General features: G+C 38.1%; 1 protein-coding gene and 2 long non-coding RNA genes across 6 annotated transcripts; 1 reads left to right on the plus strand and 2 right to left on the minus strand.

Annotated features, from left to right (window-relative positions):
- Positions 1-18,094: 18,094 nt before the first annotated feature.
- On the minus strand, positions 18,095-21,078 carry LOC148852639 (uncharacterized). Of its 2 annotated transcripts, none has more exons than XR_016098926.1 (2): positions 20,238-21,078; positions 18,095-18,455 (listed from the first exon to the last, which is right to left on the minus strand). It is a non-coding gene; the product is annotated as an uncharacterized LOC148852639 (long non-coding RNA). The 2 variants fall into 2 exon arrangements; XR_016098927.1 differs by having other exon boundaries at positions 20,251-20,969.
- Positions 21,079-22,902: 1,824 nt separating this feature from the next.
- On the plus strand, positions 22,903-33,023 carry LOC148852640 (glycerophosphodiester phosphodiesterase GDPDL7-like). Of its 2 annotated transcripts, none has more exons than XM_088946952.1 (10): positions 22,903-23,067; positions 23,643-23,755; positions 24,716-25,012; positions 25,874-25,983; positions 26,198-26,699; positions 27,546-27,584; positions 27,690-27,971; positions 31,025-31,164; positions 31,988-32,468; positions 32,595-33,023. In XM_088946952.1, exons 2-10 carry the CDS (start codon positions 23,653-23,655, stop codon positions 32,888-32,890), a joined length of 2,250 nt encoding a protein of 749 aa, XP_088803078.1. In that variant the 5' UTR covers positions 22,903-23,067; positions 23,643-23,652; the 3' UTR covers positions 32,891-33,023. The 2 variants fall into 2 exon arrangements, with proteins under 2 accessions (XP_088803078.1, XP_088803077.1); XM_088946951.1 differs by lacking the exon at positions 22,903-23,067 and adding an exon at positions 23,325-23,519.
- A 987-nt stretch (positions 33,024-34,010) lies between these two features.
- On the minus strand, positions 34,011-36,988 carry LOC148852641 (uncharacterized). Of its 2 annotated transcripts, XR_016099904.1 has the most exons (3): positions 36,652-36,988; positions 35,116-35,432; positions 34,011-35,024 (listed from the first exon to the last, which is right to left on the minus strand). It is a non-coding gene; the product is annotated as an uncharacterized LOC148852641 (long non-coding RNA). The 2 variants fall into 2 exon arrangements; XR_016099905.1 differs by lacking the exons at positions 34,011-35,024; positions 35,116-35,432 and adding an exon at positions 36,247-36,508.
- Positions 36,989-72,089: the final 35,101 nt, after the last annotated feature.

Raw genomic sequence — 72,089 nt, forward strand, 5'->3', positions numbered from 1 at the left:
CAAGAGGGGGAATCTTAATACGAGTCATCGGAATGATATAAGGAGCTGCTAAGGAGAGTTCCTCACCATGGCCTTCCCATATGGCTACAAGTGCAGACCTTCTATAATAGTCTTACCGACTCAAATAAGACCATACTAGATGTTGTAGCTGGAGGGTCCATAAACAATAAGACTCCTGAGGTTGGCCATGCACTCATTGAAGAAATGGCAGCCAACAACTATCAATGGCATTCTGAAAGAACCCAAACTAGGAAGCAGCATGACCTACATAATGTTGATACTTATACAGCACTATCTGCAGAAATAGGAGCACTCAGTAAGAAAATAGATGAAATGCAGATAGCTTCCATGCATGTGCAGCCTCTTACTTGTGAATTGTGTGGGGGAAGCCACATTAGTACTGACTGCCAAGTTGGCAATCAGTTCAGGCCATCTACTGAACAAGTCAACTATGTCAGCAATTTGTCAAGACAGTAGGGTTACCAGAGTGACCATACCTTTCACCCAGGATGGAGGGGACATCCAAACCAGTCTTGGCCAAGTCAGCATACTTCCAAGCCTTTCCACTAGACTTATCATCAGCCCGAACCAAAGTCCAATTTGGAGGAGCTGATGACAAAGTTTATAGCAAGGGCGAAAACCAAGTTCCAGAACCAGGAAGCCTCAATCAAGAACCTAGAAAACCAAGTGGGGCAATTGGCACAATTAATCTCTTCCAGACTGTCGGGAACTCTTCCAAGCAACATTGAAGTGAATCCACGAGAGCAGGCGCAAGCTATTACCTTAAGGAGTGGAAAAGAGTTGCATGAGGTAGAAAAGAAGAATAGAGCTGAACCCAAGGTAGAAACAAGCCTGGGGACTGGACAACAGAAGAAGGAACAACTTAAAGCATAAGAAGGGATGCACCAGCAGCCACAAGTTCCATTCCCTAACAGGATGAAGCAACAAAAAATGGAGAAGGAATTTGGTAAGTTTCTTGAAATATTTAAAAGTTTACATATTAATATTCCTTTTGCTGATGCTTTAGCCCAGATGCCACACTATGCAAGGTTTTTGAAAGAATTATTGGCAAACAAAAGGAAACTTGGAGATGTAGCTACAGTTGCTTTGAATGAGGAATGTTTTGCTATCATTCTAAACAATCTGCCTTAGAAACTCAAAGATCCAGGGAGTTTCACTATTCCTTGTACCATAGGCAGTTTAAAATTTGAAAAAGCTTTATGTGACATGGGAGCTAGCATCAATTTAATGCCATTTTTTATCTTCAAGAAATTGGGATTGGGGGAATCCCAACCTACTAGAGTGGCATTACAATTGGCTGATAGATCCATTAGACATCCTAGGGGGATAATAGAAGATGTGTTAGTTAAAGTTGACAAATTCATTTTTCCAGTTGATTTCATTGTGTTAGACATGTGAGAAGATGCAGAGGTCCCACTTATCCTAGGGAGACCCTTCCTAGCTACCGGGAAAGCGATGATTGATGTCCAACAAGGACAACTCAGCCTTAGGATACAAGATGAGGAGATAATCTTTAAAATGTCTGATGCTATGAAACATGCACCCTCGAGTGATGATTCATGTTATATGATTGATGCCATTGATATGACAATTGATGAATGCTTTTAGGTAAGTAGGATGGCTGATCCTCTTGAACTCTACCTCTGGTAGGGAGAACTTGAAAAAGGAGAAAATGAAGAAAGAAACCTCATGATAGCATATCTAAATGATAAGCCTCAATTCAAGGGAAAGGGTTTTCTCAAATTAGAGAACTTAGGCAAATTTTCTGGACCATTAGGTAAGCCATCATCCCAAGAACCCCCCACCCCTGAACTGAAGCAATTACCTTCCCATTTAGACTATGCTTTCCTTGAGGAACCATAAGCTCTCCCCATAATAATTTTCACATACTGAATCCACTACAAAAAGAAAAATTATTAAGAGTACTGCGGGAACACAAAGATGCTATAGCCTGGAAGGTAGAGGATATCAAAGGCATTAATCCATCAATCTGCACTCACAGAATTTTGATGGAAGAGGACAGCAAGCCTCCGTTCAACCCCAAAGACGCCTAAACCCCAATATGAAAGAAGTGGTAAAGGCTGAAATAATTAAGCTATTAGATGTCGGGATCATTTATCCTATTTCTGATAGTTCTTGGGTAAGCCCCGTGCAAGTCATGCCCAAGAAAGGGGGTATGATTGTTGTTTCAAATGAGAAAAATGAACTCATCCCGACTAGAGCTGTCACCGGATGGCGTGTATGTATTGACTATAGAAAATTAAATGAAACCACTCGGAAGGACCATTTCCCTCTCCCAATTAAACCAGAAGACCAAGAAAAGACCACTTTTACTTTCCCGTATGATACCTTTGCATACCGAAGGATGCCCTTTGGGTTATGCAATGCCCCAGCAACCTTTCAACGATGTATGATGTCTATATTTTCTGATATGGTTGAAAAATTTATCAAGATCTTTATGGATGATTTTTCAGTTTTTGACTCTTCATTTGATGCATGCTTGAATAATTTGGAATAGGTGCTTACTAGATGTGAAGAAACACATCTTGTGTTGAATTGGGAGAAATGTCATTTTATGGTGCAAGAAGGCATAGTGCTTGGACACAAGATTTCTCAAAAAGGTATAGAAATCGACAAGGCCAAGGTGGAGGCAATTGGAAAATTGCCACCCCCATCATCTGTCCGTTCCGTAAGAAGTTTCTTAGGGCATGTTGGATTCTATAGGAGGTTCATTAAGGATTTCTCAAAAATTGCCAAGCCACTATCTACATTGCTTCAGAAAGAGGTACCTTTTGAATTTTCAGCTGAATGCCTTCATGCTTTCAACACCTTGAAAGACAGATTGATCCATGCACCTATCATGGTAGCACCAGATTGGACCCTCCCATTTGAATTAATGTGTGATGCGAGTGATTCTGTTGTAGGAACTATTTTGGGACAAAGAGTGAACAAACATTTTCAGCCAATTTACTATGCTAGCAGAACCTTGAATGGACCCCAACTCAATTACACTACCACAGAAAAGGAGTTGCTAGCAGTAATCTTTGCACTTGACAAATTTCGTTCATATCTGATATTGTCCAAAGTTGTATACACAGATCACTCGGCATTACGACACTTGTTACCAAGAAAAATTCAAAACCAAGACTGATAAGGTGGATCCTTCTACTGCAAGAATTTGATATTGAGATTAGAGACATGAAGGGTGCTGAAAACCTAGCTGCTGATCATCTCTCCCGATTAGACAAGGTAAGATCGGAAGAGGAGATAACCAGCAACATTTGGGAAGAATTTCCGGATGAACAACTATACTCAATTCAAGAATATGCATCTCCTTGGTATTCTGATTTTGCAAATTATCTAGCTGCACAAGCCATTCCTCCTAACCTATCATATCAACAAAAGAATAAATTCATTTCTGATGTAAAATACTATCTGTGGGAGGAACCCTTTTTGTATAAATTGTGTGCAGATCAGGTCATAAGGAGATGTGTCCTTGAGGAGGAGATGCAGTCGGTACTCCAATTTTGCCATGATAAAGAAGCAGGAGGTCATTTTGGAGCTAGCCGCACTACAGCCAAGGTTTTGCAATCAGGTATTTATTGGCCTACATTATTCAAGGATGCCCACAGGTATGTGTCCACATGTGACAAATGTCAAATATCGGGAAACATTTTCCGACAGAATGAAATGCCCCTTTCCAATATTTTGATCTGCGAAATCTTTGATGTTTGGGGTATAGACTTCATGGGACTCTTCCCGAATTCTTTTGGGAATAAGTATATCCTCGTTGTTGTTGATTATATATCTAAATGGGTGGAAGCCATGGCTTTGCCCACAAATGACTCAAGGAGGGTGGTACACTTCTTGAAGAAGCTATTTTCCCGATTTGGCACTTTGCGATCTATAATTAGTGATAGGGGAACTCACTTCTACAATAGTCAATTTGAGCGGTTAATGCAAAAATATGGAATTATGCATAAACTGGCTACCCCTTATCACCCTCAAACTAGTGGCCAAGTGGAGTTGGCTAACAAGGAGCTCAAAAGAATTCTAGAAAAGACTATAGCATCTGCTAGAAAAGATTGGTCCATTAAGTTAGATGATGCATTATGGGCATACAGAACTGCATATAAGACACCCATTGGCATGTCCTCTATAGGTTGGTCTTTGGTAAAGCATGCCATTTACCAGTAGAATTAGAGCACAAGGCCTATTGGGCTCTTAAATTCTTAAATTTTGACATTGAGGCCATAGGGGCTAAAAGGAGTCTGCTATTGAATGAGATGGACAAATTCAGACTTGTCGCCTATGAAAATGCCAAGGTCTATAAAGAACGAATTAAAAGATGGCATGATAAGAACTTGCTGAGGCGGGACTTTTATGTTGGGCGGCAGGTATTGTTATATAATTCTCATCTCCGCCTGTTCCCAGGCAAGCTGAGATCCAGGTGGTCTGGACCCTTCACCATCACTCAGGTCTTTCCCCATGGGGCTATAGAAATCACCCACCCGGTTCAGGGCACATTTAAAGTAAATGGCTAGCACCTAAAACCATATTTAGTGGGCGGTACTGTACCCCCTCCATCCATTGTTTATCTTGGCAACCAATGATCTTCTTGTTCATGAACAGGTTAAGGCATCTTTTCTTAGGATATTAGTTAGTAAAATAAAGATCTCTTTTTCAAAATTTCAATTCATTTTTAGCAAAAGAGGCTTCCCACCAAAGTGTCTATTTTATCATCCAGGGAGTCCTCTATTTACCCTTCTCTTTACTTGATTTGCTCTTGTTGGTTTTATTGTGTTTCCCTAACACTAGGAACATTGAGGACAATGTTCATCTTAAGTGTGGGGGAGTGAGCCTGAGGCTAGGGTGTGGGGGCTAAAACCATGCACCTCATTCACCCCAACACACATGCAGGCAACGACATAACCATGAAGACTGGTACTCCTAAAGATTCATTGTTATTTATTTGGTGATTTTTAAGAAGGAATTCAATGAGTTGAGGGAGACTGATGTGTTAAGTTTTTATTCTTGTTAATGACTCTATTTAATATATGCATGAGAAAAGGGGAGCTGAATATGCCTTTCAGCATGACTATCCCTAAATACCTTCATATGTATGAAAGCACTTGATTTCATTGTTAATGGTCAAGAGAACTAGTGCACATCTGAAGTGTTGATACATGAGGTTCATTAATTAAGCCCAAATTGACTCTACTACTTTGAGCTGAATAGTAAAACTAGTAGCTAAGAACATGAGTCTTGTCATCTACCTCAAACATGTGACCAGTGTGAGATGGAGCATAAGATGCACTCACACACAAAAAAAAGAGAGAGATAAGTGTGTGAGATGGAGCATAAAATGCACTCACCCCTAGAATTAAGTAATTATGGTGACAGCTGAGATTCAAAAGGGCATACTAAAGTTGAACTCTCATTAAGATGAGGTTACAGATGCGAACTTAGTGCAATTTGATTATTAACATTGATAATTAAGGAGCTAATTTATATATTGATTGGGAGGGAAGGTTGGACTTTGATGAAATTCATATTCTCCTTTCCTTGGATCTTATACATGTGTTAAAATGATAGTTTATAAGAATAGGAGCTTAACACTTACAAAAGTTCCCTGACCACTCAATGCATTTCTATCTTAAAAATTCACCTGATAAATGGTGAGAATAGAGGGGGGAATGTTTAGTTTATAGCTGATGTCGTTACTTGAGGAAAAGCAACAACTTAAGTGTCGGGGTATTTGACGAACATACAATTTATTTATAATTTATGAGGTCTTTGCATGGATTATTATGCCGGTTTTATTTAATTTTGCCCTAATTTAGCTTAATGCTAAGAAAAGATTTCAGGGGTAATTAATCCAAGAAAAGAAGGCAAAAGATAAGAAAAGAATGTTCAAAAAGACCAAATTCAGCCCAGCCCGGTTATGGAAACATAGAGCACACTTCGGCCCAAGAAGAACAAGTTGATTCTTTGAGAAAACGCAAGAAAAAAAAAGCCTAGCAAAGAGTAAAATTTGGCCTAGCAGAGAAGGCCCATTCTCAACCTAAAAGAATAGCCTAGAGTGTAGCTATCATGTGCTAAGAGGGAGCCTAAGTGTAGCCCAAATAGCAGCCCAAAGAGATAGGGGCGGCAACCCTTAGAAGGCTTTCAAGAGAGAACTCTAGAAAGTTCAAGAAGGGGGTGTAATACACCCCATTCTAAAGGGTTAAAGAAAGGGAAAGAGCCCCTTGAAAATCTATATAAAGAGGCCTCTAGAGAGGGGAGAGGTGTTTAATTGCTAGAGATCAAGGCTCTCCCACTCCTAGAGGTTCAAACACCTTGAAGAGAAGAGAAGAGAAGAAGGGCTGAAGGAGTTCAAGTCAAGCTAGCAAGAAGAGAAGGTGAGTTCGAAATTTGGGGTTTTTGATTCAGAGATCTATTGTAATAATTTCATTCTAGTTTCATTTTCCTTTGATTCGAATTCAGCTTCCTTGTTGTAAATTTTTCTTTCTCCCTCTTCCATTCTTTCTTGATGTAATTAAGTTTGTAAAATTTTATATCAACAATCAATTTCTTTTTGATTCATTCGAATGAGTGTGAATTGTTGTTGAAGATTCTTGAATAGGGGTTAATTGTAGAACAATTTAGCCAATTAAACTTTCAAAACTTAGATCTGAATTCTCAGATCTAAGATTGCAAGATCTGAATTGCTTGAAAGAGAATTCAGATCTGCAAATTTTCAGATTGGCTGAATTGATCTAAACTTGTAATTCTTAGAGTGCTTGAGAAAGACTCTCGGAATCTAGATCTACTATTCAAGAATTGAATTGGATGCAATGTTAGAAATAACTTGCATAATTCAGTTGGTGATCAATTCAGAGTTGAATTGATGCCTTAGAAGTGTTTGAAGAAATGCATGCATGGGGATTAGATTCTTGCTAGAGATAGAAGAACCCTCGCTCATAAATAGGATGAACATGCGCTTGAGAGAGGTTGTTTATGACATTGGGGTTTCACCAAACTAAGGCTCAATCATTATCTATTCGAATGGTTCAATTTGATTGATTGCTGAATTCTGAGATTGACATTTACTGCTTACTCTTCTAACCTGAATAGAAGGCAGTTAGGCCAATAATTTAGATAGATTTTAATTTAGGATTTTTAGCTATTGAATAAAGTTTTGATTTATTATTGATCAGATAAGAAGTTCCTAATTTAATATTGATAATTATTTCCTAAATCCTCATGAGAATGATACTTTATTCACTACTTTAACGGCTAATGCACTTACTAGTATCACAATGAGCGAAACATCATAGACATAACGAATTTTGGAATTGCCTACCCACAACTCATTCAAACCTCCAAATAGTGCATGCAAGTAGGAGAACCGCAAAGATGTACACACTTATGCCCTCGCATAGCTCACAATAGGGAAGCATGCACATCACATCTTGGGAATGCCAACCATGATGGCGAATCCAAGAAACATCTTCCCCAGCTGACCTGAGAAACTGTGCACCTAGGTCATTGTATCTGAATTAATGAAGGACCTGATCCGGCCAGTAAGCACTGAACTGAACCTCCCCCGTGTGATCAGATAGGCAATAATGCCAGGGAAAGAAATCAAACGTGCTACACCAGCGGTGAGTCTACCTATCTCAACGGCACAATGCTGACCATCGCCCTTTGGTACTGGCAAACCCATGCAGAGATGCATCGCGTGACGAACTTGTCACACAAATGGCCTCCAGACAAATCCATCAAGAGAGGAAAGCTTGACATCGATCTCATTCATTTTGAATTCCTTACCTCTAGTGTCTTAGAGCCAATGTTTTTCCCTACAAACCTCGAAAATCTTCCTTTCAAAGCTACCCCCTCCATAGTAGCAACCTCCACATGGAGGGGAGACAGACGACGGGGTATGACCTTGAGTGCAAAGCGTTCACACAGGAGCATCCATAGGAACGACGCACACATGTAGCTTATGTGCCTCTTACAAAAGGGGTCCATTTGATCATACAAATAACCCAAGAACCTGGAGGCTAGGGGCACAGGTGACTGCTAGCAGCCAGGACGGCGATAGGAATTGAAGTCAAACGCAAACCATAATCAGGGGGGGCAGGGAAGAGAAAGCGAGAGACCACATATAGTATATAAGTAACCAGATGACACTAGTTGTCCGCACCCAGAACCATTACGTCTCTCCCACCATGAGACTCGAACTAGTACTCAAGCCACCTCTCCAGCGGCATCTTTCCTCGAGCAATTGACCAATCTACTCACACTTTGTATGCGGCTACCTCTTTGAGAAGCTGATCGCAAAGCCCCCTGAGGTCTACCAGGATGGACTCAACATGCTGCAAATGTTGCGCAAAAAGGGTTCCTCTGATAGGCAATGCCAATAATGCGCCTACATCCTCGACAATAATGGTGAACTCATTGAATGATCCAACAAAAGTCAATGATCCAGAAGGTTCTTGACATACTTAACCCCCTCCCTCCCTGCAAGATTCGTGTAGCAGTCCACGAATCTAAGAAGCCCCGCATCTAGTAGTCTAGACAATACATAGGGTTTTGTAAAATGTATTGTGTCCATGCCGTATAATTGTTATGAGACTTCGAAGCATCCATCCAAGGCTCTTGACACTTATATAGGATGTAGAAATCTCATGGCAATCGCATAGGCACATCAACTCTGTAGCAGAAATGACATGGAAGGTCCCTCCCTCACCACAGGACATAGGCATCGGAGGCCAAAACCCCCTCCCACCATTAGCAACAGTGGCTGACTCCCTCTCAGACAACATTTCTGCCATATCCACTTCCCTAACAAAATCAGGGAAAGGCCATTCAGTCCTTTTCTCTACCTTCTTTCCCATTTTCTCCTTGTCTGCTTCTCTGCCTATCGCCGACAAGGAGCCATAGATGGAAAGCAGAACAGTATTGGAGAAACAATTGCTAATTGAGCACAGGAACTAAACGAGTGTAGAAGGCAACCAAAAACAAGAACGCAAAGTAGAAACTAGCGGTACCACACCTCCCCCTTAAAATACGCTTTCCCACATGAGTGAAATACCAATTGATGCCGGAGAAGATGAACAAGCGTCAGTACAGAAGCCAAAATGATGCTTGGAGAAAAAGTAGAACATGGCAATTTACAGAAACACCTGATAAGGGCAGAACTGAGTGACGCATTAATTCATAAGAGGTGCCACATCAACAACCACCACCGCATATATATCGGATATCGGAATAATCTGAGCGAACAGTTTGCATTTATTATGAAATGACAAATACAGAGTCACTCGTAATGGCCGACACGTGGACATCCTAAAAGGGCTTCCCTACACCCATCAATGGCAGAATTTGATATGCCGCCGCACCACACAACATCGACAAACATTAAGCACAGGACAATATGTCACACAATCATATAGGGGGGTAAGCCTTCAATGATAACACCCTTCGCTAGCCCCTTCCTTACCGACAATAGGCAGGGGGCTTGGCACGCCCGTTTATATCGCTTTCCAGTAAAGGGGACTAAGACAGAACCAAATACAAATTTTATTCCCTGACAGACGTTAGCTTCCGGTGTTTCTTTACTAATCTCCTTCTCGTCAACAGAGAGGGGGGCTGACAAACTGAAACTCAGCACCAATTCGCAGGAAGGAGCATCTCATACAGTAGTTCTTAGTGCCTTTTGCCAATTTCTTTTTTATCAACAGTCTGGGGCTGAAACATACAAATACAACATAGCATTGACCATCAAAAGGAGGTAAATTTCCAAAAGACAGGGGGATTAGAAAATAGAATGCAAAAAAACCACCACTACAAACATAAGGGACACAAGAGCTGTACAACTACACAATAGGAAAAATCCCCAAATCCTACGCTACAAAATTCATAGACGAGAGAACAAAGTATTTATCGATAAAACTCCCACTTACCGATAAGCAAGAGGGTTAATGTAGGTATGTAGCGCTCACGTAGACCCTTAGAGAATATCAAATATCAAGATTAATACCACAAAGGCGCATGCGAGAAACCCGTAACAAATAAGGGTGTTGTGATGAAACCATAGCACACCATTAAAAAACCACGATTAATCCTTGGTTCAACAAGTCCAGTCGGCGCCTGAACCCAAAGAAACCATAGCCAAACCCATCCGAGAGCCCCAAGCCCAACTGAATATGCGATGAGGTTACGTCTGCTAAAGCGTGCGATAACCCACAACCCATAAACTTGCTTGTAACCCAGGTCAAGAGGAACCCAGGTTGAGCCCATGGTGAGACCTGCGTATGCCTGGAGGGACGTGGAACCCACGACAGCAAAGGATGTAGCGAGACACCATGTGGAGTCAGCAAAGTGCCACCCACCAAGCGGTGACATCATTGATGCCACGTAAGATTAGTCAACAGAGAGGGGGGCTGACAAACTGAAACTCAGCACCAATTTGCCAGGAAGGAGCATCTCATACAGTAGTTCTTAGTGCCTTTTGCCAATTTCTTTCTTATCAACAGTCCGGGGGCTGAAACATACAAATACAACATAGCATTGACCATCAAAAGGAGGTAAATTTCCAAAAGACAGGGGGATTAGAAAGTAGAATGCAAAAAAATCACCACTACAAACACAAGGGACACAAGAGCTGTACAATTACACAATAGGAAAAATCCCCAAACCCTATGCTACAAAATTCATAGACGAGAGAACAAAGTATTTATCGATAAACTCCCACTTACCGATAAGCAAGAGGGTTAATGTAGGTATGTAGTGCTCACGCAGATCCTTAGAGAATATCAAATATCAAGATTAACACCACAAAGGCGCATGCGAGAAACCCGGAGCAAATAAGGGTGTTGTGATGAAACCATAGCACACCATTAAAAAACCACGATTAATCCTTGGTTCAACAAGTCCAGTTGGCGCCCGAACCCAAAGAAACCATAGCCAAACCCATCCGAGAGCCCCAAGCCCAACTGAGTATGCGATGAGGCTACGTCTGCTAAAGCGTGCGATGAACCCACAACCCATAAGCTTGCTTGTAACCCAGGTCAAGAGGAACCCAAGTTGAGCCCATGGCGAGACCAACATATGCCTGGAGGGACGTGGAACCCACGACAGCAAAGGATGTAGTGAGACGCCATGTGGAGTCAGCAAAGTGCCACCCACCAAGCAGTGACATCATTGATGCCACGTAAGATTAGTTACACCATGCAAAAGGTAGTAACACGCGTGAATAATGAAGAATCTTGAGGAGAAGGAAAGCCAAACCTTAGGAAGATCCTCATGAGACACGTGGCAAAACCCGAGAAGCACACTTACTAATTGACAACAAATCCAATGTTCCCTTTCTTGATACGTCACAAATACCCTTATCTCCTACCTTTTAGGATCTCGGAATCTACCCCATAAATAAAGGTCCTTCTATTGAAGATCATCCGATCCTTAGCATTGAGGCACCTAGCACTCCTGAGTACTCTCTCTCTCCAATTCCCCGTCTCCACATCCTTAATCCCAAAAACTCATTTCCCTATTACCAAGCCTCTCTTTGTCTTTCAAAGAGGCCACTCCCTAGCCGAGCCTTATCTCCTACAAGAGGCACTTGTGATTGACTCTAAACATCATTTATTTTTGTTTTAAAAAACTATTTTATCGTATGTAAAGATTATGTAAACCTATATAAAAACATTTAATTTGCTATTTAAAACAATTCATTCACATATCTATTAAAAGATAGCCATTATTTTTGAATATTGTCTCATATTAATTGATACAAATTCAAAGAGAAAAGAACAATCCATCTACAAAAACATATGAAATAAAAAATACAAAAACAATTCACTTCCTACTCTAAGAAAAGAAAAAAGTAGTTCATTTCAACATCATCTGCATTCTCTTTCTTCCTCAACCTAAGAAAGAATAATATAACAAAAAGCAAAAAAGTAGTCAAATTAATAACTATAACTTTTCAAAGCATTCTAGAACATTCTTGTAGAGAACTCTATAAGATATCTAGAAGAATCCTAGCTGTTGGATGTATGGCATTTGTAAAAATCTAGACTATTCATTGTAAAGTATCCCTCTATCACTATAAGAAAATATATTTCTAGCAGTAGTTTTAAATCTAGCTATTTAACGACTACCGTTGGAAATATTAATATGTAGCGGCAGTTGATTAAAATTGCTGCTAGACACCAAACGACTGCCACTACATAAAAGGCGCAAGTTTCACTTTCCCTTCCTCATGCCTCTTCCCGCCATCTCTCTCACAATCGTCCCTCTCTCGCTCAATTGTCTCTTGCCTTTTCTCACGCTTTCTCTCTCTTAGGTTTGTCCACGGTTCAGTTAACCGAACCATGGCCCTTTTTTGTAAACCAAACCGGTGGTACTGGTTTTTCCATTTCACCAAACAGAAACTGAATAGGTACCACCAGTTAACCAATCCATCGGTTTCGGTTTTTGACCGGTTCGGTTCTTTGGTTTTTTGGTTTTTTCTATTTATAATATATATCATATAAATATATGTTTAATATTATATTATAAATAATAAACGATATATAATATATTATAAATATTTTAAAAATATATAATATAAATAATATATTTATAAATAGATCATTATAAATATAATATAATTATATATTTATATACATAATGAATAAATATTTATATATAATACATAGAAAATATGTGACATATATTAAAAATATATATAAAATATACATATAAATATATATACCGGTCAGTTAGGTTAACCATTGGTTTTTTATAGGTTAACCAAAAACCGAACCGGTCCTTTGGTTTTTCAAAAAACTTTAAACAAAATCGAACCGATCAGGTTGGTTAACCACATTTTGCAGTTCGATTTTCTCGTTTCGATTCGGTTTTTCAGTTTTTCAGTTTTTCATGGACACCCCCTACTCTCTCTCTCTCTCTCTCTCTCTCTCTTAGTCGTCCCTCTCTCACTCTCTCTCTTGCTCTGTCAAGGGAGTGTTCTGTCTCTGTCAGAAGAGTGTTTTGAGGTAAAGTCCATGCTTCTTCGGGCCTTCTTCTCAGATTGGAAGCTTTCTCTAGAGTTTTGAGGTAAGGTCAATTCTTCAAAAATATATGCATTCTAGGTTTTATTTCTAGGGGTTTTTATGATTCAGTCCACCCCTAGGTGGAGCTAGGATTTCCTAGGGGTGGACTGAATCTTGCCCATGGATTGATGCCAAATTCACGGGTAGGATGTGGTTTATAGGGGAGGCTACTAGTAGACTAGGGGGACTGCAAAAAAGATTTCTGAGGGGGATTGCATCCCAAAAATTTCTTATTTCTATTGTTTTGTTTTTTTTGTTTTTTTACCTCTGTTTTGGCCCTGATCGTCGATGATTTGCCTTTTCCGACATTTATCAGTATTTTGATTTTTTTTTTCCAATTTTTTGTTTGTGTTCTTAGCATGATAGAATCGAGCTCATTTCCTTAACTTTTAGATTTAGGGTTTGTATCATTCATTTGATACTTCTACTTATAAGAAGTTAAGAATATTTGTTTTTACTAACCCTTGGTTTTGTCTCTAATCTTAGATACTATAGGGTTAATTTACATGATTAAAATAATAAGCCATTGTTATGATTAACTACATTCATCCTGATCTGTTTTGACAATGGTCTGACCAGATAACTATAGGGTGATTGCAGCACCGCACATATAAGAATACTTAAGAGAAATTTGAAGATATAAAGATGTAGTGGTAACTTCCTTGCAATTATTTTTGGTAGGTTTCCAAATAACTTAAAAATCAATCTTAATATTTAGAGTTGTTAAATTGTCATCAGTTTTTAGTTTCAGACTTCTAGGTATGGATAGTAACTGGAAAATTGTCAAGATATGAGTCAAGCCTCATTGGAAGTTTTGGATAGGTTGTTTTGCTTGAGAAAGTAGTATAGATATATAGTTCATAATTTGAACAGTCAGGGCTTTTGTTCTCATGGTTATCAATACAATTCATTTTGATGTGTATTATACAAAGGTTTAGTAAGAACAAATTGAGATCCTCAAACCATTTTCTAATGAATATGATTACTCAAATTGGATATGGGAGCAATACTTTGCTAAAAGTTGGATAAGCCATTCAGTGAATCTTATATATATTTAAGGGAAAGGGGTGGTCTTCCCTTTCACCAAATGGTGGTATTTCCCTTTAATATATATATATATATATATATATATATATATATATATAAGGTTCTTCATTAAAAATTCTCAAACTATAATAAACAAAAAAATTGATTGTGTAAGGTCCATTAAGTAGTATCATATGTGTTATGTCATTCGAGCATGTGCCTCATATGACCTGAAAATGGAATTGTTTTAGCCACCAGTTTTTTAATTAATGGTTCGACCATCCGGTTTGAACAGATAACCCATTCTGACAACAAAAAATAAAAAAATGGCCAAAAACCATGAAACATGTCAACGACAGTTCAACTGTCCGATTTGAATAGATGGCATGCTCTGCCAACAAAAATTACAAGCAAAAAATTACGAAACCATTCTAGCCACTGGTTTTCGGATTGACGGTTCGACCGTCTGGTTCGAACGGACTACCCGTTCTGTCAAAAAAAATTACATGAATAAATTTGTAAGTGAAGTCCATTAAGCAGTGTCATATGTGTTATGTCATTCGAGCATGTGATCATATGACTCGATAACGGAACCATTTTGGACACCAGTTTCAGGGTCGACGGTTTGATCATCCGGTTCAAACGGACGTCCCATCGACCGCTTGGGTTAATGGATCATTGACTAATTCAATGGTTGTTCGCCAAGGACCAGGATTGGGTAAAACAGAATTGGTTGCATGGGCGTTTTCCAATTAAACAAAATTAAAAATGGTGGTTCGACCATTCGGTTCGAATGGACGGCCCATTTTGATAACAAAAATTATAGGCAAAAAATTGAGTGTGTGAGGTCCATTAAGCAGTATCATGCGTGTTATGTAATTCGAGCATGTAACTCATACAACCCGAAAATGGAACCGTTCTAGCCACTGGTTATCATGTCAACAATTTGACCATTTGGTTCGAATGAGTGGCCCATTCTAACAACAAAAAAAAAGGCCAAAAACCATTGGATGGGTCAACGGTTCGACCACCTGTGTCAATGGGTCGTTGATTGATTCAACAATTTTTGGCCAGGGATGAGATTAGGATAAAACGAAATCGGTTGCCTAGACAGTTCCCAATTAAAAAAATAAAAAGCCAAAAACCATTGAACGTGTCAATGGTTCGACCACCCGGGTCATTGGGTCGTTGATCAATTCAATGATTTTTGGCTAAGTACCAGGATTGGGGTAAAACGGAACCAATTGCTTGGATAGTTCCTGTGCTAAAATATCCGTCTGTCTATATCAACAGCGGTTCGAAAACCATGGTTTTTATGCTTTTGGATTTTTACTATTCAAAGGTTTCTTCTAGTGTGGGCTTTATTCAAGTGTGTTTTTGCTTTTATTATTTTATTATTTTTTTGTATTTGATCTTCTTCTTCTTCAAGATCCTCCAAAATGGTTTAAGGTTTACCACCATTTTATTTCTTCCCTTTTGCTTTTTCTTTGGGTTTTCTTGTGCAATGCTTTTTTTTTTCTTACAAGATGATCTGCTTTCCCTCTTTCTTTGATTGCATGTATGTTTAGATTCGTCTCAAATCAGAACTTTGGACTTGATTTTCTGATTTTTTTTCCTTGGTTTTTCCAGTTTGGTGGATTCACCGCCATTTTTTTTCTGTGTTTAAGGTCACTTTGGATTTATCTTTCAAGGTTTTGGAATCCCTTGTAATGTTTACCCTTTCCATTACTATGACTACAAAGTTATTTTGTCTAATTATTGACATATAGAAAAAAAAAACTCAAAAATGGAACTGTTCTAGCCATCGATTTCCAGGTTGATGGTTCAACTGTTTGGTTCGAACAAGTGGCTCATTTTGACAACAAAAATTAAAAAATAAAAAGTAATTAAAATAAAATGGCAAAAAGCTGTTGAAAGGGTTGATGATTCAACTACCGGGTCAACAGGTCATTGACTGATTCAACAATTTTTGGTCAAGGATTAAGTTTGTGGTAAAATGGAACCGGTTTTCTGGACGGTTCCCGGGCCCAATGGTCCTACCATCCAGGTCAATTGGGAGTTCTCGATGTGAAGCAAAAGACAACTATGAAGTAGAACTCAGAACTATCACTATATGATCGTGTTCTTTTATATGAGATGCTTTGATGAAGAAATATTTAAAAAATGAGTACATGATGATTTATTTTAAGTCTTTATATAAGTTTCAAGACTTAAATACTTATAATTGCAAGTTTCTTATTAAAAAATCATTATCTTTTTTAATATAACAAATAGCAATATTACAATTCAATTCCAACCCTTGTGAAGCAGAGCCCCTCCATTACTAAATCATTAAATAGGTGAGGTGACTGTACATATTTGTACTTATACTGTTACCAAACAAAATTAAGCCTAAAAGACACACCAATAAGCCATTCAGTTACATTTATTCACCTCTCTTATTTGCCTTCATGAATTGCTATCCACCCATCCATTGAGTTTGATGTTGATTCAATAACATGTTAAGCCATACAGCTGTCAATGATTTTCTATTCATTCCATAATGCGATCAGGCAATAAACAAAGTAATCTCCCTGAGCATTTAGAAACATATAAAAGAAAACCTTAGGCTTATACTTCATTTACTAATTTAAATTTCTTTATTCGACATCATGGATTTGTTTCTTTTAGTTTGTTCTCTTTGGGAAAAAGCGCTGTTACTAGCCATTAGATTTTCTCTCTTTTTTCTTTTTATTTATTTGGATAGGATTTATAACAAATTTATATTGGATTGGGTTGGATTAAGCCAATATCTAGTCCATTGATACAAGATAAGAATATATGTGTCAATGAATCGGGTTTGGGTTGAACCAATCTAAATCAAAATGAATTTGAACAGATTGGATGGTCCAGAGGGACCGGTCCAAATTGATCCAAAATATTCATTGGATTGGATTGAACCTGGTCCAATTATAATGGACACACATTGGACCGGATCGGATTGGACCAAATCCAGTCCAATTGACACCCTTAGGCCCTAGATATTGCAACTCAAAAACACCACATATCATAAAAGTCATCTTCATTAACTTCATGTTGTGGCTATAAGCCTGTAACTATGTACTAGTACTACTTATTTTGAGTTCTTTTTATGCCAATGTTGAATCTCATGCCATAAGACCATGATATAAAAAAACAGATAATTTGTTGCAACTTGCAACTACCGTTCTGTTTGAATCAAAATGAAAGGATCTGTTTCAGTAGAATCGTGATAGAAGAATACAGGTTTCTTCTTGTGTTCAACCCATAAGTGAATATTAGCTTGAACCTCCAGATCCAATTTATATGTTGACCTTTTTATAATCATCCCAAGTTTGCGAACATACTGGAATGCAAGGATAGTAACTTCTGCATTTGAACCACAGTAGTGTTGAACCCCTTCAATGTGAGTATTGACCCCATCATCCCAAGTTCTTCATGCCTAGTTTATCAAAGCCTTATTTTTTTATTGGAAATGGTAGCATTCATTAAAGATAGCCATTAAACATTATACAATCAACCACTCAGAATATGAGTATTGACCCCAATCAGTTCCAACATCTTACATATTCAAATCAAGTGGATAAAGAAAAACAAGATCGGACTGGACGGTCCAACAAATGCAGCCATTTGGCCTTAGGAAAACTTCCCAGCCATCTTACATCTTTTTTTTTTTTTTTTGTAATCAATGGCGTTATATGCAGATAAATAAATGACCTTAGGAAAACTTCCCAGCCATCTTTAAGTTCCTACAAATGCAGCCATTTGGCACACATCCACCTCAACATTCTCGTCTGAGCTACATGATCCTTTTATAGATGAGTATTTTTATTGTTTTCCCAGCATTTGACTCCACTAACGTTACATGGTTTCATCCCACTACTCTGTTGCAGTTTTGGTTGGGTAATAGGAGATTAAAGATTTCCTTTGGGATGTGGAATTAGTTTAGGAAACCAATAAAATATAGTTTTATGGGTTATTTTTATTTAAGTCTATATCATTTAACAGTCCAGTGGAAGGTTTGCATGTGTTGTATCTGGAATGCTATCTAATTGACAGATTCCAGTCAAATGGATTATTTCTAAAGACATTTGAAAAGGGCAGCCCAGTGCACAGGGCTTCCACTAATGTGGGGTCTAGGGAGGAACAGATGTACATAGCCTTACCCCTGCACATATAGAAAGGCTTTTCAAAGATTTGAACCCTGGTCACCCAGGTTGCAATGGAGCAACCCAACAGTGCACTCCTTCCGTTTGCAAAAGGCAAGAATAGGATGATGAGAATTGGAGCACCTTCATGATGGCACTGCAAAGTAGCAAATGGAGAACAGTTTCAGCAGTCTGAGAAACAAACTCCAAGAAGCATAAATAAAAGACAAATAGACAAACAAAAAACAAAATGAAAAAGGGTAGAGTACTAAAACATTTAGCACTATCAGTCCCCACTGTTGTTCACAACTGAGACCAACTTCGGTCCATGCCATTTTAAGAGAAGCTACAATCCAACTAGGTATTCCCATAACCCATTCTTGTTAGGGACTTCGATAAAAGCTGGAGTAGCAGAACTGAATGAGTTATTCTTTATTTTCTAGAAGACAAATAATTATAGTAATCAACCTAAGCTTCAGCCATTAAAGAGCTCACAACTACCGAAATTCATCCATTTCAGCCGTTATCATCCAAAAGCAAGACATAGATCGACAACTGTTATCATCCAAAGAAGGTAAAAACAATTACTGTATGTGGATGTATCTATTTTCTCTGGGAGCTGTTTTAATTTCCAATAGTTGGCTTCATAGTTGACCAAGGGAGACAGTTGCAAGAGCACAAGAAAGGGGTTGTGCCGCAGAGGGCAACCAAACAAGATATATTATCAATTAATTGTTATATATTGATACTAAAATGTACATTATCAAAAAATTGTTTGCCAAGTTTAAGGTAAAAAAACACACAGGAGTCTCTGTTTTAAAGGCCACTTTGACATACGCCTGACACAGTATTTTTTAGGTCATTATTTTAGTTGTAATGTCCTTCAAAATATAAGGTAACCTGCAATTCCAAAATACAAACAAAACATTGTTTATCTATTCTTGCATGTGGCTACTCTAGAACTACTTTGTTTGTGGTTGATAACAAATTTCATGTACCTTTGTTGCAATTTGTAGTAATGACACTAGAACAGACACTGGAACAGAATTTCAATGACCTCTAAATGGATTTGGCTAATGGTTAGAAGATACCTCTACTGTTAGGGTCTGCCCCATGGTCTAGTAGAAGAAGCACACAATAATGAGTTCAAATCAGCCCCCCACAAGATTGCCCCCCACAATGTCCCACAGCACATTCCTGCCGTGTATTGGAAACATCTCCTGATGATGACATCATCATTTTTTGGATTATCATCGGGAGATGTTCCAAATACACGGCAAATATGTGCTGTAGGACGTTGTGGGGGGCAATCTTGTGGGGGGCTGATTTGGTCTCCACAATAATTCTTATTTCCTTTTGATGCTGCAATGTGCTGGTTAAAAGTTAAAGACATATTATAATAGAATACCAAATACGGGATTATTTAGAAAAAATTAAATTTTCTGAAAAAATGTAGAAGCATGGGAAATTTGCACATGAAAGCACTACGCCCACTGTTGTCCAATTCATTTGGATCCAAACCCCTTCTTAGCAATTGATTCAACAAAAGATCATCTCCTCTAAATGCTGCAAAGCAGAAAGTAAGTGGAAGGTCCGTTCTACCCCGAGCTAGCATATTCTCTGTTTCTGTTAAAACCCTTGCATTAATGGGTCCTGCAGCTCTTTCAAATGCTGTCCCACAATAAAGAAATGTCAACATTGTGTAACATGACACAACTGATTATAATTATAAGAATGGATACCATAATCCTACTTTAATTTTGTACTGTAGAAACACTATAGACCCTTTATTCCTACCAAACTTGATCATTAGCAAATCATTCAATGAAGGAATACAAGTCAATTAAGGAGAGGATGATGATATTATGAAAGGTAAAAAATTCTTAGTAACTTTGAAATAACTAAAACTTAAAGAACTAGATAGAAATACGAGACCTACAGAGAAAACCTACTGCTAACTAAGGCCAACCACCTCTGGATTAATGGAACAGAAGAGCTTCCCTGATTAATTGTTCTCTGGCGACCAGAGATTGTGTTATCTTCTGAATACAAACGACATTAACTGTTTGGTACAAGCAGAGATTGCAAGAGCTGATCACGGTTGTCATCGTCGTCTCCCACGGCTGTCATCGTCAAACATCGGCGTACTCAAATTTAACTATGATCAAGGTCAATTTGATGGTGGTTGAACCCGCGCAAATAGAAAATAATTTCGCTCATACGAATGGGTGGGTCATTGGTGGAAAGATCTCCTTCATGAACAAACCCAAAGTAAACATCCTCTCATAATTCTCCTCTTCTGATACGCTTCCATGCCTAACCTACGCACCCGCCATCGTTTAATCTCATCTGTACCACCTCCATCACCCATCGACACTGCAAAAGGAACACGATCAGCAGCAGTCGACGATAAGGTCTTACCGGAGTACCTTGAGGGGAGACTTCAAATCCCCGATCTTCGGTCGATCTTCAAGGGTCATAGCTGGATTCCTTCAAGGGTCGATCTTGGGTCATTAATATCAAAAAGACGAGGATTCAGTTCGTTAGGTATTAGGATCAGTGGCGGAGTTTGGCAGTTTTCTGAATACCGGTCATGGAATTTCGACTGACGAAACGGAGTGTGTTTTTAAGATCCCGACAGGGAAAAGTTCTAAAAAAACAGAAGAGAGAGAAGGTAAGGATAACAAATCAAAATTTAATGGAATCGAAGTGTTGTAAATTGTGGTTAATATCGAAAATGCCCCTACTGGCATGAAATACAATATAGAGGCATTTACAAACGCTTCTTCATGAATTCATCTCAACCGTCGTGGTTGGCTTTTAAAGAGGCACCTTTTATCAAATGCCTCTCTCCTAAAGCCTCTAAAATTAAATTTTTCTAATAGTATCACATAGAAAGATAAAAAAGTTTCATATGAAATTTCCTGAAATTTGACATTGTTTGAGTCGATTTAGAAAACTTAGGGTATCTTTAAATCAATTTCTAATATGTATGAATCCTGACCATAAATTGATGTTAAATTCATAAGCAGGATGCGATTTATTGGGGAGGGGGGCGAGGGGGCTATGGGAGGTTGTCATTCAGAATTCTGCATTGGATTGCAGTGTATTTAACCCTAAACTATAAGTGAAGTAAAATAAACTTGTGGTAAAATAAAATAAAACCAAAAGCAAAAATGAAGCAGAATTTGCATTCTTCTCACTTATAGGCATGCATTTATGTTAGAATAAATGAAATTGCATTGCAACTAAAGCCTAAATTTCAAAATGGCCCCGAGGCCGAGGTCCAATGTAACAGGAGTTCTTAAAGTTGGAAAACCCAACACTGCTTTATGCAAATCCACGAGCCTTATTAACCAAAAAAAAAAAAAAAAATCCATGGGCCTTGTGAAATATAGGGTAAATTTTTGAAACATCCCCCCGCCATTGCTAAAACCTTTTGTGAAGTTTGGTAATTGCAATCAGCTCCCCTGAACTCTATGAGATAGTTGCAAGTAGATCCCCTTTATTGGAATTCTCTAAAAAGGGGATTGAAAATGTTGAAAATATCCATAAAGTTACTTTTGACCAAAATGTTTATTTTCCAAAATTTCTCTTCTTTGCATGAATCTCTAACCCAAACCTTTTCAATTACTTTTCTGAAACTGATTTATTTTCCAAATTTTCCTTTCATATCAATCACTCAATGGGAAGGTGGCAACTTTAAAATTTATTTTCTATTATTTATAAAGTTTGTACATTGGTATTTTTGGACATTTTTTGTGACTATTATTAGATGATTCTAATAGAGGGGTTCTACTTGCAACTGTGTATTTGGGTCAAAGAGTTCATGTGAAGTGATTGCAATGACTAAACATTAGGGGAGGTTTGAGCTAGGGGTGTCAATTGGACTGAATTTGGTCTAATCCAATCCAGTCTAATGTGAGTCCATTACAAATGGACCAGGTCCAATCCAATTTAATGAATATTTGGGACCATTTTATACTGGCCAATTCAATGTCGGGGCCATTCAATCTACTCAAATTTGTTTTAATTTAGATTGGTTTTAAATCAAACCTAGTCCATTGACAGCTATAATCTTGTCTTCTATCAATGGATTGCATATTGACTATTTGGCTCAAACCAATCCAATCCAATGGATCAGGTCCAATCCAATCCAATAAATGTTTTGGACCATCAAATCTGGACTGCTCCAATTCAATCCAAATTGATTTTGGTTTGGACGGAGTACATTCCAAAACCGGTCCATTACACCCCTAGTTTCAGCAAGAGTAAAATGCTTCACCTCAGGGGAGATTCCAGCAAATGAAACCAGACAGGAATTGTGTCAATTTCCGACCAAATTCTATGAAAGCGTTGACTTATTTCCTGTGTTTTTATCTTTTCCGTTGGTTTCGCTTCATTCTCCACGAAAAACCGAATTATTTCAGCAGAGTTAAATGTGTCTGGTTTAATTAAAGACTGAAAGTAAAGTATTAGCCTAAATTTTAGCATTAAAAACGGTAAGCCGTTGAAAGAAAACACATTTACTGTTGTGGGTAAGTTTTCTTTCAGAAAACCGTTAAGCCGTTGTGGGTAGAATTGTCTATCTGGCGCCAAAAACCATAAACAAACTTCTTCAACAAAAATGAAGAAAAGATGGGACACAATAAAACCCAGTCTTTGAGAATTAGAACTCTTAAAATCACCGAAGTTGTATGTAATAACGTTTCCCTCTTTTCTCTTCCCATTTGAGGCTTTGAGTGTTGCAGACTCAAGCCTTTAGATTGGTACGTATCATCTCTTCTTGTTCTTGTTCTTCTTCATTGTTTCCTCACAAATCAGACCACAAGCAACCATGGTCTGTAATGGGTTTGACCTAGAGGGCATTAGCAAAAATGGGTATCATGTGTCTGGTTTTCAAACCATTGGTTGCGGGTTGACCTGTCCATCTGGCGCCAAAAAAGAAACGCAGGACAGACTTAGTCTGACAAAGAGAAACAAATGCGGAGACCCATAAAAGCCTTGAAACTTGCCAGCCATTAATGCGGAAATTATGTGGGGGTTATTAAGACCTGAATCTCTTTGTCAGTTTTGTACTTCCCTTGAGAGTTTCTCCATTTGTGTGAAACTTGATAGGGAATGCCTGGTTACTTCTTTCAATCTTCTTTTCTCTTTTAATTATTTTAGTTTAATAGGTATAATACAATAAGACAAATTATCAGGCGAATATCAATTTAAGGTCATTGATAATGTTCCATGTTACTGATTAATATTGAACTTGCGATCTCTTGTTTTATGATTTATCTGGATCAATCTTCTGATTTGTTTTTGCTTTATTCTGGCCAATATCTCTGCTTTTCAGGATTAGAAAAATGGAACGGTGTTTCTTCTTTATTTTCTTGTTTATCCACTCAGCTTTGGCACAGAAACATGTAGAAGATCCTTCCCAGAACCAGAAGTGGCTGACACTCAATGGTAGCATCTATGTTCTTCTTCCCGTTCAATGAATTTAATATCTGCTTTTTTGGGTCCTTGATCCTGGATTTCTTTTTATTTAAAGATTTTTTGGATGAAATATATATGTGGAATTCTGTTCAACTCAAGTTATGACATTTTCTTGTAAATAGTTTGATCTCTGCATTTGATGAAGCAGAAAAAAAAAAAAAAGAGCAAGAATATTTATAAGAATTCCTAATAGTCTATCATTTATTTATTGGAGTTCTATCATTCTCTAGTCTTACAAAATATAATTCCATCTATTAAGATGCATTGATAAGGTGGAGGCTTCCATTATACAATAACAATAGAATGGAACTTCTCCCAGGTAAATGCAGTGTGGTTGCGTCATATTTCCTTTTGGAATCAGTATAGTCCTTTATATCGTATCAGAAGCATCAGCTTGATTTGCGACCTTTCTCTCTTTCTTTTTGTTCATTCTGAGATAAATTGCTAGAATAGGAACCTCCTCATTTACACCTAATGTAACTCTCACAAGGCACTTCCTTCACATCTACATTAAATATTTCCTTTTCCTTTTAATTTTTTATTTCAAACAAAAATCCATAGGAAAAGATGTGTTGGGCACAGTTATAACTGTAATTTATGTAATAGGTTGAGGTAGGACACTCTACCTCCCCTGGAAGCTGTATTTGTATGTATATTGCTGTTTTGCTTAATGAAATCTGTTCACTATCCAAACAAAGATAAAAAGAATAAGAAGGAAGATAAAACTGGTGAAAATATTTAGGGGAAGCCCAACCTTTTTCAGGATTATTTATCAGAAAAGTTATAAATACAGTTTATAATTTACCACAGGAAACAAAACAGATGTAAATAAGATCTTCCAAATGTTTGCAATTTCATCCTTGTTAAGATTTCCCAAGACTCCATATTTTGTTACATGAATTAAGATCTTTATTTTACATGTTATTACAGGTGATAGACCTTTAGTGATAGCACGTGGTGGATTTTCGGGTGTTTTTCCGGAGTCCAGTCAGTTTGCCTACCAATTTGCTCTATCAACAAGCATATCTGATGTGGTTTTGTTTTGTGATTTACAATTAACAAAAGATGGAAATGGGATATGCCAGACAGAACTACGTCTTGACAATTCAACAACTATATCTGCCTACTACCCCGAGGGGGAGAAAACTTACAATGTGAATGGAAAAAATATTAGTGGGTGGTTTGCGGTGGACTTTACAGTTGAGGAGTTATTTAACAATATAACATGTAAGTGTTTCAGGATTCCTCTAATTTGGCTTCCAGGAAAAAGGATTTTGTTTTGTCTTGTCTCTGTGTGTTGTGTGCATATAATGGAAACTTATAGCTGTGTCTATTCACAATTGAGATCAAAATATGGTTCTTTTTTTCTATTGTTTCAAATGTTCAAACTAACATAACAGCCTAAAGTCCTTGGTTTTGCTTTCACCCAAATTTTATTATAGTATGAAGAGAATTTCCATGGCAGGTTCATGTTACAAACCATCACCATAGCCACGGCACCTCAATGATAATGCAAGACACTAAAAATCATGCTTGAATAACATTATCTATATTTGCCTAATCTCATTTGGCACAAGAGTTATTTGTTAATTCTGGTTGTTATTATTCTTAACATAAACCATCCAAAATTTAATAAGTCTTTCATTTTTTTAATGTTCATATCATTATTAAATAGGTATTTATCCTGCTATGGTATTATCCACAGGTTTGTAGCTGGCATTGCCAGTAAGGAAAGTAACCTACTGGATAAGAGTCTTCTTAATTGCAGTTGTAGATAGCAGGTGCTTTTCTGAAAATTTACAAATAAAGATGCATTGAGATATGTATTCATGTACATGCGCATATGTGAAATTCTTTTCATTGCTTTTGTTACCAAAGAAGTTACAACCATGCTTGCTGTCGTTTCCTTTATCTATTTCTTACACAACCAGCAATATCCCAGAACAAATGCATGCAATGGAGACAAAGTTACAACCATAAATTATTTTGTATTTCCTATTTATTTAGTTAATTTGCATTCTTCTTCTAAGAGTTTGCTTTTGAAAGTAACTACCTTTCTTTTATGTGTATTTTCTTTGTGCTTTTAAGTGTCTCAGAATGTCTACTCCAGAGCAAGTATATTTGATGAGACTCTACCGATAATGACAGTTGAAGATGTAAAAGGACTTCGACCCCCCAAGTTCTGGTTGAATGTTGAGGTATGTAGATACTCTCTCTCTCTCTCTCTCTCTCTCTCTCTCTCATATTCATCTCATTAGTTAAGCCTAGTCTCTAGAGAAACAATTCATAAATGTAGTTCAATAGAGACAGGCGATAAGGAGAAGTATATATATTTAGTTGAAGAGAATGGTCTGTTCATCATCTACAAAATTTAACATCAGGTCTTTCTTCTGCCTGTACTGTATGTTGCAGTATGACATGTTCTATGTTCAGCACAACTTGAATGCAGAAGCCTACATTGAGGAGTCTTTAAAACATATGCGTATCGATTACATATCATCGCCTGAGATTGGTTTCTTAAAGAACCTCAATGGAAAGCTGAACACAGACACGACAAAGTTAATATTTCGGTTCTTAGAAGCAGATGCAGTTGAACCCACAACAAAGCAAAAGTATGGTTCAATCTTGTCAAATTTGCCTGAAATCAAGACCTTTGCATCTGGGATTCTTGTTCCCAAGGAATACATTTGGCCTGTCAATGCTCAAAAATATTTAGAGGCTCACACTAACCTAGTAACAGATGCACATAAGCAAGGATTACTAGTATTTGCTTGTACTTTCAAGAATGATGGGATAGGAAGTTATAACTACAGCTATGATCCCACAGCTGAGTACTTGCAGTTCGTCGACAATCCTGATTTCTCTGTTGATGGGGTACTTACAGACTTCCCTCCTACTGCATCGGAAGCCATTGGTGAGACATTTTGCTGCTATTCTTTCACCATGCATATTTATATTCTTTCTTAAATAATGGATATTCCAGAAAATGATTTAAGTGGCACAATAGCTATATAGAATCTCTGAGAAACTAACCTTTAGTATTTCATTCCATAACCCTAAAAATATCCACCTGAAGTATAGCACCACATAGAAAATGTTTCTTTTTTTTCCCAACATTAAGATAATGTGCCAGTTCTTTTTGTTTTAGAAAACAAAATATGCACATTGACAAACACCTCTTTAGTGGGTTTGGGAGGAGAAGTTTTTAACCAACTGTTGTCCTGGCAGCCCAGCGCACAAGGGTCCTGCCAATGTGGGGTCTGGGGAGGGACAGATGTATGCTGCCTTACCCCTGCACATACAGAGAGGCTGTTTCTAATGATTAAAATAACCAATTAATGCATTGCTATACTTTGAATACTCAGGAGTCAGAAAACATAAGCAGAAAAACCACAAGAATACATTTGACTGGTCAGAATCCTTTCATACATCATCAGACTTTCTCACGACTGATCTGGTTCTAAACTGCTAATTACCTTAGAAATATACCCTTGATTGATAAAATTCGTCTACCCATTTCTAACATGTTACACCCTTCACAAGATCAGGATCAGGTCTTTCGAAGAACATGCAATCCCATAAACAAGTTATTTACAAGGTTTCGATATTCTCTTTTCAGATTGTTATGTTAAGCCAACTGAATCCTAATATTTTATCGTAAATCCTGTCATTGTTTACTACCCAAAGAGTAAATGTAAAAGAAAAGATTTTTCTTTTCATCATTTCTACTCCTATTTTCAGATTACTCTTTTCCTTGCAGGTTGCCTGGCGCATAACAACAAAACCAGACCTGACAAAGGTGATAAACAATCTTAAGCCCTTTCAAGGCCATAGTATTTGTGCTGGTGTAAAGAGTAGAAAGGAAATTATAAATATATAAATTTATAATCCTCTGTCCTTTCAGGTAAAGTTTTGGTCATAACTCACAATGGAGCTAGTGGAGTCTTTGCTCCCTGCACTGATCTTGCTTATCAGCAAGCAGTTGATGATGGAGCTGACATAATAGATTGCTCAGTCCAAATGACAAAGGATGGAATAGCATTCTGCTCTGAATCACCTGACCTAATGGCTTATACTACTGCAATGACTACTTTTATGTCTCGAACTTCCTCTGTCCCAGAAATCCAACAACACAGTGGGATATTTTCATTTGACCTCACTTGGAGCGAGATTCAAAGCTTGAAACGTAAACTCTTAAAAAGTCCCCTCTAATATTTTCCATGTTATAAAACTTAGATGCCCTTTGTTTAATCTATAGATATGAAGTATTAGTACCACATGCATGCTTGCATTTTTCAATAGTTACATATATACATTCTATTTATTTATTGGCATATATATATGCCAATCTAGATATCTACATTGTACAGATGTATCATAGAACATGCATAAATAAAAGAATCAATTTTAGTAAAACTGTAAACTTTAGCCAATTTTGTGGTCTGTAATTAGGATCCATCATGAGCCCCTCCCCCAAACTCATGATTCAAATAAAACAGTAGGGAGAGTGAAGGTACTCATAGAGTGTGCCAATCAACTCCATGGTGATATCCATCCAAGAATTCCCATGTAGGAGATTGTAGACATCAACTCTCATCATCATATTATCTAAGCCTTGTCCCAACTATATGGGGTCAACTAAAAAGAAACTGATCCTCTCTAAAATTCTTGCATACTGAAAAATATGGTTGTTAAAGGCCTACCAACACAGAACCAAAATGTGATGTTTTCCATGGGAATCAATGTCCATTTGCTTTTTGGTTTCAGGATGGAAGTGATTTACCATAAATTTCATACCTCCAATATGATGATGATACCTTCATATTTTTTAATATATTTGTGGGACAAGAATTCACTCTAAAGGCTATTCTCAAAAATTTTGAGGTGTTATCAGGTCTTTAGTGAATATTGGTAAGAGTGTAATGGTTGAAATTTGGGAATCTTGAGGTCAGCTACTTGAAGAATGTGCTACTGCTATGGAATGCCAGATAGGTGATTTTCTTTCCACATATTTGGGTTTGCCTATTGGTGTTAAAACCTATTTTTCATCAACTTGGCAACTCAACTTAAATCAACCTTAATCCCAACTATTAGAGGTTGGCTATAGGAATTCTGTCCTGCTATTATTATGCTCTATCAAGAGACATGTTTTCTGTCAAACAACAAGTCCTTAAATCAATTTATTCTGCTTCAAACCACATTTTCTTGGTCTTTTCCTTGATCAATAGCCTTCTACTTGTGCCAATTTAATCCTCATTGGTGCAGTCATTGGTTGCTATGCACATAACCAAACCATCTTAGTTAACTTTCCATCATCGTGTCACTAATTGGAACTACTCGTTATTCCTCCATAATGTGCTCATTTCTGGTTCTGTCCTTTCTATTATTTCCACTCATCTTTCTTAGAGGTGTAAATCGGACCATGCTGGGCCGGCACGGCATGGCCTGCATGCAGCTTGTGCAAAGTGCAGGCAGTGCCGTGCTGGCCCACGGGCCATGCCTCCCTCCCCTGGGATAATTTTGGGGATCAGCCCAGCACAGCCCATGGCCCGAGCCTGTGCAGGCCCGTGCCATGGGCCGAGCCTTGGGCCAGGCCGGGCTGCAGACTTGGCCAAGCTATGAGAGGCCTATTTGAAAAATGAAAAAAAATGTTTAAATTTTTATTTTAAATGAATTTTGATGTATATAATTGTTTATATATACAATGCAGTATAATAAAATTGAAAACAAAATTATATATTTATCATATATATAATATATAATATATATAATATATAATATATATATAAATATATATATGGCCCGTGCCAGGCCGGGCCGGGCTGGGCCGGCATGTGGGCCACGGGTGGCATGGCCCATTCCATCGTGCCGTGCCTAGCATGACCTACATACTGTTGTGCTGGTCTGGCTCAATTTCGTGTCAGGCAGCAGGAGGCAGGCGGCAGAGCCTGATTTACAGCTCTAATCTCTCTCAACATCCTGATTTACAGCCTGATTCTGGAACATGTTATTTCTTGGTTTTCCAACATTCTGTCTCATATAGCAATGTTGGTCTTATTAATGTTTTGTAAACTTTCCTTTATCAATAATATATTTCTAGTCACACAGAACAGTGGATGCACCTCTCCACTTCAAACACACTGCTCTAATTATCTGGGCAACCTCCTCTTTATTTTCTCCCTTATTATTGATGATTGATCCAAGGTATCAGTCTTGACCACTAGCCATAGAAAGAATTGAGAAGAAACTGGCTGGATGGAAGTACAGATAATTCTCTCTTGGGTAAGGTCACTCTCATTGATTGCTTTAGCAGCTATACCCATTTACTTTCTTTCTTTGCTCAAGGTTTCACAGAAGGTGGCAAAACAGACTGAACATATTAAAAATGTTTTTTTCTAATGCATGGAGGATGAGGGAGAAAATAATTCCATTTAGTGAAATGGTATTAGGCGTGTGAATGTGTCAACCAAATATGCTTGGAGGGATAAGACTTTAGAGTTATAAACAAAACTCTGCAAGCAAATAGTTATAACATTTTGAGAATGAGACAGGAGACATACGGGGGATGGTAGGGGAGAAACTCAGATACCAATTGGGCTTAGGCCTTCATGCCAGGTCCATTCAAAATTTAACGAAAGCTCAATGCAAGCCTCACCAAGTTGCATCTTCAGAGGAGGGTGGTGGTGTCTAAATGGCTGGAGTGAGATTATAGAGTTGCTACTGCTACATCTGTTTTTTGTGTTTGGAAAGTATCATTTAGTTGCATCAGTCTTTTAGGGGTTCACTAAATATGTAGTTGGTAATGGTTCAGTACTGCAGTTTTAGTAGGATGAGTGGTCTGGAGTTGGTGATGTGATGATCCTCGTGATAACCTGCTCCAGAACCTCAATACCTTGGTTTTCTTTGTTACAGTTGTTCCCCTTCTTTGTATCTGCTTCTTCATCAAGCACCTCCTAGTTCTCCTGGTTTAGTTCTGCAACATTTTGACAGATAAGATATGTGGATGTTTATCTTAAGTTTACCATCTTGTAGGGATATCATTGTTTATTTCTCTTTTTCCTTGTGAGTTAATTTTACTTTTGCTAACCAAATATAATTATAATGTGCATTTTAATTGGTAGAATTACCATTATACAAAAGACTAAATTGAAATTTAGAAATTAATTAATCATTGTTAGAGAGAAATTATATCTACTTAGCTGTAGAGATCCCAATAACATTGAAATTTTATCATTTCAGCTGACCTGCGAAGCCCAGTACCCGGTGTTTCCTTGCCAAGAAATCCAGCAAACAAGAATAAGGGTAAGTTCTTGACGCTACCTGAATTCTTGGACTTTGCAAAGGCCAAGGCAGTTCCTGGAATCATGATTGACATAGAGGTAAGCTTTTTCCTTGACTATACATTCAGTTTTTTTAAGTTGCTTATTGAATTCCCTTTAAATAAATTTCAAATCTAAAACACCTTCTATTGCTACTACTATATGATCTTAGAGATTTTCTAGACGAAAGAGCACAAGAAATCTTTACAAACCTAGGACATTAACCAATGTATCCCTATTTATCTGGGTCTTTGGAGGGATGGGCTGGACGTAGATATAACCTCGGGCAGTTTTGTGTGAAATTGATGCTCTAAGACTTAAACTGGTGATCTTATGCTTTTCGTACTGAGATTTTGCATTTCACCAAACAATGGTCTCTAACTAAAATCTGTTTATAGCTTATTAACATAACAAACCGTTTTACTTGACTTGTGGATTTTACTCGAGGGATAAAAAATTACAGAGATGCACTACTTGACAGCAATGTAAGAAATCTCCTAAGCCAAAACCTAACAAACATCCTTACAAAGAAAAAAAAGATTGTTTTAACTAACATGGGGATGGTTTGTAATCAATAATTAAATGTAGTAGTTAAAGGCTATAACTTCATAATCATACATGTCTGAGGCTTCATATGATTGATCCTACCTAGACACCTCCAATTTAGGGAAGTTGAACATGAGTTGATAATATGATCATAATTATCTTATCATTGGACTTCAGCATAGAGGATCAGATAGATGGGATGCCATCAAGTGTTGTTCTCATTGCCTTACATGTGCATTAAGCATAAGGCCATCAAGCTATGACATTTACAAACAGTACTTGTATATGCCAGATTAGATTAACGTCCAAAGAAGGTTGACATTTTCCTGTTTCTCAGAATGCTCCCTACCTTGCATCAAAGGGTTTTGACATAGTGGATATCGTTGCCAGTGCCTTGAGAAATGCCAGTTTTGACAAACAGGAAACCCAGGTTGTTATGATACAGTCAGATGACAGTGCAGTGCTCTCAAAGTTCAAGGATGTGCCCAGTTACCAAAAAGTCTTCCACATTTATGAGATAATCAGCAGTGTACCTAAGGAGACTGTGGAGGAAATCAAGAAGTTTGCAGATATAGTCAATCTCCCACGAAGCTCCTCTCTAGTTATATTAAATTCCTTCACCGTGAAGTACACTGATGTTGTTGACACGTTTCAACTTTCCAATATTTCTGTATTCACTTCTGTATTCATGAATGAATTCCCAACTATCGCAATTGACATGTTCTCAGATCCAATTGTGGAGTTGCAGACATTTGTTGCAGGATTTGGAATAGATGGGGTTGTAACTGATTACCCAGCAACTGCAAGGGCATATTCGAGTAAGTTTCACAATCTAAATTTTACTAGAAAATGCAGTCAGGAAAAGAATGCACTCATAACACAGTCAATAGATCGCGTGGTTTAAGTACATGTAACCAACTAGTAGACCTGCTTGATTACTGCAGGAAGTCCATGTATTGATCTTAATGCTAATGTCCCTTACACCATCTTCCCGGCTCAGCCTGGTGCTCTGCTTGCATTGGCATCACCAGATGCACTACCACCTGTTGGTGCCCCAGCACCATCACTTACTGTGGGAGATGTCATCGATCCACCACTACCCCCTGTAGGAGATGCCACCGCTGATGGAGTTGGATCTACTGGGCTAGATCTTCCAAGTGATCAGCCAACAAACAATGCCAATCTGAGTCTCTGTGTAGCAGCAATTGTGGCACTCACTTTGATGTTTTTGGGCCACTGACGTTGATTCACATGGAGTGGAATTTGTATTTTGTATTGGTTCTATACATTTTCACCATTTCTTAACTTCTTTCTCTAATCCCATTTGTACTTGTAGTAATTATCCATGATTAGCTTAAACTAGCTTTGCTGAATTATTGAATTTCATTTCAAAGTGATAAAAGAAAAAAAAAAAAAGATAATAAGAAGGAACTTATAAGACTGTTGTCTGCCAAGCAAAACGCTGTGCATTAAGGATTCTTATGTAATCAAAGTTACTTTTACCATGAAACACAAATGAGTAGGGTCGTCAACGGATTAGGCAGACCCAACAGACAAAGCAAATTGACCCAATTATATTGGGTCAGGGTCTCGTGATCTATCCAGATTTATTGTTCCTAAGGCTGCGTTCGATTGGGGTGTAAATGCAAATTGATATAAAACTTCACCATTGGATCGCATTTACACGCGTTTGTTTCCCATGTAAAAGCGGGCTGGTGTAAAACTTTACACCCGGTTCACTTTTTCAGCTGTTTGTTTGAGATGTAAAGTTTACATCGAAAATTGATGTAAACAACTTTTTCTTTTGGTTTTTTCATCTTAAATCAATGTAAGCAACTTTAATGATGTACAATTATATCGATTCTCACTTCAAAAATCTGAGTCCAGAAAACATACTATATAGATTGCTCATATTTTCGCTTGACACCAGCCAGTTGATATATTCACTAAACCACTTAGTATTGATCTCTTTTTTTTTCTGGAAAAGATAAGGTATGATTTATTAAAAATGAAGAAAAAAGAGAGTATACAAGATACAAGGATCCTCCCAGATCATTGTACTATCAATTTCACTTTCTTCTTTTAGATATTATATCTCTCCATGTCGAACTTAAGGTTATGTTTGGTTTGAAAAAAAATGTAAGGAAGGGAAAGGTAGAAAAACCTTTACAAACCTTGTATTGATTTTCCTGACTTTCCCTTCCTTTCCTTACCTTTTCCTTCAAAGCAAACATAGCCTAAAATGGGGATGTTAGGGAAATAAACATGTGAAATAAATGTCATCCTCCCAATTCTAGAATCTTCCCAGTTCGGTTCGGTTATATCTACCTGTCACAACTGACATCTATAGTGTAGTTAGATTCTTTTTGCCACAAGTACCTCTATAAAGAAAACGAGGAAATTTAAAAAGAAGAAAGACTAAAATTCTAAGGTCTACTTCCTAATACTCGTCCAACATAAGAGATTTGAGTTCTCCATTACCTATTTACATACAGACATCAATAGGATACGTGGTGGCTTCCCATTTGTAATTTGATTATAAGTGTCCACGGCTTCTGCAAGACTTCAGTCGCCATAGCCGATGCTCATATCTTTTGCCCTTTTAGTGTGGCTTACTAATGTGTTGAACCAAACCCTCTTGTCTCCAACCTGTTGAATTGGGTACATTGTCCCTACAGGAATACCAATGCAAAGAAAGAATAAATCGGGACATAAACCATGACGAGGGATAATTTGGTACTCTCAATCGTACAGCGGCACGTATCCTCGGGATGATACCTTGTCATTGAATCAGCAGACCAGCTCAGTAAGTTAGCTTGGAGCATCTTATTCAAGCCGACCTCCATCTCGACAAGGTTGAACTGGTAGACCCCGTAAGATTACAACGATTTGACCTAAGAGTCGGCCGAACTATGGGGATCTAAGACGACATGTAGAGAAGAGCTCGTTGACCGTCCCCGGTAGTATACTACTAAGAGCGCCAATACCTCAACCGTTAGAATGGCTTACTGTGTCGCACGCCTCGGAATTACTCAGATAGACCGTAACTCCTGCGGAGATCTCGCAACTGACACATTATCTTGCCTCACAAAGCAGAAACGGCTCTGCTAGGAGCTCAAGCCCATTACAAGAGGGCTCTGCACACTGGCGCCTATAAAAGGCGCTCACTTCTACTTGGAAAGGTATGCATAATCATACATTCTCAAGCTCTCTCAATCTCTCAAAGAACTCTCGAACACTTACTGACTTAAGCATTGAAGTGCCCTCCCTGGGTAAAAGACACCTGGGCACTCTAACCCTGTCTCTCTTGTAGTGCAACATTAGCTCGGTCATCCTTCAGCTCGGCCCCAATTAGGAAACATCCGAATCAGAGTCTGAGTCAATAGACACGAGCGAACTGTCAGATCGTGCATCATCAATTGGCGCTGTCTGTGGGAAAGTAACAAAAGTTAAGTTCTCTTTTACCTCTTCCAAAAATTAAGAAATGGCATCCTCAAGTAATCAGCCCGCCAACAACAATGACCAAATTCCCACTCACTATTGGCCAAATCGACATTCCCCTGCACCCAGCTGCTATACCAGAGAATGTGAACATGCCTCCTACTGCAGTTGAGCCTGCAACAGCTCTTGCGGCAGCCGACGCACGCTACTTCCATGATTTGGTACAATGTGTGTAGGGAATGAGTGAGCAACTCAAGTCCTAGGAAAGCAGGTTCGCCTCCATGGAGGGGAGCAGCAACGGCAACAACAACAGCAACACCAGGTGCATCGTCAATAGGTACCTCGACAAAATCCCAGTCTAAATTAGATCGGCCATGTCAATCTAGTTCCACCCTAGGTCCACAGCCAAGTTCAGGTCTCCAACAGGGTGGGCCAATGGTTCCATTCCAGCCCTTGCGAAGCAGGGCCCCTCCGCTAGTTTTACATTATTCCAATTGTTTTTTTTATGGACATAGTTTGCAATGTAACAATAAAAACAATTCCCTAGTGACTCTGATTAATTCAGAACCTTTGGCATCATTGAATTTGAATTTGTGCCCTACGGCCTGTCTTCCCAAAAACGTCTCACATAATAGAAAATCGCCGAATGTCCTCTCACATTCATTCCCCTTCAAACTCGTGTGTCCTTAAGGCTATGTTTGGTTTGAAGGAAAAGGTAGGGAAGGGAAAGGTAGAGAAAGCTATACAAAACTTGTATAAGTTTCCCTACCTTTCCCTACTTTTTCCTTCAAACCAAACACAGCCTAAGCGTTAGCTCAAAAAGTCCAAAAGAAAAATGTTTCTCTCATTCTCGCTCATAATCTCTCATCTCTTGACCTAACCTGAACCCTGTACCTCCTCTTCCTCCATCAGAGATTGATGAGAAATCTGGCAAGGACACCGGAGGTAATCCCCATCTGTCTCATCTCATCTTTTCGAATATGTGCTGCTGTGTTCAGTGTTAGTTTAGATGGTTTGCTGTTGTGTTTTTTCCATGTTCTGGTCTGCTGTGTGTCCTATGTTTTCTGTTTAAGGAAAGAGCTTTTCACTGAGAAAAGATAGGATGAAATGGGGTTTCATTACTCATTAGGCTACAGTGCTACACAGTTGTAGATAAAATACAATTTTTTTGAAGTATGTTGTAAACAAAATATTTGTATTTTAGTAAGAATTGCCTGTCACTGGAAAATGAGGAAGAAAACTGGAATCTAAGGGTCTGAAAGACTGAAACCAATCCGCATTAGGCAGGATTTACACTAGCACGTAGCGGCAGCTTAACTGTTGTCTCCAGTGTCCTTCCTGGAACGGTCATCAGCATCGGCGCCAGATTTCACGTCAAGCTCGGATGGAGGAGGAGGAGGTGCAAGGTTCAGGGCAGCTTGAGAGATGAGAAGTTATTATAATTATTTTGTTTGATAGAAACAGAAAGGGGCTACACAAGACGGAGGTAGCACGTTCCCACAAATCAGACATACAAATAAAAGCTAAATTCCATAGAAGGTCACTGAGATTGAGACTTACTATACCCCGTTGAGAAGAAAAGGCTTGATTGGTAAACCAATCTGTTGCTTCATTAGCTTCCCGGTACACGTGATTGTTGACAAATTCTTCATTTGCTCGATTCTTCAATTCCAGATACTCTTCAATGATGTTCCGCAAATTCCAAGGGGGTCGATGAGCTGCTTCAGACAGGATATCACAAGCAAAGAGTCACCTTCAATTATATTGGAATGGTTTGGGAAATTCGCTGCCAGGTTGTGGGCCTCCCATGTGGCCCATGCTTCTATCAAGTTGATGGTCGAAGAACCTAAGTGAGAGATGAGAAGTTATGAGCAAGAATAGGGAGAGGCCATCCCGTTAGCTTCACAAGTTCAAAGGGGGATGTATGTGAGAGGACACACGATGACTCCCTATATTGTGTGTGACATTTTTTTAGCACCAGGCCATGGGGTGGAGATTTGAACTCGGCATTAGGGGTGGATTTGAGCTGAGCTGAGCTGAATAGCTAGCTATTCAAGCTCGACTCACCAAGGCAATACGAGGTTCGAGCTCAAGTTTAGTTTGAGCTAGAACCTTGAGCTCTAGCTCGAGCTTGGCTCAACTCAAGGTCGATTTGAGAAAATGTTTTATAATAATAAAAAAATCATATATAAAAATATTTTTTATTTGATATTATATATATTATTTTTATAACATATTTTATTTTCTATAATTTTATATATTATTATTATTATTATTATTATTATTATTATTATTATGTAGCTATTCGAGCTTAGCTCACGAGCTAAGCTTTATTAGGCTTGAGCTCGACTCGATTAATAAATGAGCATATAAATTGGGCTCGAGCTCGACTTAAAGCTCGGTTGAAACTGAGCCAAATTGAATTTTTATGAGTCGATCTCAAATAGCTCGTAAATAGCTCGACTCGTGGCCACCCCTACTTGACATCATTAACATGATAGCTAACTGATGATGCGCGATCTGGCAACTCCCTCGTGTCTATTGACTCAGACTCTGATTCGAATGTTTCCTAATTGGGGCCGAGCTAAAGGGTGATCAAGCTGATGTTGCACTGCAAGAGAGACAGGGTTAGAGTGTTCAGGTGTCTTTTACCCAGGGAGGGCACTCCGGTGCTTAAGTCAGTAAGTGCTCGAGAGTTCTTTGAGAGATTGAGAGAGCTTGAGAATGTATGATTGTGCATACCTTTCTAGGTAGAAGTGAGTGCCTTTTATAGGAACTAGTGTGCAAATCCCTCTTGTAATGGGCCTGAGATCCTGGCGGAGCCGTTTCCGCTTTGTGAGGAGGGATAAGGTGTCGGTTGTGAGATATCCGCGGGGTTACGTTCTATCTGAGTAATTCTGAGGCATGCGCCACGATAAGCTGTTCTAAAGGTCGAGGTATCGGTACTCTTGGTAGCATACTACCAGGGACATTTACTGATCTCTTCTCTACATGTCATCTTAGATCCCTAGAGCCCGGTCGGCTCTTAGGTCAGGTCATCATAATCTTAAGAGGTCTACCAGTTCGGCCTTGCCGAGATGGAGGTCGGCCTGAATGATGTGCTCCAAGCTAACTTACCGAGCTTGTATGTTGACTCAGCGCCGAGGTGTCATCCGGAGGCCATGTGTCGCTATACGATTGGGAGGACCCTTACCCCTCATCAATTGCCCCCTCTCGAGCCGACATTAGCTCGGTGAAGGGAGTAGCTCTTAGTAATAGGTCTGACTGGTTCACTTTATCAGCTCGATTCGAAGTTAAGTGAATCGCGGCTGCTCTTTCAAATTTCAAATCCAAAAAAGAGCTGTGTGCTGGTAAATTTTTCAAAAGAAGCACGTGCATAGAGTGCGCTGATTTCGAATTTGAAAAATAGCGCTCCCTGCGAGTGCACAAATTTGAATTCAAAATATCTTGCGTGTACTGCTAGCTATAGCTTTGCTTTTGGCGCATCTACATCGTTCATCTCCTTTTTTTAGTGGGTTATAAGTATGGGGTCCCCCACCGAGGTGTTCACTTGCATTGTTTCTTTTCTGGAGCTTTCTAGGTCGTGTCTGGTTGGAGGAGGTCACGAACCGAGTTGCGATCCAAGTTTTGCTCTTTGTCGGTATTCTGTAGTCGCTGTCACCGGTCTTCTTTTGCTTCTCCAGTGAGTATTTTGATTTTCATGGTGTCCCATAGTCCACCTGTAGGTAGGTCATTTGACCAAGGGTTGGACAGTGAGGCGAGCTCCTCGGGGGAGGACTCCTATGGGGAGTATTGTGCTGAATCTTTGGTGGGAAAAAGGCACGAGGTGGAGTAGGTCATATCTATGTTTGGTCCGACCAAGTTGTCCAGGGAGCGAATTGTCGAACTGTGTCACACGTATTAAATCCCTAGCGAGTACAATTGGATCGAGCTGCGCACCGGTCACTACCCTTGGGACCATGACTGAGATGCATTGTGTGTTTATGAGGAGGCGTTGGTCGCCAGTCTCCGCTACTCCCTTCACCCTTTCATCGTTTCTGTTTTGATGTATTATGGTGTATCTCTGGGTCAGCTCGGCCCTAATGCAATCTGAACTCTGGTGGGGTTGATCATCCTGTGCCACCATCATAACTTCCCACTAAACCTTGAGGTCTTCTTGACTTTAATTCATATGAAGAGGGTTTCCAATCCTTTCTGCTTCTATCTTCCTTTTCGTAGCGGGTGCAAAGTGTTGGTTGACACCCATAACAAGGTTAAGGGGTGGAGAAACAAATTCTTCTTTCTTGCTAAAGATGGTGGTTGGGGTATGAACACCATTTGGTATAGCAACTGTCAAAGTTTTCATGAAAGTTAGGGTGTCGAGCTACACGCTGCGCTTTAGGAATTTGTCCACAAAAAGGTCCAGGTAAAGAGTGTCCTAACTGAGCCTATGCTTATACAGGCTGGCTTGAGTCACATAGGTAAGTCGGCCATTGGGTCATTTGCATCTACATCTTACATTTCCTTTGTATCTAGCTCGACAACTTGGCTAACTATTTTTCTCTTCTTCAGACATGGCGAGCTTTGCTTCCATGTTGACGGTGGACAAGGAGAAGAAGTCTTCTAGGAAGAAGTAGAGGGCGGATCGCTGTTCTTCAATGGAGGGGACCTTAGCTAGTGTTGAGGTGAGGTCTCTACACTCCACTCCTCCTGTCATCGACCTTGAGGGAGGTGGTGAGCCGATGTGCAATGATCAGTACCCAACAGGACCAGCCACCATCGACGCTCAAGTCAACCAAGAGGAGCACGAAGCTGGCCTCGGACATTCCTCCCTTCATTCCTAACATCGTTGATGTCTCGGTGATAGATTGGGTGAACAACCCTCACGTAGCTCTCCAAATAGCCAAGGGTGTGCTTCTTCCCAAGGATGTGTGCTTCTAGAGTGGCCTGGATCAGATTGACGCAGGAGCTCAAATGACCTAGTGTATCGCCGAAGTTTGCCTCTTTGCAAATTCTTTTATCCTTGCTTCTGGAGCACTTTATTCTAACAATGATTTTCCCTCTTATCTTTTCTTTTCTTTCTTTCTCTTTTTTTTTAGGCGAGCACCATCGAGCAAGTTTTACTAGACCACGTGTGTGCGGGCCAAAAGGAAAGAGCCAACATGCAGGCAAGCATCAACTCGCTTTAGTCCGAGATGCAGAAGCTCTAGGTCGATTCCGAGGAAGATCGCTAGTGCTTTTGTGAATTGAACCAAAAATTGCAACGTGAACTGATCGAGGCTCAATGCGGGCTCATGGAGGTCCAGGACTCCATTGCTGCCCAAGAGCGTCAACTATGCCCAGAATATGTGCCGAGTTGAGGAGACGGTTGTTGCTCATTTCTTAGAATCCCTAGAATATGAGAGGAAGAGAGCGGAAGACGACATCACTTCAATGAAGAAGGGATTCAAGTTATGTTGCTACTACTTAAAGATGTTGCATCCTATTTTCAACTTTTGTTCTTTCTTCGTGCGTGATGTGCCGGGTGACCTCGTTACACAGTTAGACGAGGAGCCCTTGACTCCCGAAGATAAAGAGGAGGACGGTGAGGAAGGGAATGAAGAGGGTGGTGACGAGGTCCAGAGCGGCGACGATGAGTAGCTCATCTTGTTTGTTGGTGGTGACCTTTCGATGTTTCTGGAGGCCTTCGAGTTCTTGTAAGTTTATCTTGAGCTTGTATGCCCTTTCAATGTCTTAACTGTTAAGAGATTTTTTTTTTAGACACATATGTACAACCATGGGCCTTTTTCTACTTTCAATGAAACTTAGTTTTTTGCAACTATTGCTTCTTTTGGATGGAACTTTTTCTCGCATTTGTCATTTAGCTTGGCTTAGTTGTCGTTATATTGGTCGAACACCTTGGCGAAGTTTAGCGAACCCGTTAATGCAACTCAAAACACTTTACTTCAAAGATAATACATGCGTAGGTTGTCTATGTCCCAAGCCCGAAGTACTACCTTCCCTTCAAGTGTTTTGAGCTCGGATGCGTTTGCGCCTATCACTTTGGAGACCCTGTAAGGGCCTTCCTAGTTTGGACCAAGCTTTCCCACATCAGGCTCAAGCACCATAACTTTCTTGAGGAGCAGGTCACCAATTCTAAATTGGCGTCTCTTGACTCGGGCGTTATAGTACTGAGCTACACGTTGTTGGTATGCTATAGTTTGAATGTAGGTTAGGTCTCTCACCTCTTCTACAAGGTCGAGATTCACTCATGGGTCTTTTTCATTGGTCTCTTCATTGAATGCTTCAGGTTGTAGTGTCGGGACTTCCATCTCTATCAATATTACTGCCTCAGTCCCATATGTTAGGTTAAAAGGCATTTCACTTGTCGTTGCTTTAATAGTTGTTCGATAGGCCCATAACACAATGGGCAGTTCATCCACCCACAAACCTTTAGCTCAGGAAAGCTAAGCTTTAAGGCCGTGGAGGATGGCCTTGTTGGTTACCTCGGCCTGATCATTGGCTTGGGGATGAGCGACTGAGGTGAAATTCTACCTTATTCCCATCTGTGCACACCAGTCTTGGAACTTGACGTCTTTAAACTACTTCTCGTTGTTCGAGATCAGTACCCTTGGTAGATCGAACCTACAGATGATGTTCTTCCAGAAGAAACTTTGAACATTGCGAGCTGCCATGATAACCAGTGGTTCAGCTTTTACCCACTTTGTGAAGTAGTCTACTACGACCACTAAAAACTTCTTTTGACCTTTCGCTGGTGGGAAGAGGCCCAACATGTCTATCCCCCATTGTGCGAATGGCCATGGGCTGGTTAAATACTTCAGATCAGTCGCTGGTTGGTATAGGATGTTGGCATGTCGCTGGCACTTAACACATCTCTGGACTAGCTCAACTGCATCTGCTTTCATTGTGGGCCAGTACTACCCTTGTCGTAAGGCTTTTTAAGCTAGGGCCATGCCCCCTAAATGTCCTCCACAGAGCCCTTTGTTGATCTCATGTAATACTCAATCTGCTTCAATTCGGCATAGGCACCAGAGATATGGCAACGTTAAGGACCTTCTATAGAGTTGCTCGCCTACTATCACGTAGCAAGCTACTTGTTGTTCTATTCCCCAAGCTGCATTTCGTTCTTTTGGCAATATTCCTTGACTTAGGTAGTCGAGGAGTAGATCTATCTAGCTCGGCTCTGTAGTTGTTATTTGGGTGACCTCCTCTATTGTCTTCTCTATAGAAGGGCGAGGTAGATCTTCTATATGGATTGTTCTTTTGGTCGAGTTGATTATGCTGGCCAATTTGGATAGAGTATCGACCTCTATATTTTTCGATCTCGAAATTTGCTAAAGATGCCAAGAGTGGAAGTAGGGCAGGAGTTCCCTTATCTTAACCAAGTAGGCCGACATGGAGGGTTCCCGTGCTTCATACTCACCATTCACTTGGTTTACCACAAGTTGTGAGTCACTGCAAACCACGAGATGCTTGGCCCTGACCTCCTTCACTAATGCCAGCCCGGCTATGAGTGCCTCATACTCGGCCTCGTTGTTTGAAGCTCGGAATAAAAACTGGAGTTCGTATTCTAGTTTCACCTCACTAGGTTCGTAGAGTATCAACCCAACTCCACTTCCACTCTAGTTGGATGAGCCGTCCACATGAAGTATCCAAGGCTCCTCATCCCAGGTAACAATAAGACTAAGAGAAGAAACAAGTCACCCAAGAGAAGTAGATCGCCAAGAAGTAGGCATAGCAGCTCGCCTCGCAAGAAAAGCAAGTCTCCATCCAGGGGTTCAAACAAGCAATTTGGGACCTAGCCCTTGTATACTAGAACTTTCACTCCCATGAATGCAAAAAAGGGAGAAATTTTGATGCAGATAAAATCTAATAACTATGTAAAGTGGCCGGCCAGGATGAGGGGCAGCCCCAACTACCAGGAACCCCAAGAAATACTACCACTTCCATCCTGATGTTGGCCATGAAATGGAAAACTGTTGGAATCTCAGAAACGAGATAGAAGACCTAATCAAAAGGGGATACCTGAGGCAGTTCGTCAAGGATGAGCAACGGCCTGAAGAGTCGAACAAAGAAGCACCCCAAGCGAGCAGGGAGCAAGAAGTAGCTCCCTGAAACCAATAGTAAGAGCGACCTGTCCAGGGGTAATCAACATGATTACTAGAGGGTCAATAGTAGCAGGGTGCACCACCTTAGTAGGGAAGAACTCCGTCAGAGAACTAGATCATGAAGATGATAACCCGCCAAAGCACCCAAGAACGGAAGAAGTCATTTACTTTACTGAATACATGTGCGGAGTACAGTATCCACATGATGACACTTTAGTAGTGAGGTTGTGAATCAATGATTTTAAACTGAAAAGAATCCTAGTCAACTCCGGCAGCTCGGCTAACATCATATTTTTGGAGGCCTTTGAGCTTATGGAGCTTGGTAAAAAGGATCTCCAGCCAATCGGCGTACCCTTAATAGGTTTCAGAGGGGAAGTAGTTCAGCCAGTTGGCAGGGTGAGGGTTCTACTCGAAGCGGGCTTGCCTCCTAACATGGTTCGCTTTGATCATGATTTCCTACTGGTCGCCACCCCCTCCCCATACAATGCCATACTGGGCCGACCTATTCTACACACACTTCAGGTAGTGGTGTTATGACCCCTTCAATGGTTTTTGGTCATTTTTTATTTCTTTTAATTTTTCTTGTCAGAATGAGCCATCCATTCAAACTAGATAGTGAAACCATCAACCTGAAAACTAGTGGCCAGAACGGTTTCATCTTCAGGTCATATGAGTCACACACTTGAATGACATAACACGTATGATACTACTTAATGGACCTCACACACTTAAGTTTTTGCCTATAATATTTTTTGTTAGAATGGGTCATTCATTTTTTTTTTAATTGGAAACTGTCCAGGCAACCCGTTCTGTTTTACCCGAATCCCGGTCCCTGGCCAAAAACTGTTGAATCAGTCAACGACCCATTGAGCCAAGTGGTCGAACTGGTAACCCGTTGACCCATTCAATGGTTTTTGGCTGTTTATTTATTTATTTTTTAATTTTTATTGTTAGAACGAGCCTTTCGTTCAAACCGGACGGTCGAACCGTTAATCCGAAAACTGGGGGCCAGAACGGTTCCATTTTCGGGTCATATGAGTCACACGCACGAATGACATGACACATATGATACTACTTAATGGACCTCACACACTCAATTTTTTGCCTGTAATTTTTGTTGTCAGAATGGTTGTCCATTCGAACCGGACGATCAAACCGTTAACCCGAAAATTGGTGACCAGAACGGTTCTATAAATTTTTGCTTATAATTTTTTGTTGTCAAAACGGGCCATTCGTTTAAACTGGGCGGTTGAACTGTCGACCCAAAAACCAATGGCCATAATGGTTCCATTTTTGGGTTGTATGAGTCACTCGCTCAGATGACATAACACGTATGATACTACTTGATGGACCTCACAAACTCAAATTTTTGTTGTCAGAACGGACCGTTTGTTCGAACCGAATGATCGAACCATCAACTCAAAAACCGGTGGCCAGAATGGTTCCATAATTTTTTGCTTGTAATTTTTGTTGTCAGAATGGGCCATCCATTCGAACCGTCAGCTGTCAAAACGTTATTAACAACATTTATCAATAATAGTAAGTATTATACTATTTAATTAAATAATCATTAATGATAGTTTTAATAATATTATTTAGTTATTTTTAATATAACAGTAAATATTAAATTTATGAATAGGATTTATTAACAATATTCATTAAATTAATAATTACCAAAATTAAATTAAATTAACAGTACTTATCAATAATAGTCCATAATTATAATATTTTTTAAATAATCAATAACAATACTTTTAATAAAATTTTAAATTATTTTTAATATAACAATAATTACTAAATTTATTAACAGTATTTATTAATAGCAATATTTATAATTTTAATTTAAAGTAAAACTAAAGTAAATATCTATTTATTAACAATATTTATAATAACAGTAATTATTAATTATAATCACTGATTATATATTTATTAAATTACGGAAATAATCAATAATTTAATAATAGAATTTTTTAATAATAATATTTATAATTTTAAAGTAAATATCTAGTTATTAACAAAATTTATAATAACAGTAATTATTAATTATAATCACTAATTATATATTTATTAAATTACTATAATAATCCGTAATTACTAAATTACATGTTGCCCTCACGTGGGAATCTACTCGCACGAATAGATTCATATATATGATACCCATCTTGCATTGTCACTGTTGTTGTTGTCAAATCAAACCAGAAGCTGGTGATTTGGTGAACTTTCGTAGTCTTAGGTGGTATTTGATATTGTAATCAATATAATCAACAACATTCATAGTTGAATCTAGTTTTGGAAACGGGGAAGTTCGTGAGGTTGTGCAGATAACCAATATGCACATTAATTGTTTATTGTTGTTTTAATCTATATAGGCATAATTAAGTGGCACATAGGACATCATAAGTGAAAACAGCCCACAAAGCAAGAAATATTAAAAGGACGTTTTTACCAAAAATTAATTTCATATGACTCAAAATTTCGTAGTTGATCTGCTTGGTGTTAGTAGAAGACATTAGAAGATCAGTTGTGACCATACCTGGCTGCAATCCATAGAAAAAAATAAAAAAAAGGCTGGGTGTTTAAGAAAACGGTATTTTATTTGACACCGTTTTTTCATAAAAAACATTGCTCCAGGTCATGCCTTAAAAATCGGAAAAGTGGTCTGAAGCAATGTCAAATTTGACGTTTTCTCAGAAAACAGTTCGTTGCTATCAACAGTGCAATGATGTAACATCATCTTGGGCATTGGATAATATGACCAATGCTGTAAACGATTCTACAGCACTGGTACCAAACAAAACCCATATTGTTTTCCCAGAAAACAGCTTATGTGGCAGCACCGCTTCCAAACAAAAAATAACCACTACAATTTACACATGCCCAACACCATTTTTATGAGAAAACGATGTAGTATTTCCAGCACCGATGCCAAATACCTACTAAATGAGGAGACAAATCTTGAGACGCAAGACATTAAACAAAGTTAAATTGACAAGCCAACAATCCTGCAAACACCTTCAATGCTGTATTCTCGAAGGAGGGTATCTTGATATAGACAAACAAATTAAAGCCAATAGTAATAGTTAATTTAAACGTGGATAGACAAATTCTTGTTAACTTGGCCATTGTTCAATACATTTATACTGGCCTTGCTCCTGTTACCTGGTGTTTATTGATAATTCTGTGCCAGAATTCTCAACTTGCATCCATATCTCTTTCAAGATGAACTACCACTTTAAATAGGTATTGACCTTTTCAGGATTAAAATTTTCACAAATTATACTAACCAAATGATATGCACACACACAGAGGATGAACATATATAGGTGTTAGGAGCCAAATGCATGCAGATAGGTGAATGAACTACATTTGAAAGCACAAAATGCTTATGATCAGCTTGATATAAAGAATAAACTAAATCTGACCATAATTGTAGTAGTGGAAGGGCTCCAATAGCTTTCATATGTTTATGGGTATCCTTAAATTTCCAAATTGTCATATTTCTTATATATACATATTACAAATTTAGCAACCTTTTACCCTCGGTTTGGTAATAATTATAATCCAATCTTAGCATAACTTGCCTACTTATGTACTTGTATTCCATTTATCATAACATTGAATTGTATAATTTAAGGCAAACTAAGAAGTGTTTAAAATAAAGTAAAAAACATACAGTGGTGAACCATGCAATATCAGAAAACAGGATCATCAATTTATGTATAACTGCATATATATCCATGTTTGTTCTTTAATGGGTTTGTTGCATGGACCTTGGATTTAAGACTGTATAGGTAAAAAACCCTAATTGATTAAAAAATATTTGGGAGAAAATGAGGTTTAAGGCATCTAGTCATTCTTTTTCTAATTGGAGTTTGCCCTTAGCCCATTTTCAGGTTTTGTAAAATAGGAAGGGGATTGAGGTGATGCCCTATTGTATCATTAAAAATCAAAATGCTAGAATAAATTTTTCTGCAAACACACTACCCCATTGTCTGATGGTCTTGGGTTTCCATGTGACTAACATAATTTAATGAGCTCTAGGATGGGTGACATAGGATTGGGGGATGAGGAATGATTGAACAACAAAACCTCAACCAGATTTCTTTTTCACTTGAGAGGCCTAATTATCTCTTTCTTTCATTCTTTTTCTCACTAGTTTTTCCTTTAATCTCTTTATTGTTGTTAAATAATTTTTTCACATATATTTTCTCAGGCTAGCTATGTAGGCTCTATTTCTCACCTAAGTTCTGGCCTAAGTCATCATAACACTAGTTGGGAATTTTGTTGTTTTTTTTTTTTTTTTGAAAGGTAATTAAGAAAACTTTATAAACATAGAAACAAGTACAATCTATTTAGGTGTCAAGATGACACTCCATTAGAAGAAAACATAAAAAAAAAAAATCCAGTCAAGACTGAAATAGTGCACATTAGAAGCTTGGATCTCAAGAATGTCTCAAAAGTTGCCTGCAAAATCTGAAAATCTGAATTGTTCAAACTCTTGAATAGCTGCTTGTTTCATTGTGGCCAGCACAGAACTAAATAGATTTCAGACTCTCTCCTTGGCAGAGGAGACTCAGGTTCATAAACTTGAGAAGTAATAGTAGGTTAATTGTTTCTTAGTATCGCTAGCATACTTCTTGTGTTACCAGAAAGCCAAAGACTAATTTTCTCCAAATGAACCATGATCCTGCCCAAATGCATTTTTCAGATCCCACCCATTTTGTTTTAACTAAATATTGTCTCCCTAAAATCCTTTTATACCCCCTTTCAGAAAATCTTGTTAAAACTTTTTCTTTTATTTTAACTTTTAATTTGAGAATGCTTCTATACAAATAATGCTTCTGACCTAACCCATTTAACTCAACCAGGCAAATGAAAATTAACCTGAGTCACCTGGTTCAATTTGTTTCTACAAGAAGTTTGGTTACTAAAAAGACTTAAACATTTAGAGGGCTTATTCCCACATGGAATGGTTTAACCAGCAAGACCACTCAGGCTTTAATAATACTAACAAAATATAGAGCAGTGATCCAGTTAAGGGCAAAATTTTGAACAGGTTCTCCAAAGAAAAATGCCCACAGAAACCATAGAAACTACATTTCTAGCATATGCTCTAGCTTGTCAAGGAATCTTTTAACTTAAACCATGAAACATTATCACCCATGAGCACATAAAAAAATAAAAGTAGAAATTCTTAGATTCATCAATCTCAAAAATTCTAGGATTCATTTCATTACTTTAGTCTACATTTTCCTTTTAGTCTTGTTTGTTTTCTCTAGAGTTGAAAGGTAAAAACATGGAAACTAGTTCTACTCTTTTTCTTAGGGAAACTTACAAAAACATTCATGGCAACCTAGGTCCACTTTTTTTCCTAGGATGTAAATGGTGAGAGGAAGAAATGCAATTGTTTTGGGCACAATCCTAGATTGTAATTTGTATGAAATTCGTGAGGAGAGTTAAAAAAGGTGCCAAATCTGTTTAAATTCTATCCAACCTAGTTAATCATTGCATTAGATGTGCCAAAACAAAGTGCAAAATGAATCGGATATTGATATGGTAGTGGTTGCAAAAACAAAGTGCAAATAGAAATCTTATTGGGCATGTGGTTGTCAAACTAATTTAGCTTTGTCTTTTAAACCTATCAATTATAAATTGTAATCTTTTTGGTACTTGGGGCTATTGGACTTGCACTATGTATTTTGTCTTCCTCCTCCCATGGTTGGCCTCCCCACTCAACTTTGCCAATTAAAACCTAACCAAATTTCTACTCAACTCCATGAATTGCATGAAACCAAACTTTCCTTTACTAGATTTCACATGTAGATGGATGAAATGTTTGGTAATTTCTTACATTCATTTTTTTACTAATAATTCCTTGGATCAATTAGGTTTACACTTATGGATAAGAGTTAGATTAATCTTTCAAGGTACTTTTAGTACGAAGTTTATTTCCCATATGTAGGTCTTATAATTTAGTACAAATTATTTTGACATACATGAGTGTTATTTTATGAATTAGGAATGATCCAATATACTTTGAAGGCATAAAAAAGTTCCTTCAATTTTCCTTCTCTCACCAACCCCGTGATGGTAAGATCTTATGTCCATATAAAAGTTGTGCCAACTCTAAATTGTTGGATAGAGAATGGGTCAAAGTGCATTTTTTATGGAATGGGTCCCCCGTCCACCAATTGGATTTTTCATGGGGAAAAGATGCAACATAGTACATCTACTGATAGACTACTTGTAAAGATGTGTTGATTGTGGATGCTGACATTGACAAGATGCTTAGAAAATCATTCAGTTTACTAAATCTTGATGGTGAAGGGTTTGGGGCATCACATGCAGATGTAGAAGAAGGACCTAGTGCAATAGCTAACAAATATTTGAATTTGTTAAGAGATGTTGAACAAGAACTTTACCCATGTTGTAAAAATTTTACAAAGTTATCTTTTATTGTGAAGCTATTCCAAATAAAATGTCTTTGTGGGTGATCTGACAAGTCGTTCACTATGCTACTTGAATTGCTGAAAGAGGCATTCTCTGAGGGTGAGGTGTTGCTGGTTTCATACCATGAAACCAAGAAGATCATTAAGGACTTAGGGTTTAATTACAATAAGATTTAGGATTTAGTAACAATAAGATTCATGCTTATCCCAATAATTGTATGCGATATTGGAAGGATGACAAAAGTAGGGAAACATGTAAAAATATGTAGAAAATCTAGATGGGATGAAACTGCTTATAGTTTAAAAGGTCGTAGTGATAATCCTTCATCTAGATGTAAGACCAAAATTCCAGTCAAGGTTTTGTGCCATTTCCCCTAATACCAAGGCTACAAAAATTATTCATGTCATCAAAAACTACATCTCTCATGAGATGGCATGATGAGGTGGTGGACCGAGGATGGAGTATTAAGGCATCTTGAGAATTCTCCACCATGGAAAAACTTTGACAACATTCATTCATCATTTGTTATAGAAACACATAATGTTAGGATTGGGTTGGCAACTGATAGATGTAGTCCATTTAGGATAGTGACTTCTACTCATATCACATGGCTTGTGTAGGTATGTATGGCTCACCCAGACCCTCAAAGAACACTCAGACACCAAGAGTAATACCACAGAAGCACTTATGAGTAGCTTGCAATCAACCCCCATGCTGCGATGAACTTGCGGTACACCGCCACCTTTGCGATGAACCCGCAAAACATTAAACAAAGCTACAATAAACCCACAGCTCACCAAGTTTAGTTAACGCCCAAACGTAAATAAACCTCAGAAAGACCCGTCCAAGAGACCCAAACACACCTAAGTGTGCAATGAAGCCACACCTGCTATAACGTGTGATGAACTCACAACCTGCAAGCCTACTTTAGATAATAGGATAGAAAGGATAGTAGGCCGAGCCCATGGTGAGGCCCGGGTGTGCCCAGACACACGCGAACCCAAGACAGCAAAGGAATTTGCAAGCCACCACGTAGAACTAACAAAGTACTGACCACTGAACAATGACATCACTGTTGCCACATAGGATTAGTTATGACACACAAAAAGGTAGTAGCACACGTGAGTAATGAGGAATCTCAAGGATAAGGAAAGCCAATCCTTAAGAAGATCCTCATGAAACACGTGGCGATACCTCAGTAGCGCACCTAATGATTGACAATGAATCAAATATTTCCTTCCCCGGTACAGAGCAAATATCTTAATCTCCTAACTTTTAGAATCTGGGGACCTCCTCCATAAATAAAGATCCTCCTCACTTTAGAACTCATCTGATCATGAGCATTTGTTATTGATACTCTCGAGTATCCATGGCCCTCTCATTTTCTAAGCCCTTTACCTAAAGACCTTCACCTTCCCTCACTCTCAAGGCTTCTCTTCGTCCTTCAAAGAGACCACTCCCCAACCTAGCCTTACATTCCCATCCTACAGTAGAATCTCAGGTTTCATCTTTGATCACGAAGAATGGCCTCAAGAAATATCAGCCTTACCGCCATCCCTGAGGAGTAGAGCAACATCTAGGAAAACACCAACCTTGGAGTCGAAAACTAGTAGGAGATGGAAACACCCATCTAGGCTAATATCGAGATCTTGTCAAACAAGGTCTACGGGTTTGAGGCGCTCTTCGAAGAATGATTTAGGAAACTCGAGCAGAACATGGAAGAAATGAGGAGCGCCCTCCAGATCCTGCTCAATCATTCAATCCAAGCTGAACAGACCCCCGCAGCCACTATCCCTAGCATCCCGAATTCTAACCCTAACCCTAGTGGCCATGCCAGCAACACCATGTCCATCGTCCCGGAACAGCTCCACAGGGCCAATCCGACCCCAACCCAAGCAGGCACCATACTTGCTCATCAGTTTCATGCTTTCCCCTGTGCTAACCCGGTATCGGAGACCCCTCTTAGCAGAGACAAGTTAAGGGAGTACGTTCAGGGACTAGTGGTTGAAAGTCACAGTCGGGCCCAGGATTCGGCAGTCTTACAGAAACCTTATTTTGACCGTATTTTATACAAATCTTACCCTGTCGGGTTACACCCCTCCTCAACAGTGGCTGCAATACAACAGACAAAGAGGTAGCCCGCAGGAGCACATCAGCAAGTTCGAGGACACCCTCGGCTCCATCGCTCTCGATGGGGATTTAAAAGTATGAGAGTTTTCGAAGTCTTTGATCGGCCCAGTGTATACATGGTTCGTAAGTCTCACCCCTGGGAGCATTGATTCGTGGGGTGAGCTAACCAAGAAGTTCTCATCCAAATGGTTCACCCTAGAAAGGAAGTTGATAATGGCTGATCTGTGGAATGTAGAGCAAGGACCAAGAGAGGACTTTCTGGCCTACATCATGAGGTTCCAGAACTCACTCACTTTGTTTTCAATGAGCACATCACCAAAAAGAGCTTTGTTGAGCAGTGCATTAAAATTATATGCCCTACCTACAGAAACGACATTGAAAATATCAAAGTCAAAACCTTCAGACAGCTTTGGAGATGCGTAGAGGGAATGGCACAAACTGTCAAGGATACATCCCCATACAACAGGAATGAAGTGTATGCAATTGATAGGAGACCCAAGAATAATGGAGGAGCCAAACAAGGGCCGTATCAGTGAGACAATACCTAGGGAAGAGAATCCCACCGACACCCTCTCATTTCCCCTACATAAGGGAGGAGGTGATCATGATCATGAATAAGCTGGTGGAGGACAGGGTCATCAGCCTTTCGCCGCCACCACTAGAAGTATACCCAGAGAAAAACAAGCACAGAGGAAGGTGGTGCAACTACCATTAGACGCCTCACCATGACCTAATGGACTATTTCACCTTCAGGAGGATATTCACACAGAAAGTAAAGTTAGAGCAGTTTTGTAAAGAAAGACCCGGTTCGAGTGGAAGTCGACCCCCTCCCGGCCCATACCTAAGGAGGTAGCATCAACATGGTAGGGGCGTCCGGATAGTACCAGGTTGACTATCTGATAGAGAAGCTGGAGAAAAGCGAAGAGCTACAATAGTTCTTCACAAAACAGGGGGCCAACACAACAACACGAAAGTTGGCCATCAGGGCGCTGGCCGAGGTATTCCGGCACCCCCTACAACCGTACAGCCATGACCGCTACAGCGTCAAGTTCACAACATAGGACATGTTAGCCACCGATCCTCATCACAACAGACCCCTATATATCATGGCGAAGATAGGGTTTTGACATGAGAAGATCAAAGGTCGACCCGGGAAGCTCTACTAATCTGATTTTCGTCCATACACTAGAATTAATGAATGTTCAAAAAGAGGATATCATCGAATGGTCTATCGAACTGCAATTGCGATCAGGCCACTTACCATAATGCAAGAGTTCCAAGTAATCTCGGGAATGACCTGCTATCACGCCTTCTTGGGGCACCCACTGATCCACGACCTCACCCTCATCCCTTCAACGTACCACCAATGCATCAAAGCAGATACTGAGGGAGATCGATAAGGATCCCAGCCACCAGGGCCCCGTTTGATAAGTCCGAGTTGCACCTCCAAGACACCATTTACAAATATTCAAAATAAGACAGTTTTACCCCTAAAGCCCAATATTTATACAGAGTTTGAAAATGCTGGAATCAGGATACTTGATTAATTCTGTTAGGGATGACCTTGTAATGGGAAAGATCTATATACTCAATGTAATTTTAAGGCTACATTGCTAAGGGACTAGCAATGTTTAAGTTGGAGGGTGTAATAACCCTACATTTTGATGCCTTAAGGGCATCAATTCAAGGGTATTTTCAGCCTTAGAATAGTCAAAGTGTACCCTTTTACCAATTAAAATCGATTATGTGATCTCTGAGGGTCTCTGTGAAAATTATGTAGAAAAATAGAAAGTTTTCTATGCTAAAGTGCAGTTTTTGGGAAGTTGGTGTGAAGACTAGCTGATAGAGGGGTGTTTTTGTAAAGAACTGAGAACAGGAGGGCACCTCCTATCTGCTAAACCTAGTTGGTGCCCATCCTATTGTATTACCATGCTCCCCACTCTTTAGCAAACCCTAGGGAGCCTTTTTAACATAACCTTTTTCACTCTTAGCAAACCCTAGCCGCCCCTAGGTGTTTAATCTCCACCTTCCACTTCTTTTAATCTCAACCACTCATTTTAGGGCTCTCCTTTATAGCTTTTAAACCCTAGGGCGCCACTTATTCTGCTAATCCTCACCATTTAGCCCTACACCTCCAAATCTCAGCCACTCCCTCCATCTTATATCTCAACCATTTAATCTAGGGCACCACCTATTCTTTTAATCTTAACCCTTTAACCCTAGATGTTCTAATCTACACCCTCCATTTCTAGGTGCCCGAATCTCAGCCCTACATAATATTGGGCGCCCTTTCGTTTTATTCTCAGCCATAGGATCACCCCAAAACCATCTTAGCCATCCATTAGAATCCCTAGGGCGTTCCTACTTTGTTAAAACCCAGCTGCTGCCCCCATCTTTCTCCCTATTCCCAATTGTGTCCACCCTTCTCTAAAAAAGGGTCCTAGGGGCCCTGTAAAAGGGGTTGTTCAATTCCCCCAAGTAAGAAGGAAGGCTGATCTTAAAAAGTTCAAGGATAAAGGAAGAGGAGGACGCTCAAGCAAGAGGGGGGTTCCTACTTGCAGTTCGCCAACACCACTACTGCCACCTCTGGATTTTGAATCCCAACCATATTTTCTTTAGTTTTAGAATTATTTTTTGTTCTTTAATTTTAGTTTATTTTTCCTTCATGCAAATATACTTTTATTAGATTTAATTTGTGTTTTAATTCTCTTCTGTAGATTTGAAATTCAGCCAGGTAAGACGGAAGGCCTAGTTCGAGAAGTTCGAGGGTGGAAGGAGAGATTCGGAAATTACTACCTTTGATCGGATTCTCAGACACTTTTATTTTGTTTCTTTTATTTAGTTGTTTCTATTATTTATTTATTTTTATGCACTTGTTATTCTCAATACTGTTCGAAATTGGTTTTAATGAATTCCATTTTTTTAATTAATTAATTTTATATTTCAGCAACTCCCCTTTGTATTATCTTGTTTGGATTTGAGTGTATATTAATTTTTCCCTCGCTTCCCTATGGATACGACCCGTTCTCACCCATTTACTGCATTTGTATTTGTTTGAGAATTGAAAAAAATTTACAAATGTTTAAACTGGTGTTCCGAAGTGGTTAACGACATGCTTCCGGACACACTAGAAGCTAACAAGATTCTTGGGATCCATCACATGGAATGGTAATAAGTTGTTGATAGATGTAGAGTCTTGGATAGATATAACATTAGAGATGAAAGAGGAGGTGTGGAAAGTTGTTTTCATGTGTATGGAGTTGATTTTTTTTTCTTTCTATTATATATGTTGTATATGCATAAATTAAACCTTTCTTATGTGGTTGTAGACAAAGTTTAAAACAAAAGAAAATGACAAGGATTTTGTATTAAAGTGTTTGCCGATGAAGTGGAGAGATTGGAAGTGTAACCTGAAGAGAATATATTTTGATTCTATTCCTCATAATGCTGATAAAGTGCAAATAAAAAATGATCGAGTTCATCCCCACCAATGCTAAAACTTGGTGCAATACTGGAAATCTGAACAAGGGAGAGTGAGTATCTTAAATATTTTAAAATTGAAATTTTTAGTTGATGGTATGATAATTTTATACTTTCTTTTATGGGTGTAGGCACGACCTAAGACTAATAAGCTTAACCATTCAAAATAGACAATAGGCCATACAGTGGGCTCAAAAATCTTTGCAAGGATTCATGAGGAATTAGTAATTAATTATACTTTTACTGTTATTTTTATTGTAATTAGTATGTTTTAAATTTTATATGTTAACAAATGTACATTATTTCACAATGATAGAGGGAAGAAAGAGGCCATGAAGTGTCTCATACAGAGATACTTTTTATGACATATAGAAAGAAGGATGTGACTCTTCTAGATGAAAGATCATCCAATTTGTTGGTATGGTATATATGTTTAGTTCTTTCATTTGTGAATTTTTTAATTTACTATAATTTATTTTAAAATAGTTCTTGTAAACACATTCTTTTTGTATTGTATAGAATCAAATGAAAATTTCATGGTTGAGGATTCAAGGAGTTTGAGTGGGGAAAATGGCTCTTACCTAGAAAATGTTTATACCCGTGTAATGGGAGAAGAGCATCGTGGACGAATACGTGGGCTTGAGTTGGGTCCAATCCTAACTAGTATTAGAAATTGTGATAAGTATGCGGCATTGTCGAGAGAAGCAGATAAGGCTAGAAGAAAGGCTGAGGAGTGGGAAAGATCATCTAAGGAACATGCAATGAAGGTTGAGATGGAAATGTCTACTTTAAGGGTAGAATTGTCATCCATCCAAAATCAAATGAATGATTTCATGTCAATGATGTGGAATATATAGGTTTCACCTTTCAGCATCTTAATTTATTGATGTTTCTCTATTATATATATTTATATTTATATATAATGTTGTTAATAGTCTTCTTTATGCCTAAATTAGTACCCCATGGATTCATTTCAACTATGAAGACATATTTATATATAATGTTGTTAATAGTCTTCTTTATGTCTTATTTTAGGATTGGTCTTGCACTGAATCGGGCCAAATTTGAAACCAAACAAAGAGGGAGATTTATACCTAATATGAATATCACAAACGCAGATCCCAAGGTGGAAGTTCACACCCATATCAGTCCTAAAACTGGCCTCCATTGAAGATGGTGCAATGTATAGGTAAAGTTGATTCAACAACATAGTTTTAAGTAAAACTGCAACCCAACTACTTGGATCGAACTAGGGAAGGTGAGCCTAAAATTTCTCTAAATTTTTCTTGAAAAAATCAGAAGAAGACTAATCTCTATAAGTCCTTGAAAGCCTAGGTCGTGATAAGATTTCTTAAAAGACAAAAGAGATGAAGAGAGAACAACAGAGAGTAGTCTTCTAAACTAGTTTGCCCTCTTTTTCTTTTATCTCCTTATAGAGCACTCTCCTAAACAAATTAAGAGATTATCCAAATCTAATTTGGATCTATACTCTATTAAGAGATAAGCCCTATCTTCTTAAGAGAATGGGTGCTCCATATCCATTTCCAAACTCAGATTTGACACAGAACACATGACAACTTAAGTTTGTCATGTGATAGCTTAATCTTATTAATTATGGGCCTTAGCCCTAATTTATATGACGTATGACCCCACAATCACCTCACATAAATCCATTTGGGTTCAGCCCAACCTTTATGAAAAGGCTTAACCGAATTTACTGTTAAGCACAGTGAAACCCTGAACATATCACAATGGGTTCAATACGGGTCCAACATTTATACTTAAATGATCATTGAATTCAGCCATCCTATGAAGATACAAGGATAACGGATTTAAGTAGGATAAAACCCATCAGGTAATCAGCCTTGTAATGATCAAACACTACCCAATAGGGAAGGACCTCTCCCCTGGCTACAAGGTGCAGTGTTATACTCTTTTCTCAGGCGGATCCTGGGAATTAAAACCTTTTGCAAACATTTTTCAAAAAGCATAATATATATATATATAATATATTGAAAAACCAAATCTCAAACACAGTTGAAATCCACTATTAGTAATTTAGGTTTCCATCAGAGAGAGTGTAAGCTTGGGGTGATCATGGGTCGGGTAGGGCCAGGCTTTGCACTTATGATAAGGACTATATCTTGGGCCCAGGCCCGACCCGGTCTGGGATTTTGGGCTTAAAACATAATACCTAGCCTAGGTCTACACAGGCCTAGGCCGAGCCGGGCCTGATTCTGGGCCAATGTCTTTCATATATATAAAACATTACATATCTATAATATTTTATATTAAATGGTATAACATGCATATAAACTTATTTTATACATTATATAATATAAAATATTACATATAATATAAATTATACATGTCGTGCTATAATACTTATATATAAAATATATAATATAATGTAAAATAACTTGTATACATATGTATACATTATACACAAAATGTGTATGCACTTAAGAGAATGGGTGCTCCATATCCATTTCCAAACTCAGATTTGACACAGAACACATGACAACTTAAGGTTGTCATGTGATAGCTTAATCTTATTAATTATGGGCCTTAGCCCTAATTTATATGACGTATGACCCCACAATCACCTCACATAAATCCATTTGGGTTCAGCCCAACCTTTATGAAAAGGCTTAACCGAATTTACTGTTAAGCACAGTGAAACCCTGAACATATCACAATGGGTTCAATACGGGTCCAACATTTATACTTAAATGATCATTGAATTCAACCATCCTATGAAGATACAAGGATAACGGATTTAAGTAGGATAAAACCCATCAGGTAATCAGCCTTGTAATGATCAAACACTACCCAATAGGGAAGGACCTCTCCCCTGGCTACAAGGTGCAGTGTTATACTCTTTTCTCAGGCGGATCCTGGGAATTAAAACCTTTTGCAAACATTTTTCAAAAAGCATAATATATATATATATATATGTATATATATATATAATATATTGAAAAACCAAATCTCAAACACAGTTGAAATCCACTATTAGTAATTTAGGTTTCCATCAGAGAGAGTGTAAGCTTGGGGTGATCATGGGTCGGGTTGGGCCAGGCTTTGCACTTATGATAAGGACTATATCTTGGGCCCAGGCCCGACCCGGTCTGGGATTTTGGGCTTAAAACATAATACCTAGCCTAGGTCTACACGGGCCTAGACCGAGCTGGGCCTGATTCTGGGCCAATGTCTTTCATATATATAAAACATTACATATCTATAATATTTTATATTAAATGGTATAACATGCATATAAACTTATTTTATACATTATATAATATAAAATATTACATATAATATAAATTATACATGTCGTGCTATAATACTTATATATAAAATATATAATATAATGTAAAATAACTTGTATACATATGTATACATTATACACAAAATGTGTAAGTTTAAATATATGTGGGCTAGGTTGAGCCTAGGCCGGGCTTGAAGTATTAAGTCCAAGCCCGACCCTAAAATTTGCGGGCCTAATGTGGTCTTGGGCCCGAGCTGGGCTGAAATGATCACCCCTAGTGTAAGCCCTATCATTCACTTTGTCCAATAAAAGGGGTCGGTCCTATCACTATGATCACCCACTCTAGTGGATTCTCAGACTGCTCCAACATACGTAGGATTTAACCCTTGATGGATCTCACTAATTGGCATATCAAAGACAACCCAATCCAACATCTAGTGTAGTACCATAATCAAGTCTAAGGGTTATGTGTAATTTTCTAGTTATGCCCATCAATCTTCAATGTCTAGGGCATAACTGAAAAAATGGTCTAGGTTCATTGTTTCATCCAAACACACACTACATGTGCTTCGGGTTTAATCCTAGCAGTTTAAATAAGTTGCCCCAACTTCTTTGGAAGCACATTAGTGTCAGCTTTGGCAGGATAAACTCCACAAGTCTATCAAACGGTTGACAATAAATGTATTTGTACATCAATCTGATTGGAGCTAAGGGCATACAGTGTCTAATAGCTCCCACTTGTACTTAGGTTCAATCGGATACAAGCCTCAGTCTCACACTATCCATGTCTTTCTCAAGAACTTTCTAAATTTGGATGTCCCCTCTACTAACAATCTCCCGTAAATCCAATGTTGTCACACAATAGTGGAATATGTGATATGCTAGGATCCCAAATTTCAAGATGAATTTCTTCATCCTTAATACTTATTAGGCAGTCTCACTTACAATAATGTGTTTGGCCTTAGTCGTGGACTATATCTCTTACTACATAGGGTTCTAAAGTATCCAGATATACACTTTCTATCGTCTAGGTCAGGCTGAAAGTTAGCATCAATATAACCGACCATCTATAGTGAACACCATCGAAGATAAGACATAATATTTAGTCCTCCATAGGTACTTTAGTATATTTTTCACAGCAATCCAATGCTCTTGTCTTATGTATGATTGGTATCTACTTACAACACTAACAACTTGAGCAATGTCTAGCCGAATACATAACATAGCATACATGATGCTCTCCGCGGCTGAGGCATAGGAAACCTCTCATATCAATCTCCTCAGGAATCTTAGGTGACATTCCTTTGGAGAGAGTGACTTTATGCCTAAAAGGAACAAATCCCTTATTGAAGTTCTACATGTTGTATCTATTGACGATCTTATCAACATAAGTAGATTGGAATAATCCAATTATCCTCTTCGATCTATCTCTATGGAGTTGAATCTCAAGATATAAGAGGCTTCTCCAAGATCTTTCATAGAGAATTACTATGAAAACCATACCTTCGCCATAGTCAACATTCCTACAACATTCCCAATGAGCAGAATGTCATCTACATACAAAATCATAAATGTAACATTATCTCCCATTGTCTCTCTGTAAACACTATGTTTATCCAAATTCTACTCAAAATCAATTTTTTTGACTGTTAAGTCAAATCGGATGTTCCAGCTTCTGGAAGCTTGTTTTGATCCATAAATGGATCTATTCAGCTTACACACCATGTGTTCCTAACCCTTAGCAACAAAACCTTGTGGTTACTGCATATAGATATATTCAATAAGGTCTCCATTCAAGAATGCGATTTTGACATCCATATGCCAAATATCATAGTCGTAGTGTGTAACTATAGCTAATAATTGTTAGACAGTTTTGTATGCCCTTAGCTCCAATCAATTTTGATGTACTTTTGATATTTAGTGTAAATAAATAAAGTACATGTTTGATTCATGTTGTGTGGTATATTTCTATGTAAGACCCTTAAACTGGACACTTAATGAGACTCGTATTAGTTTAGAACCTTCACAATCGTTGGATAAGTCTGGGGAGATTTATCCTGCCAAGGCTGACACTGGTGTGCTGTCAAGTGTTGGGGTGGCTTGTCTTAGCCGCCAAGGTGAGACCCAAGGCACATGCAGGGTAGGATTACTTGAATCCTTGAGTTGGGCCAAATTTCCAATATTGCCCTAGACCTTGGAAATTGATGGGCAAAACTGGAAAGTTACACCTGACCCCTAGACTCGATTATGATACTGCACTAGGTGTCGGATTGGGCTATTTTTGATATGCCAATTAGTAAGATCCTTAGCGGGGGTCAAAACCTAGGTATGTTAGAACAGTGGTGATCATAGTGACGAGATCAACCCCTTTGTCGGACAAAGGTAATGATCGGCGGTGCACTCTCTCTGATGGAAACCAAACTGTCAGCAATTGATTTCAATCATTGGAATTTGTTTTGCAAATTTATATATATGATATATACTTATATACGGTTTCAAAATGTTTGCAAATGGTTTTAATTCCTGGGATCCATGTGAGTAGAGAGTGCAGCACTGTTCCTTGTAGCCGAGGGAGAGGTCCTCTCTTGTCGGGTAGTGTTTGATCATTATGGGCTGAGAGGTTAAGTGTAAGGCCATTTAGGGTAATACTTGATGGGCTAATCTTCCATCTGCCCATAGTCCCTGGGTTTTTATAAGATGGCTTGGCCCAAGAACCACTTAGTGTAAGTGTTGGTTTCATAGAGTCCATGTGATGGGCTCAAGGGGTTCATTGGGATTTCTAGTGATTTCGGCTAGGCCTTGTAACAAAGGCTGGACCGAACCTATGTGGCTAATGTGTAGATCAATGCTTGGGTCCCACGCCATAAAAATAAGCCCAACTGGGTAGCAGTTTGGAAACTTATTGAGCATTATTTTTCTTAATGGCCATAAAATCCCATTTCAACCTAGGCTGATATGATCACCCGCCTAAGGGGGCATATCTACAGATAGGATTAAGATTAACCTCTTGATGAGATCAGGAGTGGGCTGATCTAATCTGTAGATAGGATTAAGATTATCCCTATCCAAATACAGATTTTGATTGGGATAACTCCTAATAGGATTAGGAGGTTTCTTAATCACTAAGAAAGGAGGAAACCCTAATCTAGAATTACAAGAATTTGACCTAGGGTTTTGTAGTTACTTCTTCTGCAATCTGAGACAGGATCTCACCTTCCCTAAGCTGAAATCTGCATTCATGCCACTTTCAGCCTTAGGAACTCCTCTAGCCGCCGCCGCCTTACTGCTTGGTTCGAACTCCTTTGAAGGGACGATCAAGAAGCTTGTTCTTGATATCAGTCTTTGCTGAAAGACTGGTTTGGTTTGGTGCTCTAAGCCTCCAATGGATTCTTGTGAAGAGTTTGGTACGTAGGACGTACACTGTTGGTTTTGCCCCACCATCGTTGTGTCATCTTCAGGGGGAGCAGATCTTGGATCTTTCTTTGGGCGTGAACACCGACATTGGGAGATCTTGATTCTCTATATCATGTATAACCCTTCCCTTTGTTCTTGGTTTAGATCTAGTCTGGTTTGGTTCAAGTAGGATACTTGAATTTTTTATTCTAAAATCAGGGAATACGATTCCCAGTTGGAAGAAAGGTAGGAAATTTTTGAAATTCGCCCACCCATTCTGCAACCTTTTGGCGTCCATACGACGGATCCTACCATTCTTTCAATAATATCCTTATGGATTTAAGCATGGCCACTTGCGAAAAGGTTTCCTCATAATTGACTCCTTCTTTCTGAGTGTACCCTTTCACTACAAACCGAGCTTTATAGCTCTCAACTTTTCCATCAGGGCCCTTTTTCCTCTTGTACCTACACTTGCAACCGGTTGCTTTAACCCCAGGTAGTGGGGTCTACAAGAGTTCAGACTCCATTGGTTTCCATTGAGCCCATCTTGACTTTCATGGCATTTACCCACTTCAGGGAGTCTATATCCAATATAGCTTTTGTATAAGTCACGAAATCTTTCTCATTGTTCATAGATTCCATCAAATAACTTTCTTGATCATAATTGTAATGTACTGGAGGTCTAGAAACCCGGGTAGATCTTCTAAGTTGGATATTATTATCTAGAATTTGTAGGTTATCTTCCACTATTCATGAGCTCTCTTCATCAAGAATAATTTCCTGATGATGATTGTTCAGGATGTAGTCATCCTCTAAGAAGTAGGCATTCCGACTAATAAACACTTTTTGTTCTTATGGGTCATAGAAGAAATACCCTACGGAGTCCTTGGAGTAGCCTACAAATAGGCAACGACTAGTTTTGGATTCCAATTTGTCTGTACTTGTTTTTTTGACGTGTGTTGGACATCCCCATATTTTCAAGTGTCTTACACTTGGTTTCTTGCTGGTCCATAGCTCGAAAGGAGTCTTAGGAACCGAATTTATTGGAACCCAGTTCAACACATAAAGTACAGTCTCCAATGCATACCCCAAAAGGATATGAGTAACTCTAAATGGACAAGGAGTGATCAAACTATATCTAATAGAGTACAATTTCTTCTCATTGACACACCATTTAATTGTGGTGTAGTAGGAGGAGACAACTGTGATTATCCTTTAAGTAGTCCCTGAATTCATCGGAGAGATATTCATCTTCTCGATTTGATCGAAGGGCTTTTATTTGTCTCCCCAACTGTTTCTCGACTTCTTGTCTAAAATTCTTGAACTTTTCAAAGGATTCAGACTTATTTCTCATTAGGTACACGTAACCATACCGAGAATAGTCATCGGTGAAAGTTATGAAATAACAGTATTGGTTATGTGTCCTAACATTCATGGGACCACATACATCAATATGTATAAGGTCAAGTGTGTTTGTAGTTCTTTCAGTCTTACCTATAAATCACCTTTTTGTCATCTTGCCTTGAAGACAAGGCTTACAAGTTGGTAGATCTTCTACAGTGAGAAAATTTAGAGGGCCACTCTTCACCAATCTTGTGATATGTTTTATATTAATATGGCCAAGTCGGTAATTCCACAGGCATGTGGGATTAATTATATCAAGTGTTTTTTTCTTGGGGATGTGCTCCAATATGGTTTCGGTCACATTTGTTTCTAGAGAATGATGGAGAACATAAAGACCATTCTCAAGTTATCCATGAGTAAGGAATTTGTTATTCAATTTAATTGTAATTTTATTACTGAGTAAAATAGAATAACCATCATTACACAAATTAAAAACTGAACTCTAATTTTTTTTCAAAGTAAAGGTGTAAGTAAGGCAGAGAGGCTACGTACAGGGGTCTCCTTGAAGGACAAAGCAAGACCGTATGCAGGAGGTAGGCTAAAGGCTAAGGCAAATGTGAGTGATAAGATGGTCCTTTCATTATAAGATGGACCCCTATTTATAGGCAGAGATCCTAAGGTCCCAAAAGGAATGAGCTAAAAGCTTTTGATTCCCACTACGAAAGGGAATATTGGATTCGCTATCAGTTGTCATGGAACACTTCTAGGGTTTCATCACGTGTATTATAAGATATCATTGGGACAAACTTTCCTTTCGTCCGAGGATTCTCATAATCTACGTGTGCTAATTCCTTTTGTGGCCCACATAATTTAAAGGCGCACATGTAACTAATATTTATTCCCAATCTACAGTGATTATATGATTGTCACGGCTCTATAATGGCTTTGAACTCATTGCAACCCCGCATGTGTCTAAAACTCATCACAAATCTGTGTGTGCCTAAGGTTCATGAAGATTTGTGTGTCTCTAAAGTTCATCGCAGGTTTACACTAGCAAAAGTTCGTTGCAACCCATTTTCGGTATGAATTTGTCATAGTCATGCGATGATTCATATACTCATCGCAGACGTCCGATGAATTGTGAAGTCATCGCAGGCATCTATGGGGTATTAATTCGGTATCCTCTATACTCTGATGGTTTGAGCGATCACTATGTACTTAAAAAAGGTACATAAAGACAATCTTGTAATATATTCATTCTCTAAAAATTAAATCTACTATTCCTGTAGCAGTAGCTACAACATTTGCAGTCATCCCCATGTAAAGCACAACCTTGTCATCATTCAACCTTCTGCTTTTCTCGAACCCCTACAATGTATTACATGCATGAGGGGAAGCTCCAGAGTCAATACACCAGAATGCAAAAGTGACCAACATATTGGTCTCTATGACAAGAGATTCGAAATTACCTTTTTTGTTCTTGTGGGGTTCCAGATATTGAAGACTATTCCTCTTCCAATGCCCAATCTGCTTGTAAAAATGACATTCATCAGATGGCTTGTCTCTCTTCTATTTCTTTGGTTTGCCTCCCTTTTTTTGAGGCTTTTCTTACCCTTCCTTTTCTTTGTGCCAAATTTGCCACATTCAACAAGCATGGCTACCAACTTATCCTTCTTAATCAATTCTTCAGCTCTTTGTAACATATTATTGAGTTCCTACAAGTTAATTTTTAGATTGTTCATGTTGTAGTTCATGACAAACTAATTAAAGGATGATGGTAGAGAGTTCAAAATGGCATCAGTCTTAGTGTCATCCTCTAGTTAGGAGCCAAGAGCCTCCATTTCATTTATATACCCTATCATCCACAGGACATGGTCATGAACTGGTTGGCTCTAAGTCATCCTTGTGGTCATCAATAGTTTGAGGACCCTCTGTCTTGTATTACGATTTTTCTCCTCATATATGGTTTTAAGACTATCTAGGATATTTTTGGAGATATCAATTTTGTCAAACTATCTCTAGATAGAATTATCCAAGGAGACTATGGCATAACATCAGGAAAAAGAATTTTTTCTTCCTATTCCTGATATTCCCTTCTTCTTGCCTCAGAAACCCTATCACCCTGATGTTCTGGTGTTGGTTTTTGGCAACTTTGTCCAATTTTTCGAACATGAGCGCCAGGTTTAGGTTATGAAACCAGTCTGCATAGTTGGGTCCTTTTAATTTGTTATCGTCTAACAATTTATAGGGGGGCAAGTCAGGTGGGTTGGGCCGGGTTTAACGTTAACCCAAATCTGACCCTAAAATTTGGGCTTAAGGCCCAAGCCTGAGATCAAGCCCAATTTTCCCAACCCGGGCCCAACCGACCTTTAATTTGATGCACTCGGATTGGGCTCAAGCCTAGGCCAAGTTTAGGTTGGTCAATGAACCTACTCTAAAATTATACATATATAACTGTATTTATACTAATATATATACATATATTTATGTTTTAATGTATGTAATATGTATGCAAAATATCTATAAAAATGTTATATATACAAATATGCATGTATGTATATGTAAATATGTATGCAACATTGACATATACACACACACACACACATATATATATGTGTGTGTGTGTAAATGTATATAATTGGGTCAGGTTCAGACTGGGTTCGGGCTACCTAAGGGCTAGATCCGAGCCCGGCCCAAAAAATTAGAAAACCAACTTCTTGGGTCCGATCCCATCCCAAAGACCAAAAATCCAAGCCCAACCCATGTAAAATTCCGAGTTTGGCCAGTTTGGGCTCGGGCTAGGCCCACCCAAGTTGCACCCCTAACAATTTAGCAAACTGTCTATGTGTCATTTCTGATAAAAGGCATGATTAATTAGTCCACGACCTTAACATTGTTTCATGTTATCTTCCATACAATGGACTTTTGTCTATTTTCCATCTCCATTTGTTCATCTTTGAGATTTTCCTTCTATCTCAGTGACGATGGTATAGTTCATATCCTTGGAAATGTGGGAAATCACATAGTTGCATGGGGCCAACTGTTTCAATTGCATAACCCCACCAATTTTTGTAAAAGATCACATATCCACCCATCAAATGAGTTTTTCCTTTAGCCTCCATCAAACAAGGTTCAACGTCATTTTAGGTTAAACCTTTCTAATTGGTAAGTGCAGACCTGTCATATCGAGAGCCCCAAGTTACTATATAAGTCTTCCATTTTAGGATAGGCCCCTCCCACTAGTCTATAACGCCCCTATCATTTCATGAAGCAATCCTACTGACTATCTCAATGAAATGGATAGCTCAATTTTATGGTGCATCTCCACCCACTAATTCAGTCTGTTTTCATGCTAATGGCGGAAGGCCTTTAGAGATATTTATATTATGATCTTCCCTATCTCATTGCACTTATATTAATCATAAAGGAAATCAGTCCCTATGTCAGATTTAGGTCATACAATAGTGGCTCCCACTGACTTTCATAAAGTCATATTTAAATGGGTCCTTTAATGGGTTAGGGTTCTCTTGAGGTTCCTCTTGGAGAGGAAGCTATTGAGGGGGCCCATTAGAAAAAGAGATTATGCAATGATCCATGGGAATCATAGCAATGATGTTCATTCAACCATGATGTTCATAGAAAGCCATATAAGTGAATACATGGCTCAAGAACTTATAACTCATGAACGAATCACATCCATTCAACACATCTCATACACATACATAATTGATCCATATCAATTCAAAACTTATAAAACTCATATCCTTTTAGATTAATACATGGTCATCCCATTAATGGACCAAATTATCTAATAATTTTATCTTGCCATATGGGCTAAACTACAAAAAAACAGTTCAACCCATATAGCAATCCATGTTGAAATGGGCTAGTCTTGCTTTAATCTAACATAAAAATGTTTTTCAAGTATGGGTCAAATTGGTCCATGCAATGGGCCATCAAACCCCTGGTGTAGATCAATTTTGGGCTACTTAAATAGTGACCTTAGGGGTTGTGATCAGACCCCAAAGAACCATAGGTTCAACCCAACAAGATTGTACCAAAACTTGGTCAAATCAGCCTAAGGTTTGGTGTCCAAAACATGCATCAACTCATATAAGTAACAATATGAAATTTTCAATTATGGTTCACAATCATATCAGCAATTATGGTTCACAATCATATTAGCAATTATGGTTTACAATCATATCAACATTTCTCAAACTACCCCAACATGCCCAGGTTTTGACCCTTGATGGATCTCACTGATTGTCATATCAAAGACAGTCCAATCCAACACCTATTGCAGTACCATAATCAAGTTTAGGGGTTGGTTATGTGTAAATTTTCAATTTTGCCCATCAATCTCTAAGGTCCAGGGCATAATTGGAAAATGGTCTGGCTTCAGTGTTTCATCCAAATACTGACTAAATATCTTCAAGTCTAACCCTAGCAGCTAAGACAAGCTACCCCAACTTCTTTGGTAGCGCATCAATGTCAGCCTTGGCAAGATAAACTCCCCAACTATATCCAATGGCTAAGAACATTCTAAACTAACACGAGTCTCATAAACGTCCAGTTTAAGGGGTAATTACATAGAAACCTACCAATATCAACATGAAACAATAATGTAATTCTATTCATTTATAATAAATGTATCTATACATCAATCTGATTAGATCTATGGGCATACACTATCTAACAATACTTTGGGTCTAGTCTCACTTTGCTCCCCGAACTTCAAAACGTACCAATCTAGTACCTAAACTTCCAAAAATCAAGATTGTACCAAAGCAATAGATCGGTTATTGATAGGAGATTTGGACATTTGGATGGTTGATAAAGAAAATTAGATGACACCCAAAGGGCATTTGCATCCTTTCACATGCCACTTAATGACAGTTAATAGTTTCGTACTAAATCGACACGTTTTAAAGTTCGTGGACCAAAGTGAGACTAGGCCCAAAGTACAAGGTCCTAATCTACAATTTTCCCTTATATTTATATAAGAAAATTTGTACATAAAATTTGTACATATTTTCAATTAATTCTACTCTTAAATTGGGTCATAAATCCCAATAAAATATATAAAAAAATTATACATAAATGGTAAGATTTTCTTTGAGTATTTATTATACACACAGTGGTTCCCATAATATTTTGGTCCCATATGTTTTCTTTTTCCTTCTCCAATTTCATAGGTCCAGGTTGCAAACATGTACAACCCATGAACCCCCCCCCCCTCGCAGTCTCTATTGTAAATTGAACCTTGTATGGGTCTTTTACAGGTGGACTGTTAGGAAGGATTTAAAAATTTGCAGTTCCACCTCCCTTGCAAAGATAAATTTGCATAATTTTTTAATGAATTTTACAGTGATTATTTACGTTTAGCAATCGTTTCTAATCACGCTTTTCTTTCAATAAAAGATTTTAATCATGATTGGGTGAAAGTGAAGGAAGTATTCATCTTTGATACTAACACCCAAAACTTCCAAAACTTTCAACCATTTCTATAATTAATATTTTGGAAAGTTGCATATTAGTGTCATGTATTTTGGGCCCAATCGCACTTTGGTCCTCAAACTTCAAAACGTACCAATCTGGTACCTAAACTTCCAAAACGTGCCAATTTAGTCTCTGTCATTAGCAGCCCGTCAATTATCTCTATCATGTGATGACATCATCTTCTACTCAAGAATCAAGATTGAACCAAAGCAACTTATCGATTTTTGACAAATTACTTTTCTATATTTGCTTCTAAGAGATTTGGGTATTTGGATGATTAATAAAGAAAATTAGATGACATTTGAAGGGCATTTGCTTCCTTTCACATGCCACTTAATGACGGTTAACAGTTTTGTACTAAATTAATACATTCACATTTTGAAGTTCGAAGACCAAAGTGAAGCTATACTCAAAACACATGGTACTAATATCTAATTTTCCCTTGATTTTACATAGGCATGCAAACAGATCGGACTGGACTCGAACCAGGGTATATTCGAATCTGATCTGACACTGTTCATGTTGGATTTGATCCAATCCGAAGATCCAATCGGATCTGATAAGACTCAACCTGAATTTGAATCCTATTGGATCTTTGGATCTAATTTGTTCCGGCTTGTTTTCTTTAAAATTAATACATTATTAAAAGAAAAAATAAAATATACCAATTTACATAAAGAAAAAAATATAATTATTTTATAATTATTTCCATCATATATATACATATATACATGTTTTTATAAAAAAATAAATAATATAACAAATATATAAAAATATGATATGAATAATATATTTATAAATAAATAAATAACATATATAACAAAGATATAAAAATATAATACGAATAATATATTTATAAATAAATAAATAACACACACACACACACACATATATATATATATATATATATATATATATATATATATATATATATATATATATATCGGATCAAATCTTCTCAGATCAGATAAGGAGTGATCATCCAAATCCAATCTGATTCGAAGATCCGACCAGGGGTTATCCGAATTTGACCAAATAGGATCGCATCCCAAATCAGATCATTATCCATTTGCACCCCTAATTTATCGTTAACTTTGTTAGAATGAGAGAAATTTCAAAAATGTCCTTATAGGTTTTGGGTATATTTAAATCTAATCCCAAAGGCGCCTTACCTGTAGGTGAGTCACCTGGCTTTTCACATGGCCAAAATAATGGCTATATGACATATCAAATCCATTTGTATCGAAGCTTTTCCTCTAAATATGCCACCTGTAAATTAACAACAAATGTTGGCATGTAAAGCAAATTTTGATGTCTATTTTTATAAAATAGACCTGAACAGCAATTAATGGAGGATATGTGTCGAAAAGGAATATGAAGGGACTTTTCCTCTAAATATACACGCAAAACATAGAGAACAGGTTATCCTACCAAACTTTAAGCCTTTGAGAGAGCCGACTGAGAGTTTCATAAGTAGATGAGAGAAAACATCCGACAAAGATGTATAGGGCGATTCCATTCAACAACATTCGCATAGAAGAACAGTCTATACACCTGTAAATTAATTGGAATTATACACATGAACCGTAAATCCATTGGGCATGTAGTATTATACAATTCAAACACCCAACAATTTCAAGTCAATTTAAATAGGCTAACTTGTTTACAAATTACTATGCATATTAAAACCATTAATCAGTAACATAAAACAAAACATTGCTAAAACCATATTACATCCATGAGAATATAGATCCATTAATCTAAGAAACAAATCATGTGCAGCAAATACTCTTTAAATTGCTAAAAGCCTAAAATAATTATTTCACATTTTATCTTTTTTAATTCTGCAAATTATCTTTTTTAAGGCAACTTATGCAAATTATCAATAAATAAGAAAATTAAAATTGCTAAATCCATGGATCCATCAAACAATACCTTCTTACCATCAAAACCATGCAATGCAAAAGAAAAAAGAAAAAAAAAAAAAAACATTTTTCAGAATTTTGGGTTCCCCATTTCTTTGTAAGAAAATCATATAACCACATAAACTAATAAAAACATCATAGATTCAACAAGGATCAGCATTCCCTCGCATTTCAAGCACCCAAACAGGTTAATTAACTTGGATGATTACATATTAAATTTTATGGAAAATATTTTTTTTAGTCGAGAATTAGAGCCTTAACCTATTTATGAGACTTTTTCTATAAATTCTATTTTTTTCTCCACAGGATCTACAATGGACTTTTCTTGATTTGGGAGAGAAAAACACCAGTCACTTGAATACTACATATTGGGGCAAAGTTGTTCCATGAGCAATAATACATTGCAATATCAAAATTGGGGCATTCCTACCATGCTTGCAGCTGAAAACAGAATTATATTCATCATCAGCCAACGCATATAGAGACTTAAATTGATGGCGATTCCCAACCTGCATATGCAAAAACCTACAACTAAATTAGATTGAAAAACCATATTTGACTAAGGCCTTCCCGTCTTTCTCGCATCTTGTAGTCTAAACTTTAAGATCCTGAAATAAAGAAAAAAGATTTAGGGAGAATGACTGATCAGCGCAGGGTCAGAATTTGAGGGGTAGGTGCTAGCTCTAAATTGATGCCAATTCACGAGTGGGCGTTGGTGCATAGAATGCGGGTTGTAGACCTTTTGAATGTTTATAGCTCTGTAGTAGAAATCAGAAATCTGCATTGGGCAAATCCGTACTTCCCTGAAAGAATTTACAATCTTGAAGGAAAAATAAATGTCTAGAATTCAAAATTAATCATGGTTAAACATGCCAGTTGCTGGTACATCTTGGTTTCAAATGTCACAAAATGTCGCTAATGTCGCCCGACATGTCGATATCGAGTCTCACTGACATAAAAGTGGATGGTAATATAAAAATTACATTATTTCGGTCAACATTTCCTATATTTCGGAAATATCAACCAAATCGGTCCAAATAACAAAAAAAAAAAGGCAATTTTTCCTATTATGTCAACAAGATGTCGATAATGTCGACAAGATGCCAACTAATGTACATTAATATATTATATTATTATAATAAGTATATTAATATAAATTATTCCGTTAATAATTTCTATTTAATATTTCAAATAAAATATTTATAAAAAAGAATTAACAAAACATAAAAACAAAAGAATAAATTAATTACTTTATAATATAAAACATAAAATATTTTTCAAGTAGTCAAATATTAACTAGTTAGTATTTTTAAAATATTTATTAAAATCAGAAAATGTTTATTAAATTTTTTAATAAATCATATTCTACATTTAATATAAAAAATCAGAATAAATTTATTAAATTGTATACTAAAT

This window comes from Nelumbo lutea, chromosome 5, assembly GCF_056320005.1.
Source record: "Nelumbo lutea isolate HS-2025 chromosome 5, American lotus-T2T, whole genome shotgun sequence".
NCBI classification, from domain to species: domain Eukaryota; kingdom Viridiplantae; phylum Streptophyta; class Magnoliopsida; order Proteales; family Nelumbonaceae; genus Nelumbo; species Nelumbo lutea.

Coding starts and splice junctions, on each gene's coding strand:
- LOC148852640 (XM_088946952.1), top strand. CDS start 23,653: ATGGAACGGTGTTTCTTCTTTATTTTCTTGTTTATCCACTCAGCTTTG. Junction 26,700..27,545: donor TACTGCATCGGAAGCCATTG/GTGAGACATTTT, acceptor TTTTCCTTGCAG/GTTGCCTGGCGCATAACAAC. Junction 27,585..27,689: donor CAAAACCAGACCTGACAAAG/GTGATAAACAAT, acceptor CTGTCCTTTCAG/GTAAAGTTTTGGTCATAACT.